Source organism: Triticum aestivum, chromosome 1A (genome assembly GCF_018294505.1).
Source record: "Triticum aestivum cultivar Chinese Spring chromosome 1A, IWGSC CS RefSeq v2.1, whole genome shotgun sequence".
In the NCBI taxonomy this organism is placed as follows: Eukaryota; Viridiplantae; Streptophyta; class Magnoliopsida; order Poales; family Poaceae; genus Triticum; species Triticum aestivum.
This window is the reverse complement of record NC_057794.1, coordinates 444,362,005-444,433,164: the sequence shown is the minus strand read 5'-3', so window position 1 is coordinate 444,433,164 and position 71,160 is coordinate 444,362,005. Positions and strand designations below refer to the sequence as shown.

Genomic DNA, 71,160 nt, shown 5'->3' with positions numbered 1-71,160 from the left:
CCGTAGAGGTGAAGGGAAGGCGGCCCAACTCCGCCAGCCGGCTCCCACGTATCGGTAGTCCGAAGCGAAGGAGGCAGAACTCGCGAAAACGCTCCCATGGGGGCATGCCGCCCTCGTCCTGCTCGAGGGCGTAGTACCACGTCTGTGCGGCGCCGCGGAGGTGATAAGAGGCGAGCCAGGTGCGGTCCGACGCGAGCGTCCGTTGCCCCCGGAAGAACTGCTCGCACTGGTTGAGCCAGTTGAGGGGGTCCTCGGCGCCGTCGTAGGTGGCGAAGGCGAGCTTGGCGAAGCGCGGCGGTGTCTGAGCATGACCGCCATGAGTGTACGGCTCGGCGGTACGGAGCAGCGAAGAGGATGGCATTGGTCCGATGTGCACAGGTGGTCCGCAGGAAAGCGGTGGCCCGTCGAAGCCAGCGTGGAAACCCGCGGAGCCGGAGGGCCCGTCGTACGACAGGGAGGGCGCCGGCTGGTCGACGGCCATGGTGTAGACTGGCGGTGGTGACGTCCCGGGCAACCAGGCCGGAAGCTGGGATGGCGAGGGCGGGAACTGCACTTGCTGAATCGGCACGCCCGCCGGCGCGGTTGTAGTCAGCCCGGTGCTGGGCGGTGGAGGCGCCGGCAGCGGCAGCTGCTGCTGCCTGGAAACGGCGGAGGTGGCGGGTGCGGCGATGGCCGCGGCCGGCCATTGTGGCCAGATCGGGGCGGTGGCGGGGGCTGGCTGTAGCTGCAGCGGCCCGACCAGCGTCACGGTGGCCCCGGGGTGCGGCGGCTGCCAGGGCTGCCAGGGCGGTGGCGGCGACGACCCGGGTGGCGTGGGTGACGCGGCGAGGGCCGGCGTCGGCCACTGCGACCATTGGGGCGCGGCGGCGGGCGGCGGCTGAAGCGGCCAGTGGTGGTGTAGAGGCCCCGTCGGCGCCGCGGGTGCCGAATACCACGGCAGGGCGGCCGGCCCGGTCACGGCGGCCGGCGACCCGTAGGGGCCGGCTAGGTATAGTTGTATCCCCTGGACGGCGGTGACGAGATCGTTGAGGACCCCGGTGATCTCCACCGGGGAGTAGACGGCGGCCGATGGTGCGGTGGAGGGCGCCGTCATCTGGGTGGTGGCGGCGCCGGAGAATGCGACCAGCGGCACGGACGGGGAGGGCAGCAGCGCGGTGGAGAAGGCCAGCGGCGTGGTGGTGACGGTCGGCAGCGGAAGCGACGGGATGGGCAGCGGCGAAGACATGATCGGAACTGAGCTACCTGATATCAAGGTGTTAGGAGCTAGGGTTCTGTTGGTTCTAGGGCGGAGATTGTAGGGGAAAGATGGAGGAAGACGAGGTCAAGGGCGCAGCGGCCGGCGGCTGGGCGCCGTCCTTGCGTGGTGGAGAAGAGGCGGCGGCGGCGCAAGAGGCGGCTAGGGTTAGGTCTCCCGGCTCCCTAAGGGAAGCCGAGCAAATACTGATTGCTTCTTGCTTGATTAGATTGATACATCTCCTCTCCTTATATAGAGAGGTTTACTTGACTCCTAAGCAAACGACCCTAATACCGATAAGATAACTGGGCTAAGCCCCTAATAACGATAAGATAACTTGGGCCACAGCCCACCTAATATGTCGGTCATAACAGCATATGTAAAAATCCCTAGCACAAGAAAGTTGAAAAACTAGAAGACAGCATGAGCGAAGAGCCAAAATCCAAAGTGTCACTGTTTACTCTCTTTTAGTCCAAATGATAATCATATTTGAAGCATGATTAGTAATCTAGAAACATCTTCCTAGACCCTATTGATATGATATACTGACAAGTCCAAATGATTTTTTATGCTTGGTTTTGTTGATAACGAGAGGATGTGGTTAACACTAGTTTGCATACCATATCGAGAGTAATTGCCAATCAGGGCGTATTTGATGGAGTAGATGTCGACGTAAGTGATATTAGCTCCAGAAAACTGGGCTCTCAACTTTGTGCAAAGTGCATGCAGCTGTAAGTTGAAAATCTTCGCAGCACGATTGTGCTTTGCTACACAATGAAGTTCATCCAGTTGTGTTGGGTCTTTGCCAAAAAGATCTATGTTTTGAGGTAAGCAGCCAAGAGGACCTGTGTTGTGAATCCAGAACTTCCTGGCACCCTGATCGTATAGTGCCTGAAATAACAAGGAACACATAATAGAATAAGATTGTATTATAAATGAAAGAAAAATATCCTAAATGTGAGGCACTTATTTGGAAAACTATATAACTAAAAGAGTAATACCAAGATACATGTTACAGAATCTGAAACCTATATGAACTACAACAGAGATTTTTACCTCTATTAACAATGTGATTACCAAAGTGCAATGAGGCAAAATGACAACTGACAAGTCCATGGACTGAAAAATATTAGAACCATGAAGCACTATGTATTTACAAACCTTGAGCCCAGTTTCAAATTCCGACAAAATAGTCGGAATGGATGCAATGACTTGGTCCTCTGTTCTTGAGTAGAATTGACCAGCAAGGTCATTTTGACCTATATCAAACATGTAGAGTCCCTTTGAAAAGTAATCCAACTGAGGAATATACCGACGGTACCTATCTCCTGTAAAAATATAATAAGAGTTCCATAGTCTGAATTGGTGAAATCAAAAGAATTGGATGGTTATCTGTTGTATCGAGGAGCTTATCATTATTTACTCGTCAGTTGATATATACTCTTGGAACTTTGTACCACAACTGATGCTCGTCAGACTATTCAAAGAGGACAATCAAGCTTTAGATTTTCTGATTGCACTCAGTGCAATAATTTCTAATGTGTTATGAATGTTATCCTATGTTGTATTGTCTAATTTATTCTGGTGAAATACAGAAATTGCACTTTCACAAATATGGTAATCAATCAACAATATCTACTTATTCAGTTTGATGGTTCCAATTGTTCTGCTGAGATCTTTCATGAGTTCAGACTTTTTTGCACTAAGTCTTTAGAACAGCTGGCAAGTCACATCCATTTAATCAAGGGTTCTACTAAGGAATAAATACTTCTAGGATACTGCAAAAGACATGTACGTTTTGCTTTGCAGTCCACAAATATACAAAGGTTGTGCGTACCGTACAAGACAACCTGTTAATCAGTCATACCTTGAGAGAGCAGCCTGGTGACTTTTTCCTTGAATGCAAAGAATTGCTTAATCTGAAGACCAAATGAAAAAGGGCTGACAGATGTTGCACTTGCTGGAGTAATCGAACAGCCAGCTTGAGCAAAATTAACACCTGCCCGGAAGTTAGGCGCGCCAAGAGAATCCAAGTATGCATTGAGGAATGGCATATCCATCGCATCCACTACAAGGAGAAGTAGAGGAAACACATATCAGAATACAGAACACCCCATTATTTTTCTTTGACAAAAGTAAGAGCAATAGCCTGTCAGGTGTCAGCCATATCAAGAAAATCAAGGTTCAGTGGGATCAGCATTTCAGACAAAATATAATGCAATAGGCCCCCTAAAGCACCTCCTGACATGAGCAACTCAAATGAATCACCTTATCTGATATACAGCTTTGCATAAATTTTATTTGTGCCGATGAATCAGATACTGCAAAAATGTTTTTAATTAGACTCATTGCGATCAAACCATGGAACTCATGCTTATAAGTTAATGATCATTGATCAACATCTTAACTACGGGGAAAATGTAGCTCCTACAAGGAGAACTGTGCAAGCCATTTGTTTGCTTCTTAGCTACTCCAAATTATTCTAAAAAACGTTTCTCCTCCAAACACCCATCATCAGTTCTTTTTTCCGAAAAGTAAACATCCATCATCACTTGGCCTCGTAATGATTTATAACCTATAAAAGTCAGGTGCAAAGTATTGGCCCTGTCAAACTACTAGTTAATAAGTTAAATGAGAGCACATGATATGTCTCGCTCACTACAGCCGGGAAGTTAGGCACCCGGATCGCAACAAACTAATTCTATGTACACTGTATGAACAGAATACCACCCAAGAAGCAGAGCTTGCTTTCCCCACAGACCCACACGATCTCACCAAAATGTTGCAACAATCAAGGGGTGCCAAACCGCACGAACAGAGCTGGACCCCTCACATCCAGCACAATTCCACTAGCATAATGTTAAGACAGTGAATGCAACTACCAAGGACCGGCTGCAGAGTGGTGCGTCGATCTCCACCCCTAAGGCCCTAACCACCGCCCCGGGGGTGCGTTTGACCTGTCGAGCAAAGGACAATCCTAACCAATTCGGCCTTTTGCTCCAACCACCGGCTGGACCCGGCGGAGATGTGCACGCTGCCATCAGGGAAACGATCGGCTGCAGACGGTGGTGGTATCATCCGTACACGACGATTCGTTTCGTGCTGCTGCTGCAACATCCAGAGGGCGCACGCAAAAATCACGCACTGACGAGCCATTTCGATTTTCGACAGTCTACGACACGGCGATTCCTTCCGTCAGCACCGGTGCTGGTGGTGGTGAGATGCAGATGGCAGCGAAGCGTGGATGTGGAGACGAGACGGGCCGGGAATCGATGGGGGTCGGGAGCGGGAGGGGGTGCTCACTGAGGAAGTCGAGGATGAGGCGGCCGTCGGAGAAGCGGCCGGAGGGGGCGCCGAAGAAGGTGGAGCCGTAGGGCGGGGGCATGGGCTCGAAGCCCGCGGCGATGCGGCCGCCCGTGTCGGAGTTGGAGTCGCCGAAGTTGAACGCCGCCGGGTAGTCGAAGTCGGGCGACGCGGACGCCGCGCGGCCGCCGACGAGGCAGAGGACTCCGGCGGCGAGGAGGAGCGCCGCGGCGGCACGCATGGTCGCGGCGGTGGTTGGAGGTTGGATGCTGTGAGGCTGCTGCGCTTGACCAGCTCCCTACGCCACTCCGCTGCGCTATCTTGTACTATCCTTGTGGTTCGTGCTTACTCCAGCCATGGGAGGGAGGGGAGATGGGTGAGAAGTAGAAGGGACGGAGATGGAGGGAGGTCGCTGGTGCTTGAAGCTTTGCAGTTTAGGGAGGCAGATTTGATTTCTGTTTAGGGGTGACGACGAAAGGGAGACCATTAATGATCAAGTGGCAATTGTGTGCTCCACTGATGACTTTTGTGTAGGCTGCTTTTTGCACTTTAGCCCTCCTAGTGCTGGATTATTCTGGGGTAGCTAATAATTCCCTGAGAGGGGACATATGGTTATTGTGAAGGTTTCATGGGGTATGCAGGGAGTTGTTTTTCTCAACATCCTTTAAGTGAAGGATAGATTGTTTTTCTTGTCAATCTTGCAGTGAAGATAAGTGAGCTAGACGTTATTCCACATTCCGTCTTGGATAGTGTGTTCTATTTTCATGTTCAATCATAGCAGTATAACGAACACGAGACATAATAAAAATTACATCTAGATTCATAGACCACCTAGCGTACAAGTATTGAAGCGAGCCGAAGGCGTGCCGCAATCAACGTCCTCCATCCTCGAGCAAAACTTGTTGTAATAGATAGTCGAAAAGTTGTCGTGCTAAGGTCTCATAAGACCAGCGCACCAGAACAGCAGCCGTTGCTGGTGAAGAGTAGTGTAGATCGAAAGGATTCAATCTGAAGAGACATGAACGACGACCAGATCCGAACATATGCACCGAAGACAGATCCGATGGAAACACGCCTCTACACGCCCACCGACAATACTAGACGCATCACCGGGACGAGGTCTTCTTCATGGAATTGCCACTATCTATGAGTAGGACAATAGCCATAAAACTAAAACTAAAACATCTAAAAAAACCATGCCCTCCCCCCTCTCCCATTGTAGCTCTGAAATATGATAATTTGCCAAGTGGTAGTCTTTGTGTGGAATTGCATGCAGTTTGGTGAAGCGGAAACATCACCTGGCCTGGACACCGGGAGCAAAATAGCCTTGAATTTGCTGTTAAAAATAAGGCCAACTCCAGCGCACCACCCCAAACTGGCGTCCATTTAGCCTGGATTCTGTCCGTTTGGATAGGGCAATGGGGTTGTGTTCGGGCCTTTTCTGGTATGCGGTGGCCGTGCGCTCAACGCGTGGACACATCCTTTGGCCCCATTCTGTCTGTCACGGCTAAAAATGCCCAAATGTTAATATTTCAATGTTCAAAACTAATTTGCACGTCCAAATATTAATTGTCTGAAATAAAAATAGTTTTACAACCCAATCAAAATTGTCTCTAATAAAATAGTTTTACAACAAAATCAAATTTTTCTTGAATGAACATAATGAACCAATACATCTATTGGTTACCAATGTGATTCCACATGTGCTCAACCAAGCCATTTTGAAGATCCAAATGAGTGTGTCAATCACGCATTTCACGATGAAATTGGGCAAACTGTTCAAACGTGGCATGTTCTTGGTGCAGGGGCTCAACACTTTCACATTGAAAATCAAATCCTTGGTCGAACATGTTGTTATCACGCATGTCCTCGATGATCATGTTGTGCATCACAAACAGTCATCAGCTCCCAAAGCTTCCCTTCATCCCATGGCAGTGCAGGGTTTCGAACAACACCCCAACGAGATTGAAGCACACCAAAAGCACGTTCCACATCCTTTCTAGCACTCTCTTGCTTTTGGGCAAATCTCTGTTTCTTCTCACTTTGGGGGTTCGAGATTGTCTTCACAAAAGTTGACCACTGAAGATATATACCATCAACTAGGTAGTATCCCTTGTTGTACTGGAGGCCGTTGATCTCAAAGTTGACAGGTGGGGAGTGGCATTCTGCAATCCTTGCGAAGACTGGAGAACGTTGCATCACGTTGATATCATTGTGAGAACCTGCCATGCCGAAGAAAGAGTGCCATATCCAAAGATCTTGCGAAGCCACCGCTTCTAATATGACAGTGCATGCTTTAACATGCCCCTTGTACTGGCCCTGCCAAGCAAATGGACAGTTCTTTCACTCCCAGTGCATATAATCTATATTGCCAAGCATGCCTGGAAAGCCTCTAGCAGCGTTGATCGCCAACAACTTTTCTGTATCAGCGGCATTTGGCTGCCTTAAGTACTCAGGACCAAACACTGCCACCACGGCCTTGCAGAAGTTGTACAGTGACAGCAGACATGTCGACTCACTCATGCACACGTGCTTATCCACCAGATCGCCTGGAATTCCATATGCAAGCATGCGGATGGGCGCGGTGCATTTCTGCTAAGAGGAGAATCCAAGCTTGCCAAGGGCATCCGTCTTGCACTCGAAGTATGGGTCATGACTCATGAGCAACCACTCCCTCTCGGATACGATTTAACAGATGCCTTGCCATACGAAAACGACGACGAAATTTATCTGGCTTGAAGAGCGGGGTATTCGCAAAGTAATCAGCATAGAGCAGGGCGTGGCCTCTCTCTGTTGCGGTTCAGGTTGGAAGCACGGCCAGGGACTGACCCCTATACCGAGGAAGCTGCCGTTCAATGTGGTCGTGAACGACCAGTGCAGCCACCACAAGATCTTCGTCATTCGAGGACGAATCATTCAATGAATAAATGAAGTGGTGGAAGAAAAATTCATCTCCACTGTCCATACCTTTGTGGGGAAAGTGTCAAACACCTTGGACTCTACTGCCAAGAATATCATCTGTGGTCATCTGACCAAAGGACAGTATGGCCGCGTGAGTGCTTTGGAAACATCTAAGCTAGTCTGGGACTGGCTCTCCAAGGTCAACGAAGGCGTCTCAACCCAGAGAGATCAGAGAATCAGTGTCCTTCGCAACCTCTTCAACCGCTTCAAGAGAAATGACAATGAGAATGTCCAGCTCATGTTTGATCGACTCACTGACATCACAAATGAGCTTCAAGCCCTTGGCGCTACTGAGATCACCAAGCATGAAGTCGTCAAGACACTACTGAGATCACTTGACAGTTTGTTTGACACCCTAGCCCTGATGATTCAAGAATGTCCTGATTTCAAGACACTCGATCCTTCTGACATACTTGAGAGGCTCAACACACATGAGTTTCAGCTTTCTGAGAAAAGAGATATCTACGGTCCAAACTATGGGCGAACTCGTGCCTTGAAGGTAAAAGTTGTCTCCTCATCTGAAGAAGAATCTGACAGCAGTTCTGATGATCCTGAAGACATTGGAAGGGAACTTGCTATGCTTGTGAAGAAGTTCCAAAAATTCACCAAGAAGAAAGGTTTCAGAAAGTCTTCACGATCAAGCTCAAGGAATGATGAAGCTTCTGTTCATGACTACAAGAAGAAAACATGTCACAAGTACAAGAAACCTGGCCACTTCATCTCTGAGTGTCCGCAGTGGGACAATGAGAACAAGAAGAAGAAGAAGAGCAAGGAATATGACTCTGATGACAAGAAGAAGAAGAAATACTCAAAGTCATCTTCCAAGTCTTCCTCAAAGTCTTCATCACACAAGAAGAGCTCATCTGGCAAGGCACGTGCGTTTGTTGGCAAGGAAATGGATTCAGAGGAGGAGTCCGCTTCTGAGGAGGCGGAGGTGGAGTCTGAGGAGGAGTCCGATTCTGGCGCTGCAGGTCTGTCTACAGCATACGTTGCCAAGTCCATCTTCAACACTGAAGACAATGACTTCATCACCGACACCGATGCAAATGACAAGGACTACTCCGCTCCTACCTACTGCTTCATGGCACGTGGTGCCAAGGTAAACACACGCACTACTCACTATCAAACATCTAGTGAAGATGACTCTGATTGTGGTTCTATACCCAGCTACAAAACACCTGCTAAAATTCCAACTGAACAACAGAAAGCCATGGAATATATTCAAAAACTGTTAGACAAAAGCGATGATCTGTTAGGCGCTGAAATGACTCGATCTGACTCCTTAATTGAAGACATAAAAAATCTTCACGTTAAGTATGAGGAACTTGAAAGTCGTCATGAAACGCTCTCAACAACTCATGAAAAGCTTTCCTATGATTATCTTCAAAGGAAGCAAGATCTTGAGAAATTGAGAGCGGCCCATGAAGATCTTCAAAAGGAAAACGAGTCACTTCACGCCAAACAGGTCAGTTCCGCTCAGGAAGGATTTGAACCACCATGTATTAAGTGCATCGAGCGTGACAATGCTACTTCTGTTGCTGAGTGTTCTACTGCTGCTACTGTTGCAATATCTTCAACTGTTGATGTGGTAACTAACCCCTCTGCTGTTGAGGATACCACTGCTATTGCTAATGAGAATGCTAGGTTGAAGACATTGCTTGAAACAGGGATGTACAAAAGTCTCAAAGGGCATCAGACACTATGTGATGTCCTCAAAAGGCAGATCCTGAACCGAAACCCTAAGAAAGAGGGTGTTGGGTTCGTAAGGAAAATAAATGCCGATGGCTCTTACTGGAAACCTGAGCAGTACCCCAAAACCACATGGGTTGCTGCAAAGGAACCTTCAGCAGATCCATCCAATCTATCTGGCTTCACTTGTGCTAACCCCATTGTCATTGATGAATCCTTTGATGCAAACTATAAACTGTTTAAGAATCAGAATGGTGAAGTGTTTGCCGGGTACATTGGTACTAACTGCAGGAATGGACCGCCTATGAAGAAGATCTGGGTGCCGAAAAGGTGTTTGGAAAATCTTCCTGTGAATGTCATCATGACACCATAGATGAAGAAGACAAACCCTAGACCACAGGCTTCATACGGCCCAAAGGCTTCCTACAGACAGAGGACTCACCTGAGTCACACCAACACAAACGTTTTGCAGGGAAACCATACTCAGGCCTATGAATATGAGCGCGGTTCATCGAACCGCCATGTTCATAAGACCAAGAACTATTCTGCTTATTCTTATGAGTACTATTGTCTGCCTGCAAGACTTTTTGCTAGGGCTCCAAAGCCAAAGTTCTCAGACGCTGCACTTAGAATTATTGCTTCTAAGCCACCCTTGAAGATGTGGGTGGCTAAGAAAGCTTAACTCTCTTTTGCAGGGAAAGGTCTCCAGCAGAAAACCAAAATCGTCCGACGCTATTGCTGGGGACCTTAAACATCTTGTAGGGCGCAAGATCAAATGCCCGAATGGTCTTACTATGTACTTCGTTCCTGAATCGCTTGCTACTCTCCCTATTAGTCCTAATCTGGATCTAAGCTTTCATAACCCACTGGTTCGTCAAATGTTTTTGCTTCACAATTCTCTTCGTGAAGCCTATCCCCCTAACTGCACTGTAGGGTACGACACCAGCGTCTTCAGAATGGATTATTGATAGTGGGTGTACCAATCACATGACTGGAAAAAGAAGCCTTCTTATGGACTCAACCTTACGTCCATCCGACAAGAGTCATATCACATTTGCTGACACTGGTAAAAGTAAGGTATTGGGCTTAGGTAGAGTTGCAATCTCAAAGGATCAACACATGGATAAAGTCATGCTTGTTGAATCCCTTGGCTTCAACTTAATGTCTGTCTCAATGCTTTGTGATTTGAACATGATCATAATGTTTGGAAAATATCGTTGCCTTGTTCTAATGGAATCTGACAAGTCTCTAGTGTTTGAAGGGTATCGGAAAGATGATTTGTACATGGTAGACTTCTCAGCAGGACCACAGCTTGCCGTCTGTCTTCTAGCAAAAGCTTCAGAATGCTGGCTCTGGCATCGGAGGCTAGGGCATGCTGGCATGAGGAACCTCCACACCCTTGCAAAGAAGAAGCATGTCATAGGCATCGAGGGCGTCAAGTTCAAGAAAGATCACTTATGCGGTGCCTGTGAAGCAGGAAAGATGACGAGGGCCAAACATCCCTCGAAGACAATCACGATAACCACTCGACCCTTCGAACTGCTCCACATGGATCTTTTCGGTCCCACTCATTACTCAACGCTTACTACTACTTCTTGTCTCTATGGCTTTGTCATTGTTGATGATTATTCTAGATATACTTGGGTGCACATAATTCTCTACAAGACTGAAGTGCAGGATGTCTTCAAACGCTGCGCCAATCGAGCAATGAACAACTATGGCGCCAAGATAAAGCACATCAGAAGTGACAATGGCACTGAATTCAAGAACACTGGCCTTGATACATATATTGATACTTTGGGTATCACACATGAATTCTCAGCTCCGTACACGCCACAGCAGAATGGCATCGTCGAACGCAAGAACAGAACACTCATTGAGATGGCCTGAACGATGCTAGATGAATACAAGATGCCAAGAAAATTCTGGCCTGAAGCCATTGATACTGTATGCCATACAATCAATCGTGTTTATCTTCACAAGCTTCTGAACAAGACATCTTATGAGCTCCTTACTGGCAAGAAGCCAAATGTCTGTTACTTCAGAGTATTTGGAGCCAGGTGCTGGATCAAGGATCCACATCACACTTCAAAATTTGCACCAAAAGCACATGAGGGTTTTATGCTTGGATATGGAAAGGATTCGCACTCCTACAGAGTCTTCAATCTCTTTCATTATAAAGTGGTTGAAACAGTGGATGTGCGGTTCGATGAGACTAACGGTTCATAGAGAGAGCACCTGCCAAATGTGCTAGATGAAGTTCCATCCAGTGAATCAATCAAACTAATGGGAACTGGAGAAATCATACCCTCTGAAGCTCAACCTGAAGAGGAACTTATCATCTCCGCACATGATCAACCTGAAGACAACGCTCAGCCTGAAGACAATCCCTCAAACAACAACAATGATCAGCAAGAGCAAAATCTTCGCCCTGTACATCCTCGTGTTGCCAATGAAGTGCAGATTGAGAGAATAATTGATAGCATCAATGCACCTGGTCCGCTCACTCGGTCAAGGGCAACTCAGCTAGCAAATTTCTGTGGGCACTTCGCATTCGTCTCAATAACAGAACCCAAGAAAGTTGAAGAAGCCTTCATGGAGCCTGAATGGATTCAAGCTATGCAAGAAGAGCTTCAATAGTTTGAGCTGAATAATGTATGGGAACTGGTTAAGCGTCCTGATCCTCGGAAGTACAACATAATAGGCACCAAATGAATATACTGCAACAAGCAAGATGAGCATGGTCAAGTTGTCAGAAACAAAGCTCGTCTCGTTGCTCAAGGATATACTCAAGTGGAAGGCATTGACTTCGATGAAACATTTGCTCCTGTGGCTAGACTTGAAGCCATACGCATACTGCTGGCCTATGCAAATCATCATAACATACTTCTATATCAAATGGATGTGAAGAGCGCCTTTCTCAATGGCAAGATTGAAGAAGAAGTGTATGTTGCACAACCGCCTGGCTTTGAAGATCCAAAACATCCTAACATGGTATACAAGCTCAACAAGGCACTGTATGGCCTCAAACAAGCCCCTCGGGCTTGGTATGACACACTCAAATACTTCCTGAAGAGCAAAGGCTTCATACCTGGTTCCCTCGACCCCACTCTCTTCACAAAGACATATGATGGTGAACTGTTTGTGTGCTAAATATATGTGGATGACATCATCTTCGGCTGCACCAATCAGAAGTACAGTGAAGAGTTTGGATATATGATGCAAGAGCAATATCAGATGTCCATGATGGGAGAGCTGAAGTTCTTCCTCGGTCTTCAAATACGACAGCAACGCAACGGCATCTTCATATCTTAAGAGAAGTATCTCAAAGATTGCCTGAAGAAGTTCGGTATGCAAGACTGCAAAGGCTTCACGTCGCCAATGCCAGCCAAACATCATCTGGATCCCGACGACAATGGTAAAGAGTTCGATCAAAAGGTATACCGCTCCCTGATTGGTTCTTTACTTTATCTATGTGCATCTAGGCCAGATATTATGCTTAGTGTTTGCATGTGTGCTCGATTCCAAGCGGCACCAAAGGAGTCGCATCACTTAGCTGTGAAGTGAATTCTTCGATATTTGGCTCACACCCCAACTCTAGGATTATGGTATCCAAAGGGCTCAGAGTTTGATCTGGTTGGATTATCGGATGCTGATTATGCTGGTGACAAGGTGGATCGCAAGTCTACATCAGGCACATGTCATTTTCTGGGACGATCACTTGTATGTTGGTCTTCAAAGAAGCAGAACTGTGTATCTCTCTCCACTGCTAAATCTGAATACATTGTTGCTGGATCTTGCTGCGCTCAGCTTCTGTGGATGAAGCAAACACTCAAGGACTATGGCATTCATCTGAAGCAAGTGCCACTCTACTGCGACAACGAAAGCACCATCAAGATTGCCAACAACCCAGTTCAGCACTCGAAGACAAAGCACATTGAAATTTGTCATCACTTTCTTAGAGATCATGTTGTGAAGGAAGACATTGATATCATACACGTCAACACTGAAGAACAATTGGCAGATATCTTCACCAAGCCCTTGGATGAGAAGAGATTTTGCAAGTTACGGTGTGAGCTAAATATCTTGGAATCCTCAAATGTCCTGTGATCAGGCACACATCCTAACACTTATGCATATTGACGACTTAGATGTGCAACACACGAAGTAAAGTATATCTTCAATCAATGAAGACATACATTCTAAGTGTGAATACATTAATGTGGAATTTGACTTCGGAACGCCACGATAATTGTGCGCCGTGTCTGGGTCTAATACTTCCTATACGGTGGGTAACGCCACCACCAAAGGTTCTGTTCGAAGTGTTTCACTCATGGCGTTACATTTGCTATGTCTTCACATTTGGTTTGGCTTCAATTTCAACATGTCTTCATGATTATCTTCACTATGTTGAATGTATATATACTAGTGTTCTGTCCTCTACAGCATTCACTTATAGCTATGTCTTCATGTTGAGTCTTTTGAACTAAGTGAATGTGATCGGACCTAACCTCTCTATGCTTTCTATCTCAAACTCTATCTCTCCAAGTCATATGCATTCTATTGAAACTGTCGAATGTCTTCTCTGCGTCCTTGTCAGCAGAAGATACAGAGACAAACATTAAGTCAGTTTTCAATGCTCATTCCTTCACCTGAAACCCGGAGAAGTGGGAACGACAACCCGACAATCCAGGCGTGCGTGGGACGTGGAACAACCTCCGACATGCTGCATGATGGCCACGTGTTCCTCAGATGTGAATCGCCAGGGGCACCTGTGTAATAACACTGAGCCACCCCTGTCCCTATAAATACACGCCTCACCGCAGTCATTATCTCTTCTTCCACTCTCGCATGAACCCTAGCACCACCTCTAGTCCTCGACGACGCCGGCGACGAAGCGCTTCGCTGCCGCAACCTCTCCGACGCCGTCTTCACGTCGACCGCGGACATCATCTTCTCCGCCGTCGCCGTAGGTGTCCTCCGTCGCCAAGTTAGGGCACGGACGATCGAACTGCTCGGCCTCCTCTTCCACTTCGTCTAGCAGTTCTTCATGTGGTAAATAAAACTCCCTTTTTTACAGCCCTTTTGATCCTATAGCTTCATCACTTTCTACCACAAGCAGTTTCTGTTCACACAAGTTGGATCTCTTACATACTGCATCTCATAATATGCCTAGTATATTCACTTGTACTTCACAAAGTAGTTAGATTCCTCACTTGTACTGATCCATGGATTCATACAAATCTGGAACCAACTCCTTATCTATGAGTGAATGTCTTCGCACGATGAGGTCAATGTCTTCTAAACACCTTAATGCTGTCACATGTACATGTCCGTGGGAGAATCCCTTGGTTCTCATAGTCTGCATTCATTTGCAGAATTCCTACAGCATCATATAAATTCTCCCGAAGCCAGTTCATGTTTGTGCAGCAAACGAAAGCCCTTTAAGCCTTTGAACGTATTGAAGCCTTTCAGTTTAAAATTCATGGCTTCAGAGAAATTTGCAAGGAAGGGAGGCAGACAGCGTCGTGGCGGAACATCAAGAGATCTGCCTGATGACCTCTCAGAACTTTACAAGACAGATCCTAAAGAGGATTATAATCAGCTCAAGACCCAAATCCAGTGGATTCGAAGATATTGGGCAGAACAATGGTTCAAATACTAGTTTGTGACCCAAGAATATGCTGAGAAAAATGCCATCAAGCGACCGTGGGGAGACATCCTATACAAGAATCTTCAACCCAGGTCCAGAGAAGAAGCCATTGAACAAGGCTTCTATCCCTGCATGGTCCGTGGGCCACAGCCTGCAGATGCACACCCGTCGTCACTACTATGTGTCGTGACGACAATCTGTTCAAGCGCAACTTCCAGTTTGCCAAGGACTCAGCGAAGCAGAACAAGAAGTCTTTGGGTTTAGACTTCAACCCTGGTCCCTCTGCTCCCCGTGCCGATGGAACTCGCGAAGCTGAACCCAATCTTCTTGGGCCCTTCTACAACCTTGAGGGTCTCATCACCCATATTGTGGTTCAAGGGACTGCCGTAAATGAGCCTGCAGATGACGCTGACTCAGATGAAGCGCCTACAGCGCCGAAGCCAAAGAAACTGAAGCAGCCAAAAGCTTCCAAGCCTGCCTCTGCACCAAGAATCTCACGGGCGAAGCCATTGGCCACTGCACCTCCTGAAGACAGTGTGCAGTCTGAAGATTTGTCACGCATCTTCAAGCCCCAGAAGGTCAAGATGCCTCTGCCACACACAGGCCACCAAGAGCTGACAGCTGCTGCCATACTGTGCAACGACGCCATTGATCTGTCCAGTGATGAAGATCTTGCAGATGACGCTCTTGAGCAGCTGATCAAGAGCAAAGAAGAAGCAGAAATCTTCAACAATTTGCTGCTCTTTGACGTGGCAATCATCCACGACTTCATTGATGAGTGGTTTGAAACGCCCAACCTCAGCTTCGAAGACCTGCAGCTTCCCATTGGCCTCAGTGTCGCCTTCCATGGCGCCATTGCTTCAGAATTAGCTATCGCCCAGCGCATTGTTGAACTGAAGCAAAAGATTGACTATGAAAAGGCTCAGTTCAAGAAGCATATGGCCAAGCTCAGTGTTCAAGAGGTCAAGAACTTCAAGCTCATGCTGCACGAGCTTAAAGAAGCCGTTCTCAATAAGCGTGAAGAAGCTCAAGGCTCTCGTGAGCGCATGAAGGGCCTGGCTGACAAGTGTGTGCAAGCCTACAATGAGGCTGAGAAGCGCAAGGCCCTTGGGCGTCCTGGCATCGACCCCAGGATGGCTGCAAAGAAGAAAAAGAAGCCCGCTATGGCCGAACCCGACGCACCAAGGCAGGAAGAAGATCCCATTGTCTTCCCAACTAGCATGACTGGCTCGAAGCCAAAGGTTCGATCAACCGCTTCAGAGCTGAAGAAGACGAGGACTGCTGAGGCTGAAGCCAGAAAGGGGAAACATCCTGAAGCCTCTGCTACTGCTCCCTCCAAAAAGAAGCGAAAGACCAAGAAGGAATGGGCTGCTCCCACAGAGCCCTTGAATGTTGAACCCATCTCCATGGTTTGCCCTGACGCTGAACCTCAAGAACGTCATCTGACTGTCCATGAGCCTGCTTTCACAGAGGCTCATGAAGTTGAAGACTCTCCAGCAGCTGATCCCCTCGCTGCTGAAGACATTGGTCACCATGACCATGTTGAAGATGATGCAGTCATTCCTCAGCTCGAGCACCAACAGGTATCATCGCCTGTGATAACACACATCAAACTCATCAGCATTGGTCGTCCTCTGACGCCAATTGCTCAGGATGCATCATGGGCTGATTACCCACAAGCACAAGAGGAAGAAGAGTTTGAAGCCCAGCCAACTCCAACTCCACAGGCGTCGCCAGCGTTACGCAGGCTTCGCAAAGGACCAAGGCCTCCAGTCTCTGAGTCTGAAGCTAAAGTTGCTGAAGACATTCCGGCTACATCAGCCGATGAAGAAGAAACCCCAAAAGCTGCTACTCCCCCGTCCCACTAAGAAGCTGTTCTCGAGGAGAACGTGACTATGACCGACCCTCCAGCTCATCAAGTGAAGGTTGAGAATCTTGAGGCTGCCACCACCAACACCAATGAAGCCACTGACGCTGTCATGGCTGAAGCCAATGTGGAGCCTTCACCAACTCAAGCACCAAAAGTCAGCGAAGCCACTGATCCCACTGCTTCTGTTCCTGCGCCTGCTGCTGGTCCTCAGTTCGACTATCATGTTGAGCACAGGCCTCAGGTACAGAAGCCAATCCCAAGATTGCCCAGGTTTCCAGGTCCTGCATCAGCACCTGGATCCTTCAATGTCAATGGCTTCAGAGTAGACAACACTTTCTTCAATAGCTCCAGGAACCCCTACTCAAGGGAAAGAATATCATTTGATCGGTTCTGGAGCTATCCGCAGCGAAGCTATTACTCCTGCATTCTATACAATCAAGGTCGCATCTTCCCACACAAGCGTCTTGACATTGAAGCAATAGCTGGTCTGCCCTGCCTAGAAGAAGCTCTGGATTGCTTCAAAGAGGTTGGATTGCTGCCGTTTGTCACCGACCAAGAGCATTGGAATGAAGAGTTGCTGCTTCAATTCTATGCCACACTTCACATCCGCGGGTACAACAGAGATCCAAAGACTTGGGTCCTGGAGTGGATGATAGGAAACATTCATCATGAAGCCAAAGCCTTTGACATCATTGAGCTCACTGGTCTACCCACTCCTGGTGATCTCTACGAAACTGGTTGTCTGCTTCACAGTGTAGCCGTGGAGAGCATCTTTCAGAAGCCTGAACCTAATATGAGTTAGATGCTCAGTATGATGAAGCCATTGCCCCAAGATGCTGCATATCCCAAGGAGTTCCTTGTTGAAGACCTTGAGTATCTGCCAAGGACTATTTATCATATCATAAGGCGAACTCTCTGGCCCATCAAAGGACATTCTCCACATGCCAAGCTGGAAGGTGCAATGAAGACATTGGTCTTCTATATTCTTCATGGCAAATGCTTCAATGCACAGGACTTCTTCATCCGCCAACTTGCTGCATCAGGCTCTGATCTTTTTGGCTTGAAGTTCTACACTCCATGGATAATGCGGCTAATCAAACTTCACTCGACTATCTCATATTAGCCATCTGCTCGCAATCATCGGATCTTTCTGCCTGATGTGGATATGTCTATTGAAGCCATTTATCCTGAGCCTGCCAAGGAACCTCTAAGTCTTCAGAATGCGGAGCATCAAAGTTTTTCTCAGAACATTGAAGGAGTTGAAGCAGTCACTCGTGTGTATCCTTTGGCTGGAACTACACATGCACCACATCCTGCCCTTACTGAAGCCACCAACAGCACAACTGCCCAACGACCCAAGAAGCGCACTCGTGTTCTTAATGACAGAGAGCTTCTGGTGGCTCTTAATCAGAAACAGGATAGGCATCATGACTGGCTGAAGCGCCAAATGCAAAGCCTCTTGGTGGATGTCAACCGCATTCGCAATCTTGCCACCAAGAATGCTTTTGTTGCCCATGAAACCTCTCGACGCACATGGAAAGGGCTGACGCTGATGTGCTCTGAAGATGATCTTCAAGAGGATGGCTTCTCTGAACGCTTCAAGTTTGACTCCACACCTCCTCGAAGGGCAGTGCTGCGACGAACTCCATCTCTTGAAGACTCTGAGTTCTCTTCCTCTGCTGCAACTGTGAATGCCAAAGTGATCGAGGATGAAGACGATGCTACTTCACCGCCACCTCCTTCAGCATGCTTCGACACTGCTCCAAGTTCTTCTGCACTGCCAAACACCACCGACGACCCTGCTGCTTCACCTACTCTTCATGGGAACGAGTAGATGCTCTATGTCTTCAAACATTTTTGGTCCTTACTGACAAAAGGGGGAGAAGCATATGAGTTTGATAGTCTTCAAGTGGGTCCATATGGGCGGGTGCTTTATATTTTGCTTCGTGTTTACAACTCTCGTTTTGATACATTTGGTTCTTTGAGTTGTAACACTTAAACTCGATGGTCGTCTGCTACTTATTTGCTACTTTGTGGTGCGACAATAAATTCCGCACTTAGATCATTTTGCAGACGTCCATTTTCCATTATGCATGTCATTATCTTCACATACCTTCACATGCATAGTGGATTGTCATCATAAGTTGAAGAGGATCTCCACAAGCACAACCTGCCATGTGCATTTGCATTCCAAAAGCAAATTACTTATATGCACATCTTCAGGGGGAGCCCTTGCAACTTATGAAGACAATTCCCTATCCTTTACAATTTCACATATTATATTCCCCGTTGAAAACTTCAACTAGTTTGTCATCAATCACCAAAAAGGGGGAGATTGTAAGTGCATCTAGTGCCACCCCTAGTTGGTTTTGGAGTATTGACGACAAACCTAGTTGAGGGACTAATGTGTTTGTGAGAATTGCAGGATAACACAGGTAGAAGTCCCTCATTGATTCGGTTTTCCTACCAGAGATGACCCCTAAAAATGTATGAAGACATTGATGTCAAAGGTGGTATATGAAGATATTCTCATTGAAGACTATGACAAGAGAAGACATCGCATGAAGCCTATGGAGCTCGAAGACTTAGATCTTTTGTAGTTCTGTTTCTTCTTTGTTGAGTCATAGGAACCACCGTACTGTTAAGTGGGGTCCAAGTGAACCAGTCGGAATGACTGAAGTGATGCTTAACCAAAACCTATGTCTTCGAGTGAAGACTGTGAGAGCAAATCTTGTCTAGAGTCGGACAAGTCAGCTTTGCTTGTAGCCCAAGTAAAGCTGCCGCATGAGTTGAAATCTGACCGTTGGAACACGTGTCAGTTCCTTAGTGACCCAGGGTCATTTCGGACAAATCAGGTCGGGTTGCCTAGTGGCTATAAATAGCCCACCCCCTACAACCATAAACGGTTGGCTGCTCAGAGTTAGAGTACGGCTTTTGTTGTTTTGAGAGCAACCCACGTCGAAGCCTTTAAGAGAGAATTCCTTGCGAGGATAAAGCCCTAACCACCCAGTGCCAAAGAGAGTTAGGCATCACTTAAGTCTTCTTGTCTGTGTGATCTAAAGACTTATTACACTTGAGGACTGTGAATCCTCCAGCCGGTTAGGCGTCGCGTTCTGAGCATCCAAGAGCCATTGTGGATCGCCGATGAACGAAGTTTGTGAAGGTTTGGGAGTCTACCTTGAAGACTTACCAGAGTGATTGGGCGAGGTCTGTGTGACCTTAGCTCAAGGGGAATACGGTGAGGACTGGGTGTTCTGAGTTGCGTGTTCAGGACTGGGTGTCCGGGACTGTGTGTCCTCAGGTTTAAATACCTAGCCGCCCTAACCAGACATACAGTTGTCACAGCAACTGGAACTGGTCCAACAAATCATTATCTTCAACGAGTCACTGGTTTCATCCTTCCCTTTCCTTTACTTACTGTTGGTCCTTGTGAAGTCATTGTATGACTGCCCTATCTTTTGTCTTCACTAAGTGACTGCGTGTTCTGTTTGGCTTCATAATATATTCCTACTTGATCCTCACTACATTGCTGCTATTAGTCATTGTGCTTTCACTTTATTGAATACTTGACTATGGTTTGCCTAGTGTAGTCTACCTTCCGCTGCATGGTAATAGGTTTATTTCTATCGTTTGTCTTCGAAACTTTCACTTTTTGAAGACTTTCATAAAAATCGCCTATTCACCCCCCCCCCCTCTAGTCGATATAACGCACTTTCAGAGCCATGTTATTTGTCCGTTTTACCTCAAACGGACTGTCCAGGATAGCATCGATCGTTGGAGTTGGCCTAAGGTGTGGTGGCACAAGGGAGGGGGGCATAGGTGGCATGACGCAAGGTAGGGATGACAATGGGTGTAACATCCCAAATTTTCAATTTGGAATGTTATACATTAGATCATCATTGCATATCATATTTTATTTTTTTGCATTTTGGTTGATCCTAGAAATTCTACGCAACTCAATGACCCACGGAGAGAGTTGGGGATTTCGTTATTTTCATATTTGAGTTTTCTCAAATTTTGAGAATAGGATCATTTGATTTTAATTATTTTATCATCAAATATTTCTATTAAAAAATATGAGAGAGGGAATAAAATGACTTTCCCAACATAAAGAAATATTGAGGATTTAATAATAAAATCAAATAAGATTTTATTTCGGAGTTTTTCGGTGTTTTATTTGAATTTAGGAAAAATGTGCGTTTTTCAAAATTGCATTTAGGCCCCAAATAAATGTTCACCTTGTGAGGCTTGATTTTAGAAGCCCGCAAAAATTTATTTCAGAATTTTTGGAGTCCGCTTAGATGGCAATGGGTGTAAAAAAACGCGCACCGACCTAGGGCCGTGTCCGACTAGGACTCCTGACCCGTTAGGCTATATATAGCCGGGGGAGGCCCAGCCGAAACCCTAGCCAGCCCGAAGCCGCCCCAAGCCGCCCCAGCCCCCGCCGCCGCCGCCGCGCCGCGCCGCCCCGCCGCCGGATGCCGCCGCCGCCACACGTCGCCCGAGGTCCGCCGCCGCCTCGATTTCCACGCCGTTTTTTTCTTCGAAAAACCGTTCGGTTTTTCCGTCGGTTTTTTTAGATCCGGTTTTTTAAATAGATCGGTTTTTCCGGTTTATTTAAATAGCGAGCGTTCGTCCGTTCGTTCGTTCTAGCGAACGTTTGTCGTTTTTTTTCTTTTTCTCAGATTAAATCCGTGATTTTTCTGATCGCGATTCCTAATCCGATTTTCGTTTTAGTATATCTTTTCGCTCGTTTATCGGAATCAGGCGATTCAAGCGCCTGGAGTTTCGTCTCGAAACCCTCTATCCGTTTAACCAACTTAAACAAGATTTTGCTACTGTAAAAATTGCCCTAGATCCAGATTTGTAGAACGAAGTTGTTTTCTTTCGCCGTTTGACTTTCGTTGTTTCGTTCGATTTGATTCCTTTTGCCAACCGGAGTTCTTAAGTTGAACCTTCTGGTTAGATCTCTTATTTGAGTTTTACCCGTGCATTAGATGAGTATTTATTGTATGCTTGTTTGTTTGTTTGCGATAGAGTACCCGGAGTGCGCCGCTTGTTACTTCGAATCTCTAGGTTTCGCGGATCATCAGCAAGGCAAGTAACACTTTGATCATACCTTTTCTACTACCCAGTTTTATTGCATTAGATCAAATCCTCACACATTGCATGATTAGGATTCTAATTAAATTGTGGGATGAGAAGTAGTTGAGGTAGTACCTATTACCAGTTTATTATCAAACCTTTGGGAGTTACTTCCGCGTTTGCTTATTATGCCATGCTATGCTAGTAGACGTGGATTGGGTGAGTGATATCCATGACAGATGTGAGTTTGTTAATTAATGGTTTATCTAAGGTGGCAACTTAAACACACATCTGGGTGGATTGAGGCACCTGGGTATTCCAGGACTTGCCTGTTTTCTTTCGGACCGCCACCCAGGCTCAAAGGGATCATGAGACTATTCATACTAGAAATTTCCATATGCAGCCACAAGCTATTATGGGCTCTAGCATAGTTGACTAAGTCGTGCGAACTCTTACAGTGGTAGACTAGCAGATGTAGGGGATGTAGGTGGTACGGTCTACCCGATCGTAAGGTGCTAGCGCTTCTGAAAGACTATGTCTCGGTCATCCGTCTTCTCAAACACCTTCTAGTGCGAGAAACCAAACGGAGGCGATTGAGTCTTGTGGGGAAAAGTGCGCAAACCTCTGCAGAGTGTAATAAACTAATCATGATTAGCCGTGTCCCCGGTTATGGACATCTTGAGTATCTAGTACTTGGATTATCATGTGAATCTCAACATGTTACTCTAAATTAATTTTGTTGGGTTTTGTTTAATGATGATGCTTAATTGGGATTGAGGATGTTGTCAACCATTCTCAATGTTTAACAACTACCATGATAGTAATTAAATTTATTCCTTTGAAGTAGGGAAAAATTAGCTTTACGCAAAACTGTAACCATAGAGCTTTCCACCTGCCAAATATGCATATAGTATAGCTGTTTCATTCCATTAACCTCTATGTGTTACATTGCCAGCATATTCCATGTGCTGACCCGTTTCGGGCTGCAACGTTAATGCTGCAGACTTTTTAGACGATGATTAAGGAGTTTTTAGGTCATGGTTCTATACTCAGTGATGCTGTTGGAGTTGATGGACTCACTTATCTTCCAAGCCTTCTGATGTTATCGTTATTAGATGGCCATAAGCCATATTAATTGTAATAAGTTCTCTATTGAGACACTCGATGTAATAAGTGTGTGATTGCTACTCTGTTATAAATCCTCCGAGTACTGTGTGGTGTCAGCATTACTGATCCAGGGATGACACCGGAGCACAGAGATCAGACTATTTGAGGTCTGGTCGCTACAAAGATGGTATCAGAGCACACGCTGACTGTAGGACACGATCACTAAGTTAGAGACCTAGATCACTATTCACTCTCTTCTCTTCTGACCTCTCATCTTTTCTACTCTTTAGGATGGCGGATGCAAAGAACAAGTTCATGCAACCGGATGAAGATACACCCTTTGGACGTCACTTGAAGGAAGTCACTAGATACCTGAACATAGGAATACCAAGCTTCATCGGAACCTACAACGCCACTTTACCTGAAGAAGAGCGCTGGATGATTCAAGTTCAAGTTCCAGGAAGGACGTTCATGCCAGTCACTAAGCCCATAGAGTTTTCTTTTGATGCACCAACTTGGAGTCTAGGAATGAGCATGGCAGCTCACATCGCCATCGGACGCATTGGAGAAGTCTACCGCAATGACCTCAAGGATACTATCTACCAGATTTGTGGGCGCCGAGATGAACACTGGGAGATGATCAGCACCAGGAAGGATAGATCAATTGCATCTTTTATCCAGGAGTTAAACTAGCACATTCGACGACAGGAGAACCAGATGTGTGCCGACATGATAGATCTGAAGAAGGCCAAAACTAGAATCAAGGAACTGGAGGAAGAACTCAAGGCTAACGTGAAGATTATGAAGAAGAAATTGAAGTATTGGTGGAGAAAAATGACGACCTAATCAAGAAGATTGGAATATTTATGGGAGGCCCTATACCAGTAGAGGAAGACGAAGAACCCAAGGAGATTAGCCCAGAAGACTACATCATCATCGACGACACCGATTCGGATCCAGACGGAAGCGATGATGACTATGTTGATGAAGCTAGAGCAGATATCATGGAGTCTGCAACCGAAGAATATTTCTAGTAGACCACCTCATCAGTAGTAGTAGTCCACCATGTAAATATAGTAGTCCGAGCACTTTTGCGATAGTTAGATCGATTGTATGCCCTTGTTTGATTGAATGAAGTGAATTGTTTGTTTTTGCCTCATGTGCATATGGGTAGTGTTTTCTCTTTAGACCCCATCTATTCTTAGATCTCATCTTTTCTAAACCCTCATATGCCTCCGAGACGTGACTGTTGGAAATATGCCCTAGAGGCAATAATAAAATGATTATTATATTTCCTTGTTCATGATAATTGTCTATTATTCATGCTATAATTGTATTATCCAGAAATCGTAATACATGTGTGAATACATAGACCATAATGTGTCCCTAGTGAGCCTCTAGTTGACTAGCTCGTTGATCAAGAGATAGTCATGGTTTCCTGGCTATGGACATGGGGATGTCATTGATAACGGGATCACATCATTAGGAGAATGATGTGATGGACAAGACCCAAACCTAAGCATAGCACAAAGATCATGTAGTTCATTTGTTGTAGCTTTTCTGAATGTCAAGTATCATTTCCTTAGACCATGAGATTGTGCAACTCCCGGATACCGTAGGAGTGCCTTGGGTGTGCCAAACATCACAATGTAACTGGGTGACTATAAAGGTACATTACAGGTGTCTCCGAAAGTGTCTGTTGGGTTGGCACGAATCGAGACTGGGATTTGTCACTCCGTATGACGGAGAGGTATCTCTGGGCCCACTCGGTAATGCATCATCATAATGAGCTCAATGTGATCAAGTGGTTGATCACGGGATCATGCATTACGGTACGAGTAAAGTGACTTGTCGGTAACGAGACTGAACAAGGTATTGGGATACCGACGATCGAGTCTCGGGCAAGTAACGTACCGATTGACAAAGGGAATTGAATACGGGATTGATTAAGTCCTCGACATTGTGGTTCATCCGATGAGATCATCGAGGAGCATGTGGGAGCCAACATGGATATCCAGATCCCGCTGTTGGTTATTGACCGAAGAGTCATCTCGGTCATGTCTGCTTGTCTCCCGAACCCGTAGGGTCTACACACTTAAGGTTCGGTGACGCTAGGGTTGTAGAGATATGAGTATGCAGTAATCCGAAAGTTGTTAGGAGTCCCGGATGAGATCCTGGACGTCACGAGGAGTTCCGGAATGGTCCGGAGGTGAAGAATTATATGTAGGAAGTGTAGTTTCGGCCATCGGGAAAGATTCGGGGTCACCGGTATTGTACCGGGACCACTGGATGGGTCCCGGGGGTCCACCGGGTGGGGCCACCCATCCCGGAGGGCCCCATGGGCTGAAGTGGGGAGGGGAACCAGCCCATAGTGGGCTGGTGTGCCCCCCCCTTGGGCCCCCCTGCGCGGGGCGCCTCCACTTGCCTTGGGGGGCACTCCACCCCCCTTGGCCGCCGCCCCCTTGGGAGATCCCATCTCCAGGGCCGGCGCCCCCCAGGGGGCCTATATAAAGGAGGGGGGAGGGAGGGTAGCCGCACCTGAAGTCTTGGCGCCTCCCTCTGCCCTGCTACACCTCTCCCTCTCGCAGAAGCTCGGCGAAGCCCTGCTGCGATCATTGCTGCATCCACCACCACGCCATCGTGTTGCTGGATCTTCATCAACCTCTCCTTCCCCCTTGCTGGATCAAGAAGGAGGAGACGTCATCTGCTCCATACGTGTGTTGAACGCGGAGGTGCCGTCCGTTCGGCACTTGGTCATCGGTGATTTGGATCATGGCGAGTACGACTCCATCATCCCCGTTCTCTGAACGCTTCCGCTCGTGATCTACAAGGGTATGTAGATGCACTCCTCTCTCCCTCGTTGCTAGATGACTCCATAGATTGATCTTGGTGATGCGTAGAATTTTTTTTAAATTCTGCTACGATCCCCAACAGTGGCATCATGAGCTAGGTCTATGCGTAGTTACTATGCACGAGTAGAACACAAAGTAGTTGTGGGCGTCGATATTGTCAATTTGCTTGCCGTTACTAGTCTTATCTTGATTTGGCGGCATCGTGGGATGAAGCGGCCCAGACCAACCTTACACGTACGCTTACATGAGACCGGTTCCACCGACTGACATGCACTAGTTGCATAAGGTGGCTGGCGGGTGTCTGTCTCTCCCACTTTAGTCGGATAGGATTCGATGAACAGGGTCCTTATGAAGGGTAAATAGAAATTGGCAATTCACGTTGTGGTTTTGGCGTAGGTAAGAAACGTTCTTGCAAGAAACCTATAGCAGCCACGTAAAAACTTGCAACAACAATTAGAGGACGTCTAACTTGTTTTTGCAGCAAGTGTTTTGTGATGTGATATGGCCAAAGGTTGTGATGAATGATGAATGATATATGTGATGTATGAGATTGATCATGTTCTTGTAATAGGAATCACGACTTGCATGTCGATGAGTATGACAACCGGCAGGAGCCATAAGAGTTGTCTTTATTTATTTATGACCTGCGTGTCAACATAAACGTCATGTAATTACTTTACTTTATTGCTAAAGCGTTAGCCATAGTAGTAGAAGTAATAGATGACGAGACAACTTCAAGAAGACACGATGATGGAGATCATGATGATGGAGATCATGGTGTCATGCCGGTGACAACGATGATCATGGAGCCCCGAAGATGGAAATCGAGAGGAGCAAAATGATATTGGCCATATCATGTCACTATTTGATTGCATGTGATGTTTATCATGTTTTACATCTTATTTGCTTAGAACGACGGTAGCTTAAATAAGATGATCCCTCACTAAAATTTCAAGAAAGGTGTTCCCCCTAACTGTGCACCGTTGCGAAGGTTCGTTGTTTCGAAGCACCACGTGATGATCGGGTGTGATAGATTCTAACGTTCGAATACAACGAGTGTAAGCCAGATTTACACACGCGATACACTTAGGTTGACTTGACGAGCCTAGCATGTACAGACATGGCCTAGGAACACAGAAGACCGAAAGGTCGAGCATGAGTCGTATAGAAGATACGATCAACATGAAGATGTTCACCGATGTTTACTAGTCCGTCTCACGTGATGATCGGACACGGCCTAGTTAACTCGGATCATGTTATACTTAGATGACTGGAGGGATGTCTATCTGAGTGGGAGTTCATTGAATAATTTGATTAGATGAACTTAATTATCATGAACTTAGTCTAAAATCTTTACAATATGTCTTGTAGATCAAATGGCCCATGTTGTCCTCAACTTCAACGCGTTCCTAGAGAAAACCAAGCTGAAAGACGATGGCAGCAACTATACGGACTGGGTTCGGAACCTGAGGATCATCCTCATAGCTGCCAAGAAAGATTATGTCCTAGAAGCACCGCTAGGTGACGCACCCGTCCCACAGAACCAAGACGTTATGAACGCTTGGCAGACACGTACTGATGATTACTCCCTCGTTTAGTGTGGCATGCTTTACAACTTAGAACCGGGGCTCCAAAAGCGTTTTGAGAGACACGGAGCATATGAGATGTTCGAAGAGCTGAAAATGGTTTTTCAAGCTCATGTCCGGGTCGAGAGATATGAAGTCTCCGACAAGTTCTTCAGCTGTAAGATGGAGGAAAATAGTTCTGTTAGTGAGCACATACTCAAAATGTCTGGGTTGCATAACCGCCAGAGAACCAAGACGTTATGAACGCTTGGCAGCAGCGTGCTGATGATTACTCCCTCGTTCAGTGCGGCATGCTTTACAGCTTAAAACCGGGGCTCCAAAAGCGTTTTGAGAAACATGGAGCATATGATATGTTCAAAGAGCTGAAAATGGTTTTTCAAGCTCATGCCCGGGTCGAGAGATATGAAGTCTCCGACAAGTTCTTCAGATGTAAAATGGAGGAAAATAGTTATGTCAGTGAGCACATACTCACAATGTCTGGGTTACATAACCGCTTGACTCAGCTGGGAGTTAATCTCCCGGATGACGCGGTCATTGACAGAATCCTTCAGTCACTTCCACCGAGCTACAAGAGCTTTGTGATGAACTTCAATATGCAGGGGATGGAAAAGACCATTCCCGAGGTATATTCAATGCTGAAATCAGCGGAGGTAGAAATCAAAAAGGAACATCAAGTGTTGATGGTGAATAAAACCACTAAGTTCAAGAAAGGCAAGGGTAAGAAGAACTTCAAGAAGGACGGCAAGGGAGTTGCCGCGCCCGGTAAGCAAGCTGCCGGGAAGAAGCCAAAGAATGGACCCAAGCCCGAGACTGAGTGCTTTTATTGCAAGGGAAGTGGTCACTGGAAGCGGAACTGCCCCAAATACTTAGCGGACAAGAAGGCCGGCATCACGAAAGGTATATGTGATATACATGTAATTGATGTGTACCTTACCAGTACTCGTAGTAGCTCCTGGGTATTTGATACCGGTGCGGTTGCTCACATTTGTAACTCAAAGCAGGAGCTGCAGAATAAGCGGAGACTGGCAAAGGACGAGGTGATGATGCGCGTCGGGAATGGTTCCAAGGTCGATGTGATCACCGTCGGCACGCTACCTCTACATTTACCTACGGGATTAGTTTTAAACCTCAATAATTGTTATTTAGTGCCAGCTTTGAGCATGAACATTGTATCAGGATCTCGTTTAATTCGAGATGGCTACTCATTTAAATCTAAGAATAATGGTTGTTCTATTTATATGAGAGATATGTTTTATGGTCATGCTCCGATGGTGAATGGTTTATTCTTAATGAATCTCGAGCGTAATGCTACACATATTCATAGTGTGAATACCAAAAGATGTAAGGTTGATAATGATAGTCCCACATACTTGTGGCACTACCGCCTTGGTCACATAGGTGTCAAACGCATGAAGAATCTCCATGCAGATGGACTTTTAGAGTCTTTTGATTACGAATCATTTGACACGTGCGAACCATGCCTCATGGGTAAAATGACCAAGACTCCGTTCTCAGGAACAATGGAGCAAGCAACCAACTTATTGGAAATCATACATACAGATGTGTGCGGTCCAATGAGTGTTGAGGCTCGCGGTGGTTATCGTTATGTTCTCACCCTCACTGATGACTTGAGTAGATATGGGTATGTCTACTTAATGAAACACAAGTCTGAGACCTTTAGAAAGTTCAAGGAATTTTAGAGTGAGGTTGAGAATCAACGTGACAGGAAAATCAAGTTCTTGCGATCAGATTGTGGGGGAGAATACTTGAGTCACGAATTTGGCACACACTTAAGAAAATGTGGAATAGTTTCACAACTCACGCCGCCTAGAACACCTCAGCGTAACGGTGTGTCCGAACGTCGTAATCGCACTCTATTAGATATGGTGCGATCTATGATGTCTCTTACCGATTTACCGCTATCATTTTGGGGCTATGCTTTAGAGACTGCCGCATTCACTTTAAATAGGGCTCCGTCGAAATCCGTTGAGACGACACCGTATGAATTATGGTTTGGGAAGAAACCTAAGCTGTCGTTTCTAAAAGTTTGGGGATGCGATGCTTATGTCAAGAAACTTCAACCTGAAAAGCTCAAACCAAAGTCAGAAAAATGCATCTTCATAGGATACCCTAAAGAAACCATTGGGTATACCTTCTACCTCAGATCCGAAGGAAAGATCTTTGTTGCCAAGAATGGATCCTTTCTAGAGAAAGAGTTTCTCTCGAAAGAAGTAAGTGGGAGGAAAGTAGAACTTGATGAAGTATTGCCTCTTGAACCGGAAAGTGGCGCAACTCAGGAAAATGTTCCTAAGGTGCCTGCACCGACTAGAGAGGAAGTTAATGATGATGATCATGAAACTTCAGATCAAGTTGCTACTGAACTTCGTAGGTCCACAAGGACACGTTCCGCACCAGAGTGGTACGGCAACCCTGTCTTGGAAATCATGTTGTTAGACAACGGTGAACCTTCGAACTATGAAGAAGCGATGGCGGGCCCGGATTCCGACAAATGGCTGGAAGCCATGAAATCCGAGATAGGATCCATGTATGAAAATGAAGTATGGACTTTGACTGACTTGCCCGATGATCGGCGAGCCATAGAAAATAAATGGATCTTTAAGAAGAAGACAGACGCAGATGGTAATGTGACCATCTATAAAGCTCGGCTTGTCGCTAAGGGTTATCGACAAGTTCAAGGGGTTGACTACAATGAGACTTTCTCACCTGTAGCGAAGCTGAAGTCCGTCCGAATCATGTTAGCAATTGCCGCATTCTATGATTATGAGATATGGCAAATGGACGTCAAAACGGCATTCCTCAATGGTTTCCTTAAGGAAGAATTGTATATGATGCAACCGGAAGGTTTTGTCGATCCTAAGAATGCTGACAAGGTGTGCAAGCTCCAACGCTCGATTTATGGGCTGGTGCAAGCATCTCGGAGTTGGAACATTCGCTTTGATGAGATGATCAAAGCGTTTGGGTTTATGCAGACTTATGGAGAAGCCTGCATTTACAAGAAAGTGAGTGGGAGCTCTGTAGCATTTCTCATATTGTATGTGGATGACATACTGTTGATGGGAAATGATATAGAATTCTTGGAAAGCATAAAGGCCTACTTGAACAAGTGTTTTTCAATGAAGGACCTTGGAGAAGCTGCTTATATATTAGGCATCAAGATCTATAGAGATAGATCGAGACGCCTCATTGGTCTTTCACAGAGTACGTACCTTGACAAGATATTGAAGAAGTTCAAAATGGATCAGTCAAAGAAGGGGTTCTTGCCTGTATTGCAAGGTACGAGATTGAGCACGGCTCAAAGCCCGACCACGGCAGAAGATAGAGAAAAGATGAGTGTCGTCCCCTATGCCTCGGCCATAGGGTCTATCATGTATGTTATGCTGTGTACCAGACCTGATGTAAACCTTGCCGTAAGTTTGGTAGGAAGGTACCAAAGTAATCCCGGCATGGAACACTGGACAGCGGTCAAGAATATCCTGAAGTACCTGAAAAGGACTAAGGAAATGTTTCTCGTTTATGGAGGTGACGAAGAGCTCGTCGTAAAGGGTTACGTCGATGCTAGCTTCGACACAGATCTGGATGACTCTAAGTCACAAACCGGATACGTATATATTTTGAATGGTGGGGCAGTAAGCTGGTGCAGTTGCAAGCAAAGCGTGGTGGCGGGATCTACATGTGAAGCGGAGTACATGGCAGCCTTGGAGGCAGCACACGAAGCAGTCTGGGTGAAGGAGTTCATTACCGACCTAGGAGTCATACCCAATGTGTCGGGCCCGATGACTCTCTTCTGTGACAACACTGGAGCTATTGCCTTTGCCAAGGAGCCCAGGTTTCACAGGAAGACCAGGCATATCAAGCGTCGCTTCAACTCCATTCGTGAAAGTGTTCAAAATGGAGACATAGAAATTTGTAAAGTACATACGGACCTAAATGTGGCAGATCCGTTGACTAAACCTCTCCCTAGAGCAAAACATGATCAACACCACAATTCCATGGGTGTTCGATTCATCACAATGTAACTAGATGATTGACTCTAGTGCAAGTGGGAGACTGTTGGAAATATGCCCTAGAGGCAATAATAAAATGATTATTATATTTCCTTGTTCATGATAATTGTCTATTATTCATGCTATAATTGTATTATCCGGAAATTGTAATACATGTGTGAATAGATAGACCACAATGTGTCCCTAGTGAGCCTCTAGTTGACTAGCTCGTTGATCAACAGATAGTCATGGTTTCCTGGCTATGGACATGGGGATGTCATTGATAACGGGATCACATCATTAGGAGAATGATGTGATGGACAAGACCCAAACCTAAGCATAGCACAAAGATCGTGTAGTTCGTTTGCTGTAGCTTTTCTGAATGTCAAGTATCATTTCCTTAGACCATGAGATTGTGCAACTCCCGGATACCGTAGGAGTGCCTTGGGTGTGCCAAACGTCACAACGTAACTGGGTGACTATAAAGGTACATTACAGGTGTCTCCGAAAGTGTCTGTTGGGTTGGCACGAATCGAGACTGGGATTTGTCACTCCGTATGACGGTGAGGTATCTCTGGTCCCACTCGGTAATGCATCATCATAATGAGCTCAATGTGATCAAGTGGTTGATCACGGGATCATGCATTATGTACGAGTAAAGTGACTTGCCGGTAACGAGGCTGAACAAGGTATTGGGATACCGACGATCGAGTCTCGGGCAAGTAACGTACCGATTGACAAAGGGAATTGAATACGGGATTGATTAAGTCCTCGACATCGTGGTTCATCCGATGAGATCATCGAGGAGCATGTGGGAGCCAACATGGATATCTAGATCCCGCTGTTGGTTATTGACCGGAGAGTCGTCTCGGTCATGTCTGCTTGTCTCCCGAACCCGTAGGGTCTACACACTTAAGGTTCGGTGATGCTAGGGTTGTAGATATATGAGTATGCAGTAATCTGAAAGTTGTTCGGAGTCTCGGATGAGATCCTGGACGTCACAAGGAGTTCTGGAATGGTACGGAGGTGAAGAATTATATATAGGAAGTGTAGTTTCGGCCATCGGGAAAGATTCGGGGTCACCGGTATTGTACCGGGACCACCGGATGGGTCCCGGGGGTCCACCGGGTGGGGCCACCCATCTCGGAGGGCCCCATGGGCTGAAGTGGGGAGGGAAACCAGCCCATAGTGGGCTGGTGCGCCCCCCTTGGGCCCCCTGCGCCTAGGGTTGGAAACCCTAGGGTGGGGGCGCCTCCACTTGCCTTGGGGGGCACTCCACCCCCCTTGGCTGCCGCCCCCTTGGGAGATCCCATCTCCAGGGCCGCCCCCCCCAGGGAGCCTATATAAAGGAGGGAGGGAGGGAGGGCAGCCGCACCTGAAGTCTTGGCGCCTCCCTCTCCCCTGCTACACCTCTCCCTCTCGCAGAAGCTCGGCGAAGCCCTGTTGTGATCACTGCTGCATCCACCACCACGCCGTCGTGCTGCTGGATCTTCATCAACCTCTCCTTCCCCCTTGCTGGATCAAGAAGGAGGAGACGTCATCCGCTCCGTACGTGTGTTGAACGCGGAGGTGCCGTCCGTCCGGCACTTGGTCATCGGTGATTTGGATCACGGCGAGTATGACTCCATCATCCCCGTTCTCTGAATGCTTCTGCTCGTGATCTACAAGGGTATGTAGATGCACTCCTCTCTCCCTCGTTGCTAGATGACTCCATAGATTGATCTTGGTGATGCGTAGAATTTTTTTTAAATTCTGCTATGATCCCCAACAGTGACCCCGGATTTGCCTTTCCACCGGAGCTCACTCAGTTGATCCAGCAGCAGAACACATTGATGCAGTTGCTAGTCCAGAATCAGAATCAAGGGAATAACAACAACAACCCACCACCACCACCACCACCTGTTGACCACTTAGCCCATTTTCTTAGGCTGAATCCGCCGGTGTTTTCCAGTAGCACCGAGCCGATAATAGCAGATGATTGGCTCCGCAAGACAGCTAGAGAGTTGACTACAGCAGGATGCATAGATGCGGAGAAGGTGAAGTTTGCCGCACATCAACTTGAAGGACCAGCAACATCATGGTGGGAGAATTTCACAGCCACTTTACCTGTCGACACTGTCACATGGGACCAGTTTCAGCAGGCTTTTTGTACTGCGCATGTTTCAGCAGGAGCTATGGCCATGAAGAAGCATGAGTTTCACAACTTGCGCCAAGGAGGACGGACAGTTGGCCAGTATGTGGAGGACTTTAGTAAGTTAGCACGTTATGCCCCAGATGACGTCGCTACGGATGCAGCTAAGCAGGAGAAGTTTCTGGAAGGACTGAATGATGAGTTGAGCATGCAGTTGATGGTAGCAACCTTCAACAACTACCAGGAGTTGGTAGATCGTGCTCTTATGATTAAAGGGAAGCAGCAGCAAATTGAGAATCGCAAGAGGAAGTATGGACAAGGAAAGTACACTTCAGGAGCTCAGCAGAAGCCACGTTTTACCCCTAGACCGGGAGGACATTTTCAGCATACCCATGGAGGAGGTAGCTCGCACAATCACAATGGCACCAGGAATGGAAATGGAAATGGAGGAAGAAATGACCAGAATCGCACCAACCCATCAACCCCAGCCAAGAAGGACCTGAGCCAAGTCACTTGCTTTAAGTGTTTGAAGACCGGACATTATGCCAATGAATGCCCTGAGATACAAAATGGAAATGGCAATGGAAGCTCTGGGAAGCAGCCGAACCCTTTTAATAGGGGACAGGTGAACCACGTTAGCGTGGAGGAGGTTGAAGCTCAGCCTGATGCAGTAATAGGTAAGTTTCTGGTTAAGTCATTTACTGCACTCGTTCTTTTTGATACTGGTGCATCGCATTCATACATCTCAAGGGGATTTGTGGATAAGTATAACCTACCAACCCAAGCCCTTAGGTCACCCATGTTAGTAACCTCGCCTGGAGCAGAGTATGTGGCTAGTCTATGGTGTGATCGGTTACCATTAAGGATTGGTAACTATGTTTTTCCCTCAGACCTAATAGTATTGGAATCTCAAGGATTGGATGTGATATTAGGCATGGATTGGTTATCAAAGTATGAAGGAAATATTGAATGCGCTAGTAAGTCAATTTTGCTTACCACCCCAGAAGGGAGAAGGATCAAGTATGTATCCCGACATGTGCCGAAGAGGACTCAAGTAAATTGCTTAACAGGAGTTGTGCAGGAGGAAGTACCAGTGGTAAGGGATTTCCCTGAAGTATTTCCAGAGGAGTTGCCAGGCATGCCACCGGATAGAGATATTGAGTTTTTGATTGAGCTATTGCCAGGCACCGGGCCAATATCAAAGAGACCATATAGGATGCCAGCAAAGGATTTGGTAGAAATTAAGAAGCAGATTAAGGAGTTACTGGATAAGGGATATATTCGCCCAAGTTCTTCGCCTTGGGGATCGCCAGTACTTCTAGTGGAGAAGGATGGATCGTTAAGGATGGTTGTTGATTATCGATGATTGAACGAAGTAACGATTAAGAACAAGTACCCACTACCAATGATCAATGATCTGTTTGATCGATTGCAAGGAGCTAAGGTATTTTCCAAGATCGATCTGCGATCAGGATACCACCAGTTGAAGATTCGAGAACAGGATATTCCTAAGACAACTTTTACCACCAGGTATGGGTTGTACGAGTATACCGTTATGTCATTTGGTCTGACTAACACACCTGCCTATTTTATGGACATGATGAACAAAGTATTTATGGAGTTTTTGGATAAGTTCGTCGTAGTGTTCATTGATGATATCCTGGTTTATTCGAAGAATGAAGAGGAGCATAAGGAGCATTTGCATTTGGTACTTGGAAAGCTCAAAGAACATCAATTATATGCCAAGTTCAGCAAATGTGAGTTTTGGTTGAAGGAAGTAGGATTCCTCGGACACGTTATATCTGGAGAAGGTATAGCAGTAGATCCTACCAAAGTAGATACCGTGACCAAGTGGGAAGCACCAACTATAGTGGGAGAGATCCGGAGTTTTCTTGGACTCGCAGGATACTACCGGAGATTCATTGAGAATTTCTCAAAGATTGCGAAGCCTATGATGGAGTTATTAAAGAAAGATACCAAGTTCATATGGACGGAGGAATGTGAGGCTAGTTTCCAGGAGTTGAAGAAACATTTGGTTACCTCACCAGTGTTGATTTTGCCAGACCAGACCAAAGATTATGAGGTGTATTGCGACGCTTCACGTCGAGGACTTGGAGCAGTGCTTATGCAGGAAGGGAGAGTTGTTTCATATGCCTCAAGACAACTAAAGCCTCATGAGTTGAATTATGCCATGCATGATTTGGAGTTAGCAGCCGTAGTGCATGCTTTGAAAACATGGAGGCATTTCCTCATTGGAAACCATTGTGAGGTGTACACGGATCATAAGAGTTTGAAGTACATTTTCACACAGAAGGAGTTGAATCTCAGACAAAGGAGATGGTTGGAACTCATCAAGGATTATGATATGAGATTGCAATACCATCCCGAAAAGTCTAATGTAGTAGCTGACGCCTTAAGCCATAAGAGCCATGTCAATACATTAATGACGGGAGAAATACCCAAGGAGTTAGCATAAAATCTTCGTGAACTATGTTTGGAAATAGTTCCGAGAGGCTATGTAGCAGCATTGGAGATTCAGTCAACCTTGATGGATAGAATCAGAGAAGCTCAGAAGACTGACAAAGAGATTGCCACTATAAAGGAGAAACTGAGCAAAGGAAAAGCTAAAGGATTTCGTGAGGATGAGCACGACACCCTATGGTTTGAAGACCGTGTTTATGTGCCCAATGACCCAGAGATCAGGAAGTTGATTCTGCAAGAGGCACACGATTCACCATATTCGATTCACCTAGGAAATACCAAGATGTATTTGGATTTGAAGGATATTTTCTGGTGGACCGGAATGAAGAAGGATATTGCGGAGTATGTAGCAGTTTGTGATGTATGTCAGAGAGTAAAGGCAGAGCATCAGAAGCCAGCAGGATTGTTACAACCATTGACGATACCCGAATGGAAGTGGGATAAGTTAGGCATGGATTTTATCACAGGATTACCCAAGACTCGTTTAGGCTACGACTCGATTTGGGTTGTAGTTGATCGATTGACGAAAGTAGCTCATTTCATCCCAGTAAAGACCACTTACACCAGTGCTAAGTTGGCAAAGATATACATGACCAGGATCGTATGTTTGCATGGAGTTCCAAGGAGTATCGTATCAGATAGAGGAACCCAGTTTACCTCAAAGTTCTGGAAGCAGTTGCATGAAACTTTGGGTACTAGGCTAGAATTTAGTACAGCTTTTCATCCACAGACAGATGGACAGACCGAGAGAGTCAATCAGATTTTGGAGGATATGCTGAGAGCTTGTGCGCTAGATTACGGATCTAGTTGGGACGACAATTTGCCATATGCAGAGTTCTCTTACAAAAATAGTTACCAAACCAGTTTAAAGATGGCCCTTTTCGAAGCCTTGTACGGAAGGAGGTGCAGGACACCATTGTCATGGGACGAAGTTGGAGACCGCCAGTTGTTTGGACCTAACTTGATTAAAGAGTCTGAACAGAAGGTGAAGTTGATTCGCGATAGGCTCAAGGTAGCCCAGTCCAGACAGAAGAGTTATGCAGATTCTAAATGCAAGGAGACCGTTTACGAAGTCGGAGATAGAGCTTATCTTCGAGTATCTCCACTTCGGGGAACAAAGCGTTTTGGAGTTAAAGGGAAGTTAGCGCCACGATTTGTAGGACCATATCGAGTTTTGGAGCGTATGGGAGAAGTGGCCTACAAGTTGGAATTACCTGAAGGATTGTCAGGAGTTCATGATGTGTTCCACGTTTCCCAGTTGAAGAAGTGTCACGCGGAGATGGCTGACATACCGTTGAGAGACACATTGCCTTTGGAAACTATTCAGTTGGATAACGACTTGACCTACGAGGAGAGACCCGTTAAGATTCTCGAGTTTGCCAATCGAGTCACTCGCAGCAAGGTTATCAAGTTTTGCAAAGTTCAGTGGAGCCACCACACAGAGGATGAAGCCACCTAGGAACGAGAGGAAGAATTGCTCAAGGACCACCCTCACCTATTTCCCAGCCAACCCGAATCTCGAGGGCGAGATTCATCTTAAGGGGGGTAGGTTTGTAACATCCCAAATTTTCAATTTGGAATATTATACATTAGATCATCATTGCATATCATATTTTATTTTTTGCATTTTGGTTGATCCTAGAAATTCTACGCAACTCAATGACCCACGGAGAGAGTTGGGGATTTCGTTATTTTCATATTTGAGTTTTCTCAAATTTTGAGAATAGGATCATTTGATTTTAATTATTTTATCATCAATTATTTATATTACAAAAATATGAGAGAGGGAATAAAATGACTTTCCCAACATAAAGAAATATTGAGGATTTAATAATAAAATCAAATAAGATTTTATTTCGGAGTTTTTCGGTGTTTTATTTGAATTTAGGAAAAATATGCGTTTTTCAAAATTGCATTTAGGCCCCAAATAAATGTTCACCTTGTGAGGCTTGATTTTAGAAGCCCGTGAAAATTTATTTCGGAATTTTTGGAGTCTGTTTAGTATTTCTTTTTATTTTTCTTCTGCGCGTAAAAAAACGCGCACCAACCTAGGGCCGTGTCCGACTAGGACTCCCGGCCCGTTAGGCTATATATAGCCAGGGGAGGCCCAGCCGAAACCCTAGCCAGCCCCAAGCCGCCCCAGCCCCCGCCGCCGCCGCCGCCGCGCCGCCGGACGCCGCCGCACGCCGCCCGAGGTCCGCCGCTGCCTCGATTTCCGCGCCGTTTTTTTCTTCGAAAAAACCATTCGGTTTTTCCGTCAGTTTTTTAGATCCGTTTTTTTTAAATAGATCAGTTTTTCCGGTTTATTTAAATAGCGAGCGTTCATCCGTTCGTTCGTTCTAGCGAACGTTCGTCGTTTTTTTCTTTTTCTCGGATTAAATCCGCGATTTTTCTGATCGCGATTCCTGATCCGATTTTCGTTTTAGTATATCTTTTCGCTCGTTTATCGGAATCAGGCGATTCAAGCGCCTGGAGTTTCGTCTCAAAACCCTCTATCCGTTTAACCAACTTAAACAAGGTTTTGCTACTGTAAAAATTGCTCTAGATCCAGATTTGTAGAATGAAGTTGTTTTCTTTCGCCGTTTGACTTTCGTTGTTTCATTCGATTTGATTCTTTTTGCCAACCGGAGTTCTTAAGTTGAACCTTCTGATTAGATCTCTTATTTGAGTTTTACCCGTGCATTAGATGAGTATTTATTGTATGCTTATTTGTTTGTTTGCGATAGAGTACCCGGAGTGCGCCGCTTGTTACTTCGAATCTCTAGGTTTCGCGGATCATCAGCAAGGCAAGTAACACTTTGATCATACCTTTTCTACTACCCAGTTTTATTGCATTAGATCAAATCCTCACACATTGCATGATTAGGATTCTAATTAAATTGTGGGATGGGAAGTAGTTGAGGTAGTACCTATTACCTGTTTATTATCAAATCTTTGGGAGTTACTTCCGCGTTTGCTTATTATGCCATGCTATGCTAGTAGACATGGATTGGGTGAGTGATTTCCATGACAGATGTGAGTTTGTTAATTAATGGTTGGCAACTTAAACACACATCTGGGTGGATTGAGGCACCTGGGTATTCCAGGACTTGCATGTTTTCTTTCGGACCGCCACCCAGGCTCAAAGGGATCATGAGACTATTCATACTAGAAATTTCCGTGTGCAGCCATAAGCTATTATGGGCTCTAGCATAGTTGACTAAGTCGTGCGAACTCTTACAGTGGTAGACTAGCAGATGTAGGGGATGTAGGTGGTACGGTCTACCCGATCGTAAGGTGCTAGCGCTTCTGAAAGACCATGTCTCGGTCATCCATCTTCTCAAACACCTTGTAGTGCGAGAAACCAAACGGAGGCGATCGAGTCTTGTGGGGAAAAGTGCACAAACCTCTGCAGAGTGTAATAAACTAATCATGATTAGCCGTGTCCCCGGTTATGGACATCTTGAGTATCTAGTACTTGGATTATCATGTGAATCTCAACATGTTACTCTAAATTAATTTTGTTGGGTTTTGTTTAATGATGATGCTTAATTGGGATTGAGGATACTGTCAACCATTCTCAATGTTTAACAACTACCATGATAGTAATTAAATTTATTCCTTTGAAGTAGGGAAAAATTGGCTTTACGCAAAACCGTAACCATAGAGTTTTCCACCAGTCAAATATGCATATAGTATAACTGTTTCATTCCATTACCCTCTATGTGTTACATTGCCAGCATATTCCATGTGCTGACCCGTTTCGGGCCGCAATGTTAATGTTGCAGACTTTTCAGACGACGATTTAGGAGTTTTTAGGTCGTGGTTCTATACTCAGTGATGCCGTTGGAGTTGATAGACTCACTTATCTTCCAAGCCTTCCGCTGTTATCGTTATTAGATGGCCATAAGCCATATTAATTGTAATAAGTTTTCTATTGAGACACTCGATGTAATAAGTGTGTGATTGCTACTCTGTTATAAATCCTCCGAGTACTGTGTGGTGTCAGCATTACTGATCCAGGGATGACACCGGAGCACAGAGATCAGACTATTTGAAGTCTGGTCGCTACAATGGGTAGGGTATGGGCGGGTACAACCTCCTTCTACCCAAACCCATACCCATAGAAACTTTTTATACCCACCCGCTTCAATACCCATGGGTATAAACTGACACCCATACCCATACCCATCGGGTATCCTATACCCAATGGGTATCCATTGGATACAATATATAGCATTCAAATTCTTAAGAGGTAGATAAATAAGTTTAAAATTCGAGTGACCATGGTATAGTAGTATAGCACGTATGTGGTCTCCTCCAGTGGATGGCCTCTTGGAAGCATCAGAGGAGTATGAGCAGCGGTTGGTGGAAGGCCGACGTTGTGGAAGGCGGTGGTGGGAATTGGGGATCACTGGATCTAGTGTTCGACAAGAGTCTGGTAGCGAAGAGTCGATATTTCATCTTTTTGAGGAGTCACATAGGACGTATGAGGAGTGGCGAGCAGGTGATTATGAGCCTATGAGCTATGACTTGTTTAAGGAATATGAGATTTAGGGTTGGACCATATGAGTTGGATGCTAACCCCATATGTTATAGGAGTTATTTTCATTTATTAATTTTTTCTGGGTATCCATTGGGTTACCTATGGGCATAATTTCTTACCCATGCCCTACCCATATATTTTGCGGGTATGAGTACCCATTACCCGTGGGTAAAAAATCTCTTCAAGTCTTGCTCATACCCATTGTTTTCGGGTAGGATACCCGCGGGTATCCATACCCATGGGCAAAATTGCCATCCCTAACGCGGCAAATTTTCGTGTTTTGACCCTTTTCTGAAACCTATTCGAGATTTGACCCTAGTTTGAAATCTTTTCGAGATCTGACCTTTTTGCTACCGCTAGAGTCCATGACGGTAGGGTCTAACAGGTTACCGCCAGGGACTTTGGCGGTAGAAAACATTGCTACCGTCACCCGGGTTGGCGGTAGTCTGCACAATTGACGGTAGGCACGAGCACATACTGTGTTCAATACTTGAAAGGTTTTTGGCGATAAGGCATGCAACCCTACCGCCAGGAACCTTGACGGTAGGCTGTTATACCCTATCGTCATGGTCCTTGATAATAGCATAAGAATCAGATCTTGAATTTTTTTCAAATTAGAGTTGAATCTTGAATAGGTTTCAGAAAAAGGTCATAACACGAAATTTAACCCCTAATGCAAGGCAACGGTATAAAGCGGCCGGCAGTGGTGGTGTGGTATGGTGGCGTGCTGCGCGGGCGATTTGCTTTTTCGTTACTGATTGTCTTGTCGTGCTTTTATGCTGATGTCGTCTAGCGCGCCTCCCGCACATGGCAGCATCGTCAGACATTCTTCATGCGTTGCTGCGATGTTACCACGACGACATGGCAACGGGAGATGCCGTAACAGAATTAGTCTTAATTCAGTACCTGTGTAATGTGAAAAATGCTCTTATATATTACGAAACGGAGGGAGTAATTCAGTTTCATTATCTATGTACCCCTTGAAGACTTGTTACACTCTTGGTATTTTTACGATGGTTCACTGCATCTTCATGCTTAATACCCTCCTCGCCAAATTATAGCGCATACAAAAAATCAGGTCGAAGTCAATTATTGTAGTGTACAGGGAAAAAAATTAAACTTTTAATATACCCAATGTATGGCATATGAAAATGCATTTCATGATGAATCTAATAGCATTGGTTAAGGTGTATTGAGTCTCTTAACTACCATTCTGCATCATTCTTCGGTTTTGCTACTGAAATTTCATGGTTCTCATCCCACACCGAGAATCGTACAATTATATAAGATCCACGCACATTACCAGTGTGCACACACTAAAGAACATCTCCAACTGCAACCGTAAATTTTCTTTCGCATTCGTTCACGGACAGATGATTAGTCGGCGAACACAAATGCGGGAGACCGTCATCCAAACATAGCCATATATATTTCAATCCGCATTTTAATTAACCGGACAAAATTCATGCAAACAGGCTGATATTCATCAAAGTTCGGATAGAAAATAACACAAATCATCTATACATAACATGCAAATTAAGTTTAGTACAGTCATGTCTCAAATTCGACTAGATTAATCGGATGTCTAATAAGTTTTTCATCAACGGATCATGTTGTTTCACACATACCCCACCCGCTCAACTTCATCCAACAGTGTGTACACATAAATGACCGTCCCTCTGTCCTGTGATACACCACGAAAGCGGATAGATGAATTTTGGACTCGCAGCGTATTTTTTCGCCGTGGTAGCTGAAGAAGGATGGCGGATCATTTTATAAATGGTAGCTGAAGAAGGATGGCGGACCATGCTGAAACGACACAGAGCGAGGTGACGGGGAATGTGCAGTTTTCCCCCTTCATTTTATAAATATATGCTCCCCCTGTTCTTATATTTACAAACTCCCTATGATTTTATATCGATATATTGATAAAAGGTTACAGAAAACAAACATTATTTAATTAAGGCATCTTCACGCCGACTCTCAAACCATCAACATCCGTTCAGACCGCAGAAGCCATCCAACGCGGTCCTGTATCGGTCTGGACGCGATTTCTCCCGCGAATTGAAGACGGGGGGGGGGGGGGGGGGGGGGAGGGAGGGTGTTCGCGGGAGTCTGGACAATAGACACGTACGACTCCGACACCCCCGATCCATCCAACCACCTTTCCCCCTTGCTTTGCATCCGCACTCTTCACCTCCGCCGCCAGTGTTGTACGTCTTTGGCCACCATAGAGGCATTGATGAACGTCCGCAATTAGCACCGACACGCCCGCCTGCTCGCCTTTATGACGAAGCTGTCCATCCTGGAGCCGTTACACTCCGCCCCCCTGTCTACAACCTTCATGGCGGACACCACGCCGAGCAGGTGTTCGATCAAATGTCATTGAGCTTATTTTCAAACGTTGTGTCATTTTTTAGAGTACGAAGGATGGTAAGCTACTCAACTATAGAGGATGAGTTGTGCGATTCGGTGCCTTCCCCAGCTTCCAATTTCATTTGACTGAAACCTCCAGTTTCCTACCCTTTTGTCTCCTTCCTGCCACCTCTCCTGGATCACCATCACCATCACCTGCCGTTTGTTGCGCCGGGAATCCTGGGCTCCCCTGCAGCCTCTCTTTGACAATAGCGCCACTGGTTGGTTGAGCTAAATAACTTCGATACAACAGGCAGTTTGATAGTTTCAGGCAGCTTTGACCAGATGCTGCAAGTGGCTTGGTAACACTTCTGCAGTTCAACCCCTGTTTATTCACCATTACCAGTACTACAATACAAACAGAATGTGAAGAACAGTATCTGAATACCGGGTGGTCCTCTACGACACTGAGTTGACACCTCCGCTTCAGCTTTGACATGTCACACAAGACACATTCACACTACGCGGTTCACACTACAATGTCCAGCAAACAATAAAGCTCTATAACCTGACCTGACCACGGTCAGGTGGGGATCACACATGAGCTGAACTTCGATCATTTGCTCTATAAAAAGATCATCTGATTTCTTCACCGTTGGCTAACCAGGTTTTGCTCCTTGTGCCAACGGACAACAGTATCGTAGGGCAAATCTCCCCCGAATATGTCTAGGGCACTCCCGACAGTGACATCGACTCGACCTTTCCCTGCTTTCTTGATCCTCTCCAGGTCGTCCATCGTTGACACACCCCCAGCATATGTTGTCGGGATCTACAGAAGCGAAGATAAAATAGAAGCACACGTTGAATATACATGAACATTTACATTTAGTGACTACAACATAAAGTTGAACATCTGGTGTAGAGCATGATTAATTGAATACCATTCCTAAATGCATTCAAGTTCAATAAGATCAAACATAGAAAAATGGTTGAGCAACTAGCTAGTATAAAAGTGTTTGATTCAATTTCCTTTCAAGTGACTGATTTGTTAATTGTTAATTATATAATAACTACACAAGGCAGTCACAATGCGAAAACAAAGGATAAAAGCATTCAAGAACAAAGATGGAAAAATCACAGAAAGAAACACAAAAATCAAATATAAACTAATGCATCAAGTATAGAATTGTTCACATACAGGTGAATGGCTTCCCAATAGTTCCACAAGTTCCTCGTCAATTCCTAACCTGCAATCCATATAATAGCTTAAATTAGACTACGGAAATGTGCTCAAAGAACTTTTGTACACTGCCGTAACAGGACGATCAACAGGATATTTCAGCTGATGTCTGGTTTTTGTGAGATTAAATATTTTGAACGAATAGAAAGTGCACCGGTGACGAGTCACCAGTAACTCATACACTTACAGAAAGAGGGAACTGTAACTAAATACACATAGAACACTGCAAACAGTAGCATTTCAGTGTGTTTGGTTCTGGGATGATGCTCAATGGGATGAGATGGCCCATGTACAACAATTTAGTTTGGCAGGTTTTGCTGAATATTTCTCTAAGACCAACTCCATAGATGAATCACTTAGTGCATAAACCACGCAAACCTTAACTTCATTCGTTCAATGTGTCTTCAAATTTACGCATGAAGCGTGAACACATGCACACTAACATGCATGCACATAAAGATCTCTGCAGATTAAATTAACTCTGAAACTCCAGAAGAACTATGCAAGCACACCATCATAACCCAAAAAGCATACACTTACGGGAAGCTTAAAAAATGAGACAATTGAATCCCATCAAGGGTGACTACACTACCACATATCAACAAAAGGCCGATTAAGTAAACAGAAAAACAAATATGGTTCACCTTTTGCCCTCCACATCAACTCCATGAACCAAAAACTCATCTGCATATGCAGCAAGACGTTCTAATGTTGGCCCATCCACAAAGACATCACTGAACTTCTGCCATCTGTCAGTCACAATGGCATATCTGCCATCCTAACCAGAAAGATTTTGGTAAGAAAAACAGAAGACAGAAAGAGCTGTCAGTAAGATAACAGTGGCCAACAGGGAAATGATTATGTTGCATTTTGAAGCTTACTATTTATGCAGTGGGACAGATCATCAAGAGTTCACTGTATTATTTCATTCAGGTAAGGCAATGCACTATGTTTGGATGACAAGGGACGAAACCAGTTTGAACATTTCCTTTAAGTTGCCCATGAAATTCAAAAGGTGGGTCACAGTACCAAAAATATATTGCAAATTGGCACTAATGTTCAGTGAATTAACATGCTTCCAAGTTCGGATACAAGATGAATTCCGTACCTTTTTCCGACAACTCAGGTCCAAAATAAGCCTTTGTTTCCCAACAAGCTCGACAAGTTGCGTTAGCCTTTCAATGTTCATTTTGCCATCACTAAACACATACTGCATAAAAGTCTCAGATACATAAGTTGCAGATATTCAACTGATTAGTCGTCTACAAAAACTGATTAGCAACTCAAACAGACGGGAAGTTTTACAAGGGCCTGGGCAGCAGGCGGTAGATGATTCCAAATTTTTTTGGATCCGATAATAATGTCTAACTCCAAAGAATGTGTTATAACAAATACTAGCCCTTGAGGCTCTTAGGGAGTCTTTGACATCGAGGAAAACAAGCAACATGAAGGTGGAGAAATGTGACAATGGCAACACTCACAAGGTGGAGAAAACCATTGGAAACAGTGGCCTTGTGGATATGTGATTATCGATGGGATTTATAGGTAACCTTGCTCTGGCATCATTTCAGGTTTTGAGAAAACAACAATATTGACATAGAAGAAAATTTTAATTTTAACATATCAACATATGTAGTTATGTACAAACAAGATATGAATAGGAAGCAGAAACATGATGTGGGCCAGGTCCTAATCTTACTCCATAAGCTGATACACATAAATACATTTAACAAACAGAGGTCTAAAGGTTTCATGAGATGAGAAAAAAAAAGATAATGGTATTATTTACACAAATTAGATCATGAACACGTACAGAAGTTACAATCACGTGACTTGCTCCTTCATTAAGGTATGACATTGCATTCTCCAAATTTATTCCACCTCCAACTTGCAAACCACCTAGTATTATGATAATACATGTTTATGATAATATGTCAAATTGATGGTATATCGTGGCTTGCAACAGAAAAAAATGCTCCATGAGCACCACTGGCAGATATACAGGCTCTCCCAAGTTAAAAGTTGATAGCAATCTACGATAGCAATAGTAGCCTTAACAAAAATTGTAAACAGGCATTCTATGGGGTTCTTGCAATAAGGCCAAATTTTGGTATGAAATCTCAAAGAAGGTTTTGACCAGATAAGAAGTTGAACTGAAGTTAATAACCTGTCAACCTTTAAATCCATGACGCTGGCGAGTATCATAAACCCAACATGAAAAAAATCTCTTCACTGCTTGAGATGTGTGTGCCATATTAAGTTGTACAACATGCTTACTTTCAACAAGTTTTTTAAATACTATCCATGTACACAACATAAGCAACGATAAAGAGTTAACATCCAGATCTCACAAAAGGTAACAGAATACAAACAAAAATGTGGTTTATTTCAGAAACATCAGAAAAGACAGTGAACAATAAACAAATACAGAAAGCAAACCAAATGAACAATACTAGTTCTAGTAATAAGTAATAACTAGATAACGCATTCTCACCAGGATATGCATGCAGTGCTTCCAGGGCAGCAGAACGGCTTGCAGGGTCTCCGCCAAGCATTATTACATGTCCACCAACAAGTCCATCTTCTTTATAAATATTTGCAAATTCTGCTGGAGACTTGTCTGATTCAAAGTTCGTCACCAGTGCAGTGCCATCATCCGATGCATCCCGGAGAGTAGAGCCAACAATCTGTTTAACTTTCCCCTAGGAATTTGCAAAAACAAACCTATCAGATAAACGATGATGTTAATGCCAGCAGTGCCTAAACTTTGATGACTGCACAGAGATGGTCTAGCTGTACAGATAAATGAATCACTGAACGTGGTTCCCTTATTTTACACTATTAGTCAGTTTGTGAATGACATCACAGTGAAACGGTTAGCGTTCCCTCGAAAATTTGAGCATCAATTTGCAATCATATAGCAAAGTGCAGAGCACCTTAGTCACACACTGATACAACAACGGAGCAAGGGCCATTCCTACTGACCTTGTGAATGTCGATACATGGCCTGAAGCTGACGGCGCACGCGACGGCACGCCCTCCTGCCAAAACGCACGGCCAATCTCATATTCCCGGCCAGACACCGCAACATTGCATCTGAAGCAAGCAACAGAGATATTCAAAGGGGGGAAAACATACTTGACGCGCCGGATTGCGCCGGGCGTGCCGAGACCCGCGAGCTCGCCCAACCGTGCTGCGGCGCCGCGCACGGCGGGTGCGGAAGCCTCGCCGCGCACCTCGACGCCATCGGGAAGTTCGACGATGGGGCGACGGCGAGGTAGGGTTTTTCCGTCAGGTTCCAGCGGCGAGAGCAGAGAAAAAGGATCAGAGACCAAACCGAGGAGCACTAGTAGGGGTGAGTGTCTTACGCTGACGCTGTCCCATTGGACGGCTGAGACGCGCTGGAGGTCAGATCGACGGCCCAAAGCGTCGCGCCTCAGGGCTATTACTCCCCCGCAGCTCACGGGGCGAGGCATCCATCGATTAGCCAGCGTTCCCGACTCGGCGAAAGGACTGTCTCGCCGCCGCCGCCGCCGCCGGCCGACGAGGAGGAGGAGGAGAGGCCGAGATGTTCTTCCACATCGTGCTGGAGCGGAACATGCAGCTGCACCCGCGGCACTTCGGCCCGCACCTCCGCGACAAGCTCGTCGCCAAGCTCATGAAGGACGTCGAGGGCACCTGCAGGTAGGGTTCCGTCGTTCTCGCTCGCCCGCCCGCCCGCTCCCCCCGCGGTTCGCTCAACCCTAGGGCTGGCTTCCTCGCAGCGGGCGGCACGGCTTCGTGGTGGCGATCACGGGGGTGGAGGACATCGGCAAGGGGCTCATCCGGGAGGGCACGGGCTTCGTCACGTTCCCCGTCAAGTACCAGTGCGTCGTCTTCCGCCCCTTCAAGGGCGAGATCCTCGAGGCCGTCGTCACCATGGTCAACAAGGTGGATTTTCACTCGCCTTCTTCGCAAGTGCGTCATGTGCTCAGTGCCTGCGTGCCCGGTTTACTGACTGGATTGTTTATCTTGTTGGTTCTGCAGATGGGGTTCTTCGCTGAGGCTGGGCCTGTGCAGATCTTTGTGTCAAACCATGTGAGTGACTTGCCATCAATTGGAGCTGCTTTGCCAAATCGGTGGAATAAATCGATAAAATTTAGAATTTCTGTGTGGTTAATGGTTCAGTGCAAGCTCTTACATCTGATTTGGTTGTGCCGTGGACTCGAATTGTGTCGGTTCACTTAAAAATTAAGTGTGCTTGTGTGTTGTTCTGTTTCTGTATGCAGTTGATTCCTGACGATATGGAGTTCCAATCTGGTGATGTGCCAAACTACACTACTTCGGATGGATCGGTATGCTTCTTTCTGCATATAAGTGGTTCTTACTGTTCTTTTTATCTTTGGTAACTACCCCCGCTTGTTACTGCGGACTTCACCAATACGGCTTCATGTCATGTAAAAATATATAGCTTTACCAATACAACTTAGGCTTAAAACACGTTACTTGGACTAATCTCTTTTGACCTTTATATTTTTTGTAAATGTATCAAATTTACACTGCTTTTCCTTTCTTAAAGGAAGGAAATTTTGTTTAGAGTTTCATAAGAGGTTGTTTGGCTCGTTGAGAAATTAAATCAACGAGATACCACATGTCACAATTTATTGAGAAATTAAATCATGAGATACCACATGTCACAATTAATAACTATGATATCTTATTAGTTTACTGAAAATAAAGGAATTTTTTGTTTAGTTTGTTAGGAGTTGCACAAAAGGTTGCTCAGTTTGTTGAGAGAATAAAGAAAAGAGACAAAGTACACAAGAAAAAATATGGGATAAGAAGGTTTACAGGTAGGCAAATTTTATTTTGTGTGAGTGAGGTGAGCAACGAGCCACTGCTGCCTCCAACCACCATCACCAACTCCCTTTTATGTTATGGTAAATAAATGTGAAGATAATATAAAGACTACTGGCTACTGGTAGGTCATGAAGTATCCACTTGTTGGTTTACTCTCATTGTGGCATCTTAGAAATGAAATTGTGTGCTTGTATTTTTTTTCCTGCATATAATGGTGGGATCCGTATGCTTCCTGCAAACGTGGATATGTCTATATAAATATTCTCTCAAATAAGAATATGAATGGGTATCGTTATGAAATTAAAAGGAATTGTTCTGTTGAAAATGATTTGCAATGGTATTTTCTTTGTGTTAAGTGGGAGTTGCTTGTTTGTCTGGTTCAGGTGAAAATTCAAAAGGAAAGTGAGGTTCGTCTGAAGATTATAGGCACTCGTGTTGACGCAACAGAAATTGTAAGTTGGTTACCCTTTATTTTATGGAAGTTTCTGAATTGGAAGTGCTCAAGTCCTTTAGAATTTTGTGGCAGGGCCTCTGAGTAACTACCATATGTTACTGATATTCGACTTGATGATCTAATTCCATATGAAGTACCATTAAGATCATTGCATACAATTCTTTGTAGTCTCTAATTACCTACCATGAACAGGCATGTGTAGTTTTGTTCGCAAATAGCAATCTTGATATAACTCACTTAATCAGTCCAAGAAAACCAGCATATGACTATGAATTTAAGATGCAAATAAGATCTCTTTTTTGTGGTGTAAAATTTGATGTTCTTTCCTCTGGCATATGTTGTAACTACCCGAGGCACATAAACTGATAGTGCACTAATCTATGAGAAGATGTTTCACAAAAATGTTGAATATTTTCCTGGATTTCTGTCTTCCTGGACCATAACCAGATACCGAAAATAAGAAAACAATTTCATCATGAAACTACAATTGCATATATGTATCCATCCTCTCACCTTTTAATCTTGGATGCACCATTATCTTATAGTTTGATTCTTTTTTGTATCAGTTTTGCATCGGCACGATAAAAGACGACTTTCTGGGCGTTATCAGTGATCCTGGTGGAGCGCTGTAAATGATCCAAACAAGACTCAGCATGCTCTCCAACTTCCGCATCATCATATATCTGGGAAGAGTCCCCAAGGAAGGTTGCGACTGATCTGTAATTTGTGTCCTGATGTAAAATGTGATGTCATGCCTATCTAATGGAAGTCAGGGTCCTGCTAGTGTTAAAAAAAGTAATTGGCACCTGTAATATCATAACTAGGATCTTTTTAACTGTGGTGGTTGATAAGTTTAGTTGTCTGAACCTCCAGACCAGATTGTGCCAACCATGCATCACACCTACATCACTTTGTCTCACATTTGACGATAGTAATTGGTGGCAATTGTTTTAAAAGTCATAACTAAAATAAATGGAAGTACAAGTCAATGCTCTCAAGTGCGATGAGAGTATTTGATACACAGATATTTGAGGTTCTTCCACTTTGACAACGGTGCACTAATAAACACCATTCGCTTTCACTAGCGTCAGCTGTACCCTTCCATGATCACACGCAGGTTGTGCCCCTAAAACGGTTAGTGGTCATTTGACCTAGCACCTGCGCAGAAAACAACTGAAATCAGCTGATGCAATATGTAACCTACTTCAAATGTACTCCCTCCATCCAAAAAAGCTAGGGACAAGCTTTTTCGGACGGAGGGAGTAACACTGATGCCATCCTTTGCATACAGAGCACATATAGCTCACCTGCTTAGAACCCAACGTGTGTGTAAACGGTTTTTGGATGTTATTCTTTTGTCCACGTGAGTCACGCTGTACAAAGAAATTACAAACTTGTTCTTGGCCACTGTCCATGCCACTGCTTTGTTTCCACTTGCCGAATGTGCTGCTCCCGTGATGTCCCAAAATTGACTCTGTGAATCACAATTTTGAGCAACATGTGGGGTATGATGGTCACATGACAATCTGGAACAGCTCCTGAAACCATCAAGATGTTAGTAAGTTTGAATGAACCACCACGATTATGAAATATAATAATAGCTCTTGAATACCTGATACCATCAAACCAATCTTTCTGAAAAGGAAGCCAGGCCCATTACAGCAAGTAAACAAAGCAACGACAATGCATCCACGATGCCAAATGAAGACTCCGCGAGGAAGTAGATCTTGTGCTTGCTAGGATCACCGCGGTATCCTCGAGCAACCATTGCCTGCCCAAATCAGAAAGAATCAGAGGTAATCAAGTACTATATGTCATGTTACAAAGTAATGTCATGTTACATATGGGTTCCATATAAGTAGATTCCATAGTATGATGATTTAGACGAAGTTACGCGCCTGAAATGCAGTATATTGCCCATGATGTAATCGAGTTTCACCATTCTTATGAGCTACCCATATCAATGAGACTACATTATTGATTAAGGATGCATCTGTGTTCAATGTTCCTTTCAGTTTGTTTCTTTAAGCAGTTACTGCTCAATCAAATTCTGCCAAAAAGCCATCTAAATACCAGACAGCCTGTGATGGTCATGTTTCGCTTGTGTGATTTCTACTCCAGTTTGGGCCAAATGCATTCCTAATACACAACCACAAGTCCATGTGTGTTTCAGTTTTCCTTCCGGACATCCATCCTAAGACAACACGACCAGGACTATTTTCGCATAAAAAACCCACTGTTAACTAGGGCAAAATTTAACAGCGTAGTGGTTGGTATTACTGTCTCAGCAAACAGTTATTAAGTGCATATAGGAGTACTACATAACTGGGGTAAAAGTTCATCAGGGTAAGATTATCCCTCAGGGGGAGGTTGCACAGCAACGATTTGTGGCACTACTGGTGAAGGAAGGCACCGCTTGTGGAGGACATGACCTGGAATAGCCAATCAAGGAAGATCACAGCCAACCTAACTATCCCGTGTAACTTTCCAACTACTAAAGATAACCTTCCAAACTACATAAGACCATAGCAACAATGAAAGAATAGTTGATAGATAAGTAATATTCAGCTGGCTCTATGAAAGTAGCAACATTCCGGGCTTACGGCTAATGTTGCTCCTCTTTGGCCTTAACAGGTTGCACATAACACCATATGGTAACAACATGCACATGGAATTTCAGTTCAAATTCTAATTCCTTTCAAACCCTGGCGTTCAATTTAGAAGACCAGGTGAATTTGGTTTTACAATAATGCTAGTGCATGTTGCAGAACTACTCAAGATATATCCTCGTATTAATGCTAATAATTCCTACTTATACTTAGTAAATACTACCTCCGTCCCAAAAAGCGTGTCTTAGATTTTTCTAGATACGGATGCACCTAACACTAAAACATGTCTAGATACATCCGTATCCAGACAAATCTATGAAGTAATTCAGGACGGAGGGAGTGTGTGTGACCAAAAACTGGTAGATGGTTTCATAGAAAGATCTGATTAGTTCATAAAACAATGTATGAACACAGTGAATAGCACGCGGCCATGTTCACCAATTTAGCTTTTTTGAGAATAGTCAAAGATCACAATACATTCATTGTGACTTGTCAGCCAAGGTGAAAATTAGAAAATGAACTGACCTTGGATATTTGCTCCGCGTGATCAAATATATTTTTGAAAATTCGCTGGACATAGTTGAAAAAAACTGCAAATGATGTAAAAAAGGAAAGTTTAATTCAAGTTTTTCCCACGTAATATGTGAAGCTATTGATTCAACCCTGGCAGCCAGATTAGAGATATAGAAAGTACTTACTATCTATAGTTTCCATAGTGGCCAGCTTTTTCCAATCAATCCGACGTGTTACAATTGCCAGTGCAGAATTGCGAACCTAGTAGAATATTTGAGCAACATTATACTTCAAAGTTCGGTTTCAAATAGCAATGTATCTGTATAATTAAAAGAAAGTGCCATATACTTGCCTCATCAAATACTAGATTAATGAACCTCAAAGATAATAGCAGTGTAAGTATTATCTCGGGTACTGGCGCACCAATAAGCTTCAGTGGAATCATAAACCACCACAAAGCAGAAGCAAGCTGCTCAGGAGTGGTTGTGGTTAAGCAGAGACTTGCACTTTGGAATATCTGCACCCAAACAAACAGTAACTAAATGAATAACTAAATATTTCACTACTGGCATCTCAAACTGAAAAAAGTGCATTTTCCACTCAGGACGTGTTTGTCTGATGTATGCCACCAGCTAGAGGGTGCAAAAAGCATTAGAAATTAGAAAACACAAGATAATGAAGATTTTGTGTAAGAGAAAACCTTTGGCAAATACTTTTCGATGAAATGAAGGACATACCGCAAAGGAGAGGCATGCCGATGTACTCGCTACTGACAGGCCTTTCCTGGTAAACTGCAGTGGTCCTAGTTTCATGATTGTGTAAGAATATCCACTCAAGGAACTAGGAATATTTGGCACACCCAGAACAGATGGGGGAGGAGTTCTTGTCTGGACTAGCGAAGGCGCGCCATCGGAACCAAATCCCAACATTATGAATATGATGCCTGAAAGAAGAGTAACCCTTCCAAGTTGATCCTACAGAGTAAATATAGTTTTATTTACGGGTAGCAAGTGCATTTCAAGAAGAATATATTTAATATACAAGACAATAAATGCTATGAGTAACATGGGTAAATTAGGATAAGAAGGATAACTACATAAGAAAACATGGATCATGGAAATCAGCTAGCCTAAAGCCCTATATCAGCAACAAAAACTCAATGTAATTTCACTACACAAATACTTTTAGTACGCTAATACGGGTGGGAGCGTCTGCCTTACTATGGTCACTTTGGCTATGTAGAAATGATTGTGTTTTTAATGGCAAACTCTCTTCTCCTATGCAGGTTACTTACCGTTGTACGCACTGGCTTCGTATGTGGTCTACTCTGCACCGAACGGAGTACCAATCGCTGTTCAAAGTGGTGTGTATGCGGTTGGAGCGGGTGGCCAGGGAGGTTTTTACCCAACATGGGTGGCAGCATAATCTCCGAATCGGTCCACCTTCTCCGTCGACATAGGCATAGTTTCGGCTCCATATGGCTTTACTGTTGCCACTTTGTCGTTTTTATATTTTTTGTCAGACTGTTTGTTTGATGGCTGTGCGCATCTTAGCTATGCAGAGGCCAGGTGTCGCTCTTTATGTTTTGTATCCACTCGATGCTACATTTGAGTTAATAAAAGCGCCCTTTATCGAAAAATTATGTTGAGAGTATTGTTTTGAATTTGCCATGTGCATATGGGGGCCCCAGCCAGCTAGTAACAGGAGAAAGTCAGAGCATATGACATCAGCATTAATAAGGGTATTAGGACGAATGATATTTCATCTTTCCTTTCAAGCAGATCTTATCTTTTACGTTCTAGCACCTGTATATAAGCGAGGAGCCATGTTATCAAATTTGTTGAGATGGACAACGAAGTCTCGCATCTAATATGTTGTCCCAAGTCTATGGTCTCATATTTCTCCTAAGAATATTATCCCTCCCCTTCAGCCATGACAGTGGACCCTCCTTAGTACGGTGGTTACCAAGATCTAGTACCATACATCACAGTATTAGATTAGCTTTAGAACAATACTAGGATTATGCCTGCAAGTTGTTGTGGCAATTCTATTCTACTCTATTTGTATATTGAAGTTTTATTATTCCATTCAAATGAGTTGATCATTCTACATATATAGAGTGCCATTAAGAAGGTTATTACAAATGTGTGGTGACTATGGTTTATTGAATGTCCTTTTCTGTGTATTTTTTATTCCTGGGACAAGAATTGCAGGGGACATAAATGTAAAGATGTGGCACTCTCTTTTGCTTCACTTTGCACTCAGATTAAGTAGGAAAATATTAGTTTCACTGTGCGTGTTCGGTTTCTGTGCTATAGTTTATATATTGACAGCTAAGATATTATCAAAAATGCGTTCAGTGTCGGTAAATACCAAAAATATTCCCATAATGTTTCTGTAATTTACCAAAGTTTATGTGAATCACTGAATATATGGTGCCTTTTGAGTGCAATAACAAATTAACAAGTCTCACAAATGACAGGCTATATATTTTGTGTTTGTTTACCTTTCACCGCATTAGTTATATCCATTTTAGCACGTCCAACTTTTTTATATTCAGAACATTATACAGTGTAGCTTCTAGCCAAGCAGGAAAGTAGAGAAATAAAATCATTACAGATGACCGTCTATACTTCTATATTGTACTGTACTAAAGTGTGTAGTAATAATAAATACAATATTCCAGACAAGGCGTTGTACTGAAATAACAATTTTGCGTGAGGAGATAAATACTCATGTGAGTGCAACAGAGATTTTTTTTTTCAGCACGGTTGGTTTATCCTGTGGTTGTTACTGATCAGATTGAATGCCAAAACCAGGGAGTCTGTTACCGTACCGAATAGCAGATACTACCTCTGTACACTAATATAAGACGTTCTTGAGGGAGTACCTGTCAAACCGAGTTGACTGGCTTGGTTCGGTAGAAAACTCACAGCCCTAGGTTTCAGTCTAGACTAGGAATCCTTGCTAATTCTGTATATTTGACCCCTAAACAACAACTGAATCCCTCTTTACTTCCACAAATCATAAGCTTCGACTAGCATGGAGAATTATGGATGCCCCACATACAAACATCATATGAAAAATTCCAAGTAACTGGGCACAACTAAAGGTTGAAAAACACAATTGGCCATGCATGCACAGTTCTCACTTCTCAGTGATAAGATGCACGTACATATCAACTTAACATCGAACACGATACCTTCCAAACATGGTTCGGCAGAACCCACATTGAAAGAAGAGCAAGGCATGCTACCAAACCAAACCGCATATAGATATTCGACCTGGCTGGTAGGACAACAAGGGCCAAAAGCCACACCTGCAAACATAAGTACGTATATCGTTAAAAGCAGCAGGAGAGCAACAGGTACATGGCCATCTGGTGGATTTTCAAACTAAAATTGAAGTACTTAAATTCTGTCTCATGTTCCCAAGACGATAACACCATCTAAAATTGCCAAGTGATAACAACATTTAAAATTACCAAGATGATAGCACCATCTAACAGAAATAGACCCGCCGCACATGAAAAAACATGTGTTTTGTCTGAGATGACATATTCTCCTCCCCTCTTAAGATACATAAAACAACTGGTCAACCAGGTAAGACACCACATAGCTAGTCCATCTGATTCCAGTGATTCCATTTGACCTATGTCAATTGGTTACGATACATTAGGCCTACAAAAGGATACCACAAATTTAAGCATCTCTTCACGAAAAATCTTGATTAAACCCAGAATAGGTGAATGGTAAAGCAAGGTATGCATGTCCGTCAAGCTGTTCTCTGATCCCTTGGTTCAGTAAACCCTCCCCTCTCCTCTAATGTCTAATCTCTCATCCACCTTGATTACCATGGGTTATTCAGCATCACCAACTATAGAACCACGAGTGCACAATTGCTCATCCAAGTGGTTCTGCCGAAATAAGAGTGATGCATCATATTCTACATGCACTAGTTATAACCCAGTGGAGACATTTTCACAGGGACCTGCCGTGAACCCTCTCTAGTCTGTACCGGCACCTGTAAGGTACTGATGATAGTTTATCCGAAATGCGAGGCAGGCTAGTTACCAGCTTGACGCGGGGGTCGACGGAGTGGAGGAAGGTGCGGGGGGAGTCGACGAACTGGCAGATGGGCGTGGCCGCAGCGCCGGAGATGAGCCTGAGGACCTTCTCCGGGCTGACCCCGCCCACCGCGGCGCGTGGGATCCACGCGGCCCACCTGGCCACGGCCGCCGCCGCGCCACTGGTTTCCCCTGAGGACGAGGAGGAGGAGGGGGCTGCGGGCGTGGTGGGGCTGGAAGCGGAGCACACGAGCAAGGCGAGGCGGGCGCTTCTACACGTCGCCCTTGCCTTCGCCGACAGGTGGAGGCGGTTGGGACTGGCGGTGGTTTTTGCCGCGGGGAGCGCGAGGGGGTGGAATGGGCGGAGGTTGACGGCGGCCATCGGTGGCTCGCTCCGCCGGAGGAGGCGGGGACAGGGCCAGGCGGGGGAGGTTTTGCTTGGCAGATGTGAACTGAGGAGCAGGATTGCAGCTGGCCGGCGTAAACCGTCGGATTTACACAACTATTTCCGAGATACGGTATTCGTTTTCAATAAGCTTTGCTCTCGAAAACGTAAACCAAACCGGGTATCCTCGCTCTAGAAAATACTCTCTCGGTCGGAACATAAGGAGTTGTGGAAAGTCAAGGCTCCAAACAAAATGAAGATCGTGCTGTGGCGATTTGCTCACAGCTGCTTGCCTTCGGGTGAGCAAATGCTTCGACGCCAGGTTCCGACGCGGACCGACTGTTGTTTCTGCGGCCGGCAGGAGAGTGTTGAACATGCACTGCTGTTCTGTGTACACGCTCGAGCAGTTTGGGATGTTCTCAAAGGGTCCATGGGGATCAAGCTGTCTCGATCTTCCTTTGCGTCGCCGAAGCAGTGGTTGTTTGATTTTCTCTCGCGCGGATCCGAGCGTGATGCTACTATAATGACTGTCATCTTTTGGCATATATGGGAGGCACGCAACTCTGCTAGGAATGAACCTGAAGCTCCTCATCCCCAACGCACGGCTGCAAGGGCGCGTGCTTACTTGGAAATGATCTTCCAGCACCTGTACAAGCCTACCTCTGCTTCCAGCTCTATGTGGTCTCCGCCGCCGCCAGGTACGCTGTTGGTTTCTTCGGACGCTGCTGTTTCACGGGAGCTGGGTAAATCTTGCGCTGGTGTGGTGGTTCTGGACCACTCCAGTCAATGCATAGCTGCTGCTTCTGAACTTCTGAATGGTGTTACTGATCCTGAAGTGGCGGAGGCTTGGGCTCTTCGACGGGCGGCGAGGTTGGTTCGAGATGAGAACTACACTGATGTGATCTTTCACTCGGACTGCCTTTCTGTAGTGCAAAGGCTGAATTCTTCATCCCGTGACCGCTCCTTTGTGGGATCAATTGTTGCTGATATTAAGATGACAACTGGAGCTCTTTCGTCTGTGACTTTCAAGCATGTTCGTCGGCATCACAATGTTTTAGCTCATATATTAGCTAGATCTAGTTTGAACTCTTTGAGTCTATGTATTTTTCATTCTGCTCCGGATTGTATCTGGGAGACTCTTTGTAACTTATTTGCTTAATCAATAAATGCCGATGTTTGATGAAGCTATGTACCTAGGGTAGGGGCATGGATCTGTCCTAAGCACCCTACCCAAGGACATCCCTAGAAGAAGTCACCTTTCAATCGACTTGGAGGTATCCCACTCGACGGATTCAAGACACTCGACCACGAAGCAATCACTCGACCAAGATCCAACCACTCGGCTGCTAGGAGATCTAAAGTCACCCTGCACGCAAACGGTCGGTCATTAAGTAGCTTTTATGGTCATCATAGCACTTTATTAGGGGCGTTACCAGTAACCCCAAGTCTTAATATACTTTAAACCCTGCATTACTGAGGGCTGGAGGGGCCTGGCGAACTCTATATAAGCCACCCCCCTCCTCGGTATCAAGGGTTCGCACCCCTGTTATTCATACACACATAATTCAGTCGACCGCCTCCGGGCACCGAGACGTAGGGCTGTTACTTCCTCCGAGAAGGGCCTGAACTCGTAATCCTCGTGTGCTTACAACTCCTCCATAGCTAAGATCTAGCCTCTCCGTACATACCCCCTACATCACTGTCAGAGTCAGAACCACGACAGTTGGCGCCCACCGTGGGGCTAGGAGTCTTAGCGCCTAGTTGGAGAAGTTGCGATTTTTTTCGATCTCCTTGATCATGGTTTCGGGCGGAGCTTTGGTGGAGGGCCGCGAGATCTGTCTCGGCGCGCTCATGTTCATCGCCGACGACTCCGCTTGGCTTCAGGAGGCTCCACTCGACGTCGACGCGCTCCCCGTCCGCGGGGCGACGCACTTTCGCGCATGCGTCCGTGGTGTCCTCCTGCGGCAGTCGTCGACCCAGTATCGGTCGGCTCATGTGGCATCTCCTCGCCCTGTTTCTCGCCGGCGCAAGCGCTCCGGTCGGTCGAGACTTCAGAGGTGGGTGAGGCATGCGGTGGCCCGCCAGTCGGCCACCCCACAAGTCGCGGCAATCGAGCCCGGCGAATCCCTCTACGGCCTGTTCGACTGGCTCCGCAGAGACCGCATCCGAATGCGACAGCAGTGACCCAGCTGCAGAGGTTCTGGTGATCGATGGGCCACACAGTCCTTCCGGTTTCCCCCGCGCTGACGGAGGCACGGATGGGGGCGACCCGTCGCGTCCTCACGAGGAGTATCTCCCTGAGCCTCTCACGTCATTGCAGCGGGAGGAGCTTCGCCGTTGGAACATGGATGCACTCCACACTCCTATCGTTGGAGAAACCCCCGAGGCCTGAGCCTTGGAGGACGCGCGCTTGGCTAGCTTGGCCGAGCGCGCTCGACTGGAGAATCTCCAGCGAATACTCGACGAGCGAACGCGTCAACGGGCTCCAGAATCCAGTCGACGTCAACTCTTTCCGCCCCCGCAGGTATATCATACTCCGATTCAGAATTTGGCGGCTGCGGCCCGTATAGCAGAGTCGATTCAGCCCTCCCAGTCAGAGGCTGGCAGAGGCTTGTTGCAAATCAGAGCGTTGCTCCGGGCAGCGGGAGACCAGAATTCCGCTGTTTCCCAGTCGCGGAACAGGATCCACAGTCGATCCGTTGCAGCGGATACAGTCCAGTCGGCTCACAGCCCAAGATCGCCTCCGAGGCATGAGGGACGTGGAGACCGGCATGATCAGTACAGAAGGAATGAGCAGTATGATCACCGATTCGATCGTGATGATCGACGTCGAGTGCCAACCCCTCCCCCGAGGAGTGGATCATATGTGCCTCGACAACAGGTTGACAGACGTCCTCATAGTGTTGGGCGGAGAATTCCAGTCGACCCCAGGGAACCAGGCTTTGATGCGAGATCCATTCTCGTTCAAGGTTTGGTCGACAGGAATAGAGCTCACCGAGAAGGCCACGACAGATATGCGCCTACCAGTAGCAGAGTACATGTTTCAGGGCTGGAGTGTTTCAGTCGAGCCATCAGAGCCGCTGTAATTCCTCCCAACTTCAGATTGGCGACTAGAGTTAGTAAGTTCACCGGTGAGTCCAAGCCCGATACTTGGCTCGAAGATTACCGAGTGGCTGTCCAGATTGGCGGCGGGAATGATGAGGTAGCCATGAAGCACCTGCCTCTCATGTTAGAAGGCTCGGCCAGAGCGTGGCTGAATCAGTTAGCACCCAGCAGCATTTACACTTGGGAGGATCTCTCCCGAGTGTTTGTCACCACATTTGAAGGAACATGCAAGCGACCTGCAGGCCTTACGGAATTGCGGTCTTGCGTGCAAAAACCGAATGAAACTCTGAGGGATTACATCCAGAGGTGGATCACATTGCATCACACAGTTGAAAATGTACCAGATCATCAAGCAGTTTGTGCCTTTAAAGAAGGCGTTAAGTACAGAGAATTGAATCTGAAGTTCGGTCGAACCGGAGAGATGTCTCTGAATCGGATGATGGAGATTGCCACCAAATACGCTAATGGTGAAGATGAGGATCGACTCCGGAGTGGCAAGCATAAAGCAGTCGCCCAGGAAACCGGAGGAAATTCCAGTCGGAAACAGAAGCGGAAAGCCGAGCCAGCCGCTCCTGGGGAGGCCCTGGCCGTAACCCAGGGAAAATTTAAGGGAAAACCCAAAGGACCTTGGAACCCCAAGAAAGTTAAAGACCAAGATGGAAATGATGTTTTGGATCTACCGTGTCACGTCCACACCAAGAAAGATGAAGAGGGTAAACTCATTTACCCAAAGCATACCACTCGACAGTGTCGGGTTCTGATCCAGCAGTTTCAGGGCAAGCAGTCGAAAGATAAGGAAAAGGAGTCGGACAAAGTTGAGGACAAGGAAGATAGTGACGATGGGTACCCCCAGGTCAATTCCACCCTGATGATTTTTGCTGATGTTGAGAGCAAAAGTCGACTGAAGGTTATTAACCATGAGGTAAATATGGTTGCTCCGGCAACACCCAATTATCTGAAGTGGTCCCAGACTGCCATCACATTCGACCAGTCTGATCACCCTACGCACATTGCCACCCCTGGGAGGCAAGCTCTGGTGGTCGACCCAGTTGTCGAAGGCACTCGACTGACCAAAGTCCTGATGGATGATGGCAGCGGTTTGAACATACTGTATGCAGAAACATTGAAAGGGATGGGCATTCCGATGTCCAGGCTCAGTACCAGTAACATGAGTTTTCATGGAGTCATTCCTGGGAAGAAAGCCGAGTCACTCGGCCAAATTGCTCTTGATGTGGTTTTCGGTGATTTCAAGAATTACCGCAAGGAAAAGTTGACATTCGAAGTTGTGGATTTCCAAAGTGCTTATCACGCTATTTTGGACAGGCCAGCTTATGCACGCTTCATGGCTCGACCATGTTATGTGTATCTCAAATTGAAGATGCCTGGTCCCAAAGGTGTGATCACTGTTACAGGCAATCGGAAGAAAGCAGAAGAGTGTTTTCAGAAAGGCTTAAAGATTGCTGACGCTCAGATGGCAGTGGTCGAGCTGCAAGAGTATCTCAAATTGAAGATGCCTGGTCCCAAAGGTGTGATCACTGTTACAGGCAATCGGAAGAAAGCAGAAGAGTGTTTTCAGAAAGGCTTAAAGATTGCTGACGCTCAGATGGCAGTGGTCGAGCTGCAAGAGTATCAGAAGACTGCAGATTCGAGTGAGTTGCTACGAGCTAAGAAGCCTGCTTCAGAATCAGCTTTTTAGTCGTCCGATAAACGAAGGCAGTTCACATTCACCCGACCGATCCAAATGCTGCTCCGACTCACATCTCAACGACGGTCGACTCCAAATAGGAAGAAGCGCTCATCCAGTTCCTCCATGAGAACTGGGACATCTTCGCATGGAAGCCTGCTGACATGCCTGGAGTTCCCAGGGGGCTGGCTGAGCACCGTCTATGAGTCGACCCAAAATTTAAACCTGTGAAAGAACATCTTCGACGGTCCGCCGTCCAGAAGAGGAAGGCCATTGGCGAGGAGGTGGCTCGGCTCTTAGCAGCGGAGTTCATCCGAGAAATTTACCACTCCGAGTGGCTCGCCAATGTTGTCATGGTCCCCAAGAAGGACAAGTCACTTCGCATGTGCATTGATTTCAAGCATATCAATCGGGCCTGCCCGAAAGATCATTTTCCTCTCCCCCGCATCGACCAGATAGTCGACTCGACTGCGGGATGTGAGCGTTTGTCTTTTCTAGACGCCTATTCCGGGTACCATCAGATCCGTCTGTACGGGCCCGACGAGATCAAAACAGCTTTCATCACTCCATTCGGGTGCTTCTGTTATGTCACCATGCCGTTCGGCCTCAAGAATGCCGGAGCCACGTTCATGAGGATGATTCAGAAGTGTTTGCTCACTCAAATCAGTCGGAATGTGGAGGCATACATGGATGATATTGTGGTCAAGTCACGGAAGGGTTCCGACCTGCTGACTGACCTTGCTGAAACCTTTGCCAACCTCAGGAGGTATGATATCAAGCTCAATCCGTCAAAGTGCACATTCGGAGTTCCAGGTGGGAAGTTACTCGGTTTTCTCGTTTCCGAACGGGGAATCGACGCCAATCCTGAAAAAATTGGTACTATACTCCGGATGAAACGTCCTGTGCGTGTGCATGACGTCCAGAAGCTTACAGGATGCTTGGCCGCTTTAAGTCGATTCATCTCTCGCCTCGGTGAAAAGGCATTGCCTCTTTACCGACTGATGAAGAAGTCCGACAAGTTCGAGTGGACTCCAGAAGCTGATGCAGCGTTTACAGAGCTCAAAGCTCTGCTCTCCACCCAGCCGGTGCTTGCTGCCCCAATCAGCAAGGAGCCTTTGCTGATTTACATTGCAGCCACAGGACAAGTTGTCAGTACAGTACTTACGGTCGAGCGGGAAGAAGAAGGAAAGGCCTTCAAAGTTCAGCGCCCAGTATATTATGTTTCTGAAGTTTTGACTCCTTCAAAGCAAAGATATCCTCATTACCAGAAGCTTGTATATGGGATTTATATGACCACGAAGAAGGTTGCACATTACTTCTCTGATCATTCCATTACAGTCGTCAGCGACGCTCCACTATCAGAGATTTTGCACAACAGAGATGCAACTGGTCGAGTGGCCAAATGGGCGATTGAACTTCTTCCCCTAGATATCAAGTTTGAGGCAAAGAAAGCTATCAAGTCCCAAGCAATTGCAGATTTCGTCGCCGAGTGGATCGAACAGCAACTTCCGACTCAAGTTCACTCGGAGCACTGGACCATGTTCTTCGATGGATCTAAGATGCTGAATGGTTCCGGTGCTGGGGTAGTATTGGTTTCCCCCCGAGGAGATAAGCTCAGATATGTTCTCCAGATTCACTTCGATTCCTCCAATAACGAAGCAGAATATGAAGCACTTTTGTATGGGTTGCGCATGGCCATTTCACTCGGCGTCCGTCGCCTCATGGTCTATGGCGACTCAGATTTGGTGGTTAATCAGGTGATGAAGGAGTGGGACGTCAGAAGTCCAGCTATGACTGGTTATTGCAATGCAGTGAGAAAGTTAGAGAAGAAATTCGAGGGGTTAGAGCTTCATCACATCCCCCGACTGAAAAATCAAGCGGCTGATGATTTGGCAAAGATAGGCTCCAAGAGAGAAGCCATCCCCAGCAATGTGTTTTTGGAACACATCCACTCGCCATCAGTCCAAGAAGATCCTTTTACAGATGAAGCCCCGCAGCCAAAGAGTGCCACAGATCCGACTGAAGTTGAAATTCCGGCAGTGGTCGACCTAATCATGGAAGTTTTGGCAATCACCCCTGACTGGACGATACCGTACATCGCGTATATCCTGAGAAAGGAACTCCCGGAGGACGAAGAAGAGGCTCGACAGATCGTCCGTCGATCCAAGGCCTTTACAGTCATAAAGGGACAGTTGTATAGAGAAAGCGCGACTGGAGTCGGTCAGAAGTGTATAACACCAGAAGAAGGTCAGATAATCCTTGATGATATCCACTCGGGGACCTGTGGTCATCATGCGTCCTCTCGGACCATTGTGGCTAAAGCATACCGAGCGGGATTTTACTGGCCAAGAGCGAATGAAATGGCAAAAGAGATAGTCGACAAGTGTGAAGGGTGCCAGTTCTACTCCAACATGTCGCACAAGCCTGCATCAGCCCTGAAGACCATTCCACTCGTCTGGCCCTTCGCTGTTTGGGGACTGGACATGGTTGGCCCATTGAGAACAGGCAGGAGCGGTTTCACACATGTGCTTGTGGCAGTCGACAAGTTTACCAAATGGATTGAAGCTAAGCCTATCAAGAATCTTGATGCTTGCACTGCTATCAGTTTCGTCAGAGAGTTAACATTCAGATATGGAGTCCCGCATAGCATCATCACCGACAATGGGTCAAACTTTGATTCAGACAAGTTCAGAGCTTTTTGCGCCTCTCAAGGCACACGAGTCGACTACGCATCGGTCGCCCACCCCCAGTCGAATGGACAAGCAGAAAGGGCAAATGGTCTGATTCTCAAAGGACTAAAGCCTCGGCTGATGCGTGATCTCAAGCACGCAGCAGGCGCTTGGGTCGACGAGCTTCCGTCAGTTCTGTGGGGATTGAGGACCACCCCGAATCGGTCGACTGGAAGAACTCCGTTCTTTCTGGTTTACGGAGCGGAAGCAGTCCTGCCGAGTGATCTACTTCACAATGCACCCCGAGTCGAGCTTTATACCGAAGATGAAGCAGAACAAGCCCGGCAAGACGCAGTCGACCTCCTGGAAGAAGAAAGAGAAATGGCTATGATCCGATCGACCATTTATCAGCAAGACTTGCGTCGATTCCATGCCAGAAATGTGAAGAGTCGAGCCTTCCAAGAAGGAGATTTGGTCCTCCGAGTGGATCAACAGAAACCACACAAGCTCGCTCCTACTTGGGAAGGTCCCTTCATCGTCACCAGAGTCCTCCACAATGGAGCGTATCACCTTTACAATGTCGATCGCCAGATCGATGAGCCACGAGCTTGGAATGCAGAACTGCTCCGCCCCTTTTACACTTGAATTCTCACTCGGATGAGATGTAATAAGAAAAACTTCTGTAGTCTATTTATCAAAGACAAGAGTGTTACAAATTTTCCTATAATTGTTGTCGCTTTGTTTGCGTGTGAAATCCCCCAGTGGGTGGCTTAGCTGCGAATCCGTTTCGCCTAAGTTTGTAAAAAAATCCTACCGAGTGGTGAGCCAGACTCCCACTCGGAGGCTTAGCTGCAGCCCAGTGCTCGCCTAAGTGTTTAAAAATCCTACCGAGTGGTGAGCCAGACTCCCACTCGGAGGCTTAGCTGCAGCCCAGTGCTCTCCTAAGTGTTTAAAAATCCTACCGAGTGGCGAGCCAGACTCCCACTCGGAGGCTTAGCGGCAGTCCAGTGCTCGCCTAAGTGTTTAAAAATCCTACTGAGTGGCGAGCCAGACTCCCACTCAAAGGCTTAGCTGCAGCCCGGTGCTCGCCTAAGTGTTTAAAAATCCTACCGAGTGGCGAGCCAGACTCCCACTCGGAGGCTTAGCTGCAGCCCAGTGCTCGCCTAAGTGTTTAAAAATCCTACCGAGTGGCGAGCCAGACCCCACTCGGAGGCTTAGCTGCAGCCCAGTGCTCGCCTAAGTGTTTAAAAATCCTACCGAGTGGAGAGCAAACCTCCCACTCGGAGGCTTAGCTGCAGCCCAGTACTCGCCTAAGTTTTAAAAAATCCTACCGAGTGGAGAGCAGACCTCCCACTCGGGGGCTTAGCTGCAGTCCAGTACTCGCCTAAGTTTGAAAAAATCCTACCGAGTGGAGAGCAGACCTCCCACTCGGGGCTTAGCTGCAGTCCAGTACTCGCCTAAGTTTGAAAAAATCCTACCGAGTGGAGAGCAGACCTCCCACTCGGGGGCTTAGCTGCAGTCCAGTACTCGCCTAAGTTTGAAAAAATCCTACCGAGTGGAGAGCAGACCTCCCACTCGGGGGCTTAGCTGCAGTCCAGTACTCGCCTAAGTTTGAAAAAATCCTACCGAGTGGAGAGCAGACCTCCCACTCGGGGGCTTAGCTGCAGTCCAGTACTCGCCTAAGTTTGAAAAAAATCCTACCGAGTGGAGAGCAGACCTCCCACTTGGGGGCTTAGCTGCAGTCCAGTACTCGCCTAAGTTTTTAAAATCCTACCGAGTGGAGAGCAGACCTTCCACTCGGAGGCTTAGCTGCAGCCCAGTGCTCGCCTAAGTACGGAACACATCCCAATCCGCAAGGACGACGAGGTGCAAATCGACTGCTACCTTCTCCTTCGGAGTTGCACCACAAATACAAAGTTATTTCGACTGAAGAACAAGTTCCACTCGACAGATAATTCATGAAGATATTCAACGATAAATCAAGTTCAGATAAGATCCAAAGGTCCTAGACCGCAGATCAAAGTACTCGAGCCTCCAGCTCGACAGAGTTTAACGGTTACAAAATCCACTCGGCATTCCGAGGCAAATTTAAAGTGAAGCATAAAAGTTTTTATTCCTCAGGCGGAGGACTGGAAGGGGCGACGAACTCGTCCAAGTCGATCCCGTCTGCAATGCGAGTGGCAGCAGCAATGAAAGTCTCCATGAAGTCTTGAAAGTTGTGCTTCCTGGTATTGGCAACTTGGATGGCGGCCAACTTTTCTTCTCGCGCCTCCTTGCAGTGGACGCGGACCAGAGACAGAGCGACGTCAGCGCCACATCTAGCAGAAGATTTCTTCCATTCCGCCACTCGACCTGGGACTTCATTCAGTCGAGTCATCAGGGACTCGAGGTCATTCTGAAGCGTCGTCCTAGGCCAGAGCGACGTGTCGATCCGCGACATCGCAACCTTCAACCGAGCAAGATAGTCAACAACGCCGGCAACACGAGATTCCAGTCGGAGCACGTTCATAGCAGCCTCGTCCTTCACTGGAGAATTGATGGGGTCCAAGTCTGTCTCCACTCGACTGGTCTCCTCTTCGAAGTTCTGGCAGAATTCTGTAAACACAATTCAAGGATAAGTCAGTGGCTCTACGCAGGTTTGGTAACTGCAAGTCAGTCGGGCCGGAGTAATTACCCTCGAGCATGACGAACAGCTTCTTGGCGAGTCCACCGAGATAAGCCTCCAGATCGTTCCTCTTCCCCGCCAGTTCACTTGCCTTGTCATTCAGAGCTATATTGCCATTCTTCAGACGGCTGACCTCTTGATTAGCCGCGTCGAGAGCAGTTTTCAGCCTGGAGTTTTCCTTTTCAAGAGTACCGACTGAAGCCAGTTTTTCTTCAGCAAGCTTCGTTTTGTTCAGGGCCTCCTTCTGCGCTTCGGCAAGGTCTTGATCCTTCTTCTTCAGAGCCTCCTCCATTTTGTCTGCGAAACAGCAAGTGAGATCAACATCGAGGACGGCCAGAAAGAAAGGACAGTCGACAAAAGCTCACCAGCCATACCTTTTGCTTCGTCCCTCGCCTTCTGCAAGTTCTCCTGAGCAAGCTTCAAGTCAAGGTTCAGCTGGATCTGTTTGTTCTCCAACTCAGTGTAGCGAGCCACAAGTTCGCAGGATTTCTGCAAAAAATCAGTCGACAGACATCCAAGATAAGTTGCTTCCGAGTAACCAAGAGACAATGATGGCGTTTCTAAGACTACAGCCGAATCAAAAACATTCGACAGTAGTCTCGGGGACTACACCCAGTGGGTGCACTCAGCGTGCCCCCACTGGTTCGACCAAAAAAAATCGACTGCCCGCAGTCGACCGTGTACAGTTCCATTCGACATGGCCTGACCAGACCGAGTGAAGAAGTTCAACTAAAGCAACACAATATAAAGACTACAGTCGACTGCCAGCAGTCCACCGTAGTCTCGGGGACTACACCCAGTGGGTGCACTTAGCGTGCCCCCACTCGTCAAAAAGATTAATAGACACACCCAGTGGGTGTACAGATATAAAGATCTTCGGAAAAGAGATTCTTCAGATAGCATATCCTAACAGAACAAGCGGTGAATCGACTGACCTGGACGTTGCTCTGAAGAGCTGAACTCGCGTCATAAGCTGCTTGGCTGGCTTCCCGAACCACCTTCACTTGCTCCATCATGATCCCCGCCTGGCGTATAGCCTCTTTAGCGGCACCCACTTGGTCCTCAGGGACGTGGTGTGTGGCAAAAAGCGAAGGCGGATTTGCAGTCGACGTCGAAGGCCGGACACTCGTCAGAGGTTCAGCGAAGGTCACAGAAGCCCGAGTGGTATCACCACCCTCCCGGACTACGGCCTCAGGCGCCCGAGTGCTTTGTGGGGACTTGCCAGTCGGCGCCCTCCTGTTCCTTCGCGCCCTCAGCGGCACTTCGTCGTCATCATCAGGGAGGTCAATGACATGAGGAGGAGCTACAAGAAAAATCCAATCGACCGGAATTATAAGAAATCGTCAGTCGACTAAAAGCAGAGCATCAGTAATCGTACCGGGGTTGGAGGTAACAGCGTCTTCCATCTCTTGATCATCGTCCTTGGCGGAGATCTCCGAGGTGGCAGCACTGCAAATTTCGAAAGTCAGTCAGCTTATTCAATGAGTCGACCAAGAGTTCGTCACGTTCGACAAAGGAAAACAAATTCTACTATTACCCAGAAATGGTGGGGACAGTCATCTTCATCTTGGGCAGAGCCTTGGGCGGCTTGGACGGCGTCGCGCGTGGGTGCTTGGGAGCTTTTTCTGTCGGCGCTGGAGATGAGGTCCGAGGGCGCTTCGACGACTGCCCAACAGGGACAGTCGCCTTACCACGTTCCCGCGCAGGGTCGTGTGTAAGCTTGGATCGCCGTTCCGAGCGGGGAGGTTCGACTTCTTCCTCCTCCTCTTCACTGGAGTCGTCGTCGTCATCCCCCTCTCCTTCGCCGTCAGATTCCCACTCTTCTCTCTCGTCTCCACTTTCGCCTCCGCTCGCCTCTCCTTCCTCGGCCTGCTCCTGTGCTCCATTGGGTGTCGAGTACATCTCAGTAATGGCCTAGAGGACAACAAACAAGACAAAAGTCAATCGACTGATCCAAAGAGAACAAATAAAGAAAGCAAGATCACAGTCGGAAACGCAAGGTCAGACCTTGTCCACTTCGTATGTTTGGTCGAGTGGAGGAATCCTCCTGGCTCCTCGGGGGTTGTCCTTGTTCCCTGTGATACTCGACAGCCACCCTTCCAACATCTCGTCAGTGACCTCCTCTGGGTGAATCCGAGTGGTGTCTTCGAGACCCGAGTACAGCCACATCGGGTGGTCACGAGCCTGAAGCGGTTGGATGCGCCTCCGAAGGAAGACTTCCAACAAGTCCATGCCAGTCACACCCTCGCGGACAAGCTGAACCACTCGACCGACCAGCACCTTGACTTGCGCCTTTTCCTCCGGCGTCACTTTCAGAGAGGCAGGTTTTTGTGCTCGATTCAGAGAAAAAGGGGGAAGCCCAGTCGACTGTCCTGGGGTCACCTGGTCTTTACAGTAAAACCAAGTCGACTGCCACCCACGGACTGACTCGGGAAAAGTGATAGACGGAAAGGAACTTTTTCCCCTCATCTGGATCGCCAGGCCCCCGCACAGCTGGATCACCTGCGTCCGTTCGTCACTCGACTTGGCCTTCTTGACCGACTGAGAGCGGCAAGTGAAGATGTGCTTGAAGAGTCCCCAATGGGGGCGGCAACCCAAGAAGTTTTCACACAAGGAAACGAAAGCAGCAAGATACACAATAGAATTGGGAGTAAAGTGATGGAGCTGCGCTCCGAAGAAGTTCAAGAAGCTCCGGAAAAAAGGATGAGGAGGCAGAGAGAATCCACGATCGATATGGGTGGTGAGGAGGACGCACTCACCATCAAGAGGCTGGGGTTCGACTTCTTTCCCCGGGAGACGCGCAGATTCGTGGGGAATGAATCCCCCCTCGACCAGATCATCGAGATCATCCTGCCGAATCACCGACGGCATCCAGTCGCCCTGGATCCAATCCTTGGGCAGAGCAGTCCTCGAGGAAGATCCGCCCCGAGCGGACTTCTTCCCCTTCCCCTGCACCGCCGCCTTCTTCGCGCGCTCCAGAGCCGACGTCTTCTCCTTCACCATCGTCGCCGGCGAAGCTCGAACAGACCTACGGCACCAAGGTGAGAGCGGAGGTGGCGGAGGATCTTGTGAAGGAAGGGGGAAAAGTGAAGGCGCACTGTTCGGGGGTCCCGAGCCGGCAGCTTATAAGAGGTCGCTTCCGAGTGGCTGACTGGTAGGCCCAGGCAATCCCGTCAAATCCCGCAACAGGCGCGCGCGCGGTACGTGGCGAAAAAGGTGGCGCGGGGATCGAGGAGCTTCCGTCCTATCCCATCCGATTACTGCGGCCGCCCCCGTCCCGCGCGCTTCCCGAAATTCAAATCCCGCAAAATCCGCGGGCCGCAGAACAACTCGTCAAACAGAAGATCCCTTTCACACCGTCACTCGGAACTTCACAAGTAAAGAAATTCACTCGACAAGAGGCCAAGAATGGATCAAGGCGACTGAAAGAAGTTGACGACGTCATCCGTGACAATTGATCCAAAACAAGACGTTCATATAACATGAAGAACCAGTCGGAAAGATCCCCAACTCCTTCCCCACTCGAACCTTGATCCATTCAGGGGCTAATGATGAAGCTATGTACCTAGGGTAGGGGCATGGACCTGTCCTAAGCACCCTACCCAAGGACATCCCTAGAAGAAGTCACCTTTCAATCGACTTGGAGGTATCCCACTCTACGGATTCAAGACACTCGACCACGAAGCAATCACTCGACCAAGATCCAACCACTCGACTGCCAGGAGATCTAAAGTCACCCTGCACGCAAACGGTCGTCATTAAGTAGCTTTTATGGTCATCATAGCACTTTATTAGGGGCGTTACCAGTAACCCCCAGTCTTAATGTACTTTAAACCCTGCATTACTGAGGGCTGGAGGGGCCTGGCGAACTCTATATAAGCCACCCCTCCTCAGTATCAAGGGTTCGCACCCCTGTTATTCATACACACATAATTCAGTCGACCGCCTCCGAGCACCGAGACGTAGGGCTGTTACTTCCTCCGAGAAGGGCCTGAACTCGTAATCCTCGTGTGCTTACAACTCCTCCATAGCTAAGATCTAGCCTCTCCGTACATACCCCCCTACATCACTGTCAGAGTCAGAACCACGACAACG

The 71,160-nt window shown here is 46.3% G+C and overlaps 4 protein-coding genes across 5 annotated transcripts in view; 1 reads left to right on the top strand and 3 right to left on the bottom strand.

Moving 5' to 3' along the window:
- The window catches only part of LOC123055049 (GDSL esterase/lipase At1g54790), a 6,462-nt gene extending 1,435 nt beyond the window's left edge, over positions 1-5,027 (bottom strand). The window contains exons 1-4 of the mRNA XM_044478953.1: positions 4,538-5,027; positions 3,102-3,302; positions 2,396-2,562; positions 1,855-2,125 (exon numbers count right to left, since the gene is read on the bottom strand). Of these exons, the coding sequence (XP_044334888.1) occupies positions 1,855-2,125; positions 2,396-2,562; positions 3,102-3,302; positions 4,538-4,778 (880 nt within the window). The 5' untranslated portion in view covers positions 4,779-5,027. The remainder of the gene's footprint in view (positions 1-1,854; positions 2,126-2,395; positions 2,563-3,101; positions 3,303-4,537) is intronic.
- Positions 5,028-43,205: 38,178 nt separating this feature from the next.
- On the bottom strand, positions 43,206-47,455 carry LOC123055029 (1-(5-phosphoribosyl)-5-[(5-phosphoribosylamino)methylideneamino] imidazole-4-carboxamide isomerase, chloroplastic). Its single transcript, XM_044478936.1, has 8 exons — positions 47,215-47,455; positions 47,062-47,117; positions 46,571-46,778; positions 45,890-45,975; positions 45,185-45,286; positions 44,721-44,854; positions 44,035-44,083; positions 43,206-43,665 (listed from the first exon to the last, which is right to left on the bottom strand). Exons 1-8 carry the CDS (start codon positions 47,321-47,323, stop codon positions 43,486-43,488), a joined length of 924 nt encoding a protein of 307 aa, XP_044334871.1. The 5' UTR covers positions 47,324-47,455; the 3' UTR covers positions 43,206-43,485.
- On the top strand, positions 47,449-50,273 carry LOC123055038 (DNA-directed RNA polymerase II subunit RPB7). The gene is made up of 6 exons (XM_044478944.1): positions 47,449-47,760; positions 47,841-48,006; positions 48,103-48,153; positions 48,345-48,410; positions 49,299-49,367; positions 49,936-50,273. Exons 1-6 carry the CDS (start codon positions 47,645-47,647, stop codon positions 49,999-50,001), a joined length of 534 nt encoding a protein of 177 aa, XP_044334879.1. The 5' UTR covers positions 47,449-47,644; the 3' UTR covers positions 50,002-50,273.
- LOC123055017 (protein ABCI12, chloroplastic) lies at positions 49,947-57,131 on the bottom strand. Of its 2 annotated transcripts, none has more exons than XM_044478925.1 (9): positions 56,565-57,131; positions 55,694-55,810; positions 53,229-53,465; positions 52,844-53,008; positions 52,677-52,752; positions 52,504-52,568; positions 50,982-51,140; positions 50,677-50,907; positions 49,947-50,542 (listed from the first exon to the last, which is right to left on the bottom strand). In XM_044478925.1, the coding sequence occupies exons 1-7, from the start codon at positions 56,937-56,939 to the stop codon at positions 50,991-50,993; spliced, it is 1,185 nt and encodes a 394-aa protein (XP_044334860.1). In that variant the 5' UTR covers positions 56,940-57,131; the 3' UTR covers positions 49,947-50,542; positions 50,677-50,907; positions 50,982-50,990. The 2 variants fall into 2 exon arrangements, with proteins under 2 accessions (XP_044334860.1, XP_044334853.1); XM_044478918.1 differs by having other exon boundaries at positions 49,947-50,527.
- Positions 57,132-71,160: the final 14,029 nt, after the last annotated feature.

Excerpts from the sequence above, each read along its gene's own strand:
- LOC123055029 (XM_044478936.1), bottom strand. The coding sequence starts at position 47,323 with ATGGCGTCGAGGTGCGCGGCGAGGCTTCCGCACCCGCCGTGCGCGGCG. Across the intron at positions 46,779-47,061 it reads CATGTATCGACATTCACAAG|GGGAAAGTTAAACAGATTGT; the intron begins GTCAGTAGGAAT and ends GCAAATTCCTAG. Across the intron at positions 45,976-46,570 it reads AGCACTGCATGCATATCCTG|GTGGTTTGCAAGTTGGAGGT; the intron begins GTGAGAATGCGT and ends TCATAATACTAG.
- LOC123055038 (XM_044478944.1), top strand. The coding sequence starts at position 47,645 with ATGTTCTTCCACATCGTGCTGGAGCGGAACATGCAGCTGCACCCGCGG. Across the intron at positions 48,154-48,344 it reads AGATCTTTGTGTCAAACCAT|TTGATTCCTGACGATATGGA; the intron begins GTGAGTGACTTG and ends TTCTGTATGCAG. Across the intron at positions 49,368-49,935 it reads GTGTTGACGCAACAGAAATT|TTTTGCATCGGCACGATAAA; the intron begins GTAAGTTGGTTA and ends TTTTTGTATCAG.
- LOC123055017 (XM_044478925.1), bottom strand. The coding sequence starts at position 56,939 with ATGGCCGCCGTCAACCTCCGCCCATTCCACCCCCTCGCGCTCCCCGCG. Across the intron at positions 52,569-52,676 it reads CACTATGGAAACTATAGATA|TTTTTTTCAACTATGTCCAG; the intron begins GTAAGTACTTTC and ends CATCATTTGCAG. Across the intron at positions 51,141-52,503 it reads ACGCGGAGCAAATATCCAAG|GCAATGGTTGCTCGAGGATA; the intron begins GTCAGTTCATTT and ends TGATTTGGGCAG.